The following is a 72,089-nucleotide window of genomic DNA, read 5'->3' on the forward strand; positions in this document are numbered from 1 at the left end:
AAGGACGGACGAATTTATTCATTATTAAAAATAATGGTTAGTTATTCCGTTTACAATATTTATTTTGACCTTACTCTAACAAATTATTATCTAATAAAGTTTAGTATCACTGATAATCTTAGTTTCACACCAAAATCCAATTTCCTGGCGTCTGATATTTTTATACTCATTTGTGTGAAGAACTGACGAATTTTTTCATTGTTAACAATAATGGTTAGTTATTCCCATTACAATATTAATTTTGACCTTACTCTAACAAATTCACTACAAGAAAATGAAACATTTGTAACAAAAAATTTGTATCAAATTTAAAATTGTTACAAATTATAGTTTTTTTGTAACAATAATTAGTTATTGTTACAAAATAAGAATATTTTGTAACAATAAGAAAATTTGTTACAAAACATTTCAATATTTTGTAACAACTTGATTTCTTTTGTTACAAATTATGTTGGCTTTCGTATCGAATTGTTGTTTTGTTACAAAATGTTATAACATTTTGTAACAAAAGATTATATTGTTGCAAATATTCAAAATATTTTGTAACAAAATATCTATTTGTTTCAAAAGCTCTAAATATTTTGTAACAAAAAATTAATTTGTCACAAAATATAATATTTTTATAACAACTTATTTATTTGTCACAAAATTCAAAAGTTTTTTGTAACTAATAAAAAATTTTGTTTCAACATACTAAATATAAGACTTTGAATTTTTAAAAATTAACATAGTAAGTTATTTATGATTTATTATATTTATTTAAGATTTTATATTCAAAAATTTATTTTACTAAAAATATTTAAGTCAAATTAACGATAGATTGATAGTTTGAGTTTAAAATTATTTTAAAAATTAAATAATAAATTATTTATAATTTATTATACTTATTCAAAATAAATTTTTAGAGATTTATATATTAAACAAAGTATTTTCTTATTTATAATTTAAAATTTTAGTAATTAGAAAAAATATAAACATTTTATATCATTTAATTTAAATATTTAAGATTTTTGAATTTAATATTTTAAATTTTATGAATAAAAATAATTAACTTGTGTAAGACCCAAATTTTTTAAAATTAAATAATAAATTAATTATGATTTATTTTATTTATTCAGGATATTAATTTCAGGAATTTATATATTGATTGGACATTTTTTTATTATTGATTTGAAAGCTTGAGTAATTAAAAAATAATGAGGATTTCAGATATATGTTTGAATAATTAGATTTCAAACTCTATTTTATGATTTTAAAGAAAATTAATTTGATTATCTCTAATTATTGAATTAAAATATTTATTTAAAAATAAATTAAGTTGATAATTAAATAATATTTTTACAGATATTATTATTATTGAATTAAATTTAGTTTCAAATTATTACTTTACCCTTCTAATTTTATAAAAATAATCGAATTATCCCTAAATCCAATTATACAAAACCCTAATTGAGACCCTAATCCTAATTTCCCTAAACTAGCCGCCTTTCCCCCCTTTCCCTTTTCCTTTCCATTTCTTCCTAATCTAGCACACATTACACAACAGCAGTAAAGAAGAAAAGAAAGAAAAGAGAGACGGGAGTCGGAGTGAGCGAGCTGAATGGAAAGGGAAAAGAGAGAGCATTTGGGAACAGAGAGAAAGAGAGCGACGGGGAAGGGGAGAGGGATTGGAAGGGATGAGACGGCATCTGCTGCGCTGCCACTACCATCCCGACAATGTGTCGTCGAGTCACCATCGTAGAGCTGAGTCGCGGAGAGAGTTCATGAGCGAGAGAGAGAGAGCGACGTGGAGGGCGAGAGTTGCGAGCTTGGGACCGCCGTGACCGTCGCATCGCCGCCATCCTCGCGCCAGCCACCGCTGCTGTCGGTGATGAAGCCTGTTGCCACCATCCGCGCCTCCATGGTGGCCGTCGTTGAGCTTGCCGTTGTGGAGTAAGAAGATGCGCGCGAGGAGAAGGCCGCGGGGGAAGATGAACCATTGCTGCTAGAGGCTGCCGCTGTTCTGTCGTCCGGGATCCACTATCGCTCTACTTCCATGTTTTTCTTTTGTTGCAGTAAGCATTTTCATTCCGAAATCCTCACAGCTAGTATATATGCGTTATGTTATGTGTTTGGTGGAAATTCTGAGGTTTTGGTAATGTAGGATCGATTCCTGGTTGTTTCATGTTACAATTAAAGCTATTTCTGTTATTGTGGAAGTAAGCGAAGCTGTGGATGCAGCCGCTGTGGTTGCGAGCCAAGGGAAAAAAGGGACTTATCGCAATAGAATCACGGCGGGCTTGATTCCTCGAGGTAGGGGCATTTTTCTTAAACTTATTTTACTTTCAAGAGTTGTTATAAATTGATATTAAAGCGAAAAACATATTTACTCTATGATTACGTAAATATTATGGATTGAATTGAATTATTTTGTATAACGAAATTGTTTGCTTAATTGTGCTATTGACTGATTGAGGTGGCTGGAGATTGCGGATCTTAATTGAGTATATGGAAGTTGGTTGAATTGTTGATTAGTGATATTCATGAGTGGAAGAAACAGTAATTTAATGATTAGTGATATAGTTATCTTGGTCATTGAGTTGTTTTTGCTGAATTGTATGATTTTGAAACTACAAAAGCATTGATTTAGAATGTGAAAATATCATTCTGTAATTGCTATGATGCAAAGATGATTTATTTTTTACTTGTCCCAATTATGCTCTCAATGGCTACTGATCAAGTTTGATTTTAGCAAAAAAAATATTTTATGTACTCATATTTATCTTGTAGAGCCATTGTATGAGATTAACACAACTCTATATGGATACTATTTGAATATAAGAAATTAAGAATAGTGATGAAAGTTATCCTTTTTTGTGCTCAAGAGGTGGAGCTACATGAAATTTCTTGATAATAATCACATGATAAATAATACTTAGATTAGTATTCTTCTCCTATTTCAGAGCTCTTTGCCTGTCGACTGTCACTGTGTTTGCTGCCAGCTTACCATCTTCAAAGGTCAACGCTCTGTTCGTGGCTCATTGTAATAGTGTAACATTGTTATTCATTTTTTTGCTCTATTCATAAGGGTTATTGATCTTTGAATTATTCTTGAATGATTTATGTTTTCAGTTTTTTATTCATGGATTGTTTATTAGCTCTTGCTGCTGTTTGTGATTATTCATGGTAAATGTGCTGTTGTCCTGTTATTCTTTATACTTTTGTGGCTTAATTATGATTAGATTGTGACTATCTTGATCAAATTGTTGAGGATTATTGTCTCCAGATTTGGGTGCTCCAATTGAATATCTATAGTTTTTGTTTTCATGATTTGTTGGTTTATTTGTGATTATTTAAAATTTTGAATGCTTTGGCTGGGTTGATATTGTTGCTGATTTTGAACCTGGACTTTGGCTTTGTTGTTGCATTTTCATTTGAATTTTTGGATATGGTTACTCTACAGCTTCAATTTTCATTTCACACGGCCTTCCACTAAACCAAGCTTTCAACATAGATTTTGGATCTTTACCGAAAACTTCCCTAGGAATATGAGATTTCACACTTAGTTGCTTCCTTCTCTTGAATTTACTGCTAAGAGATTAACTTGCTATCATTTCAGAATATTGTCAAGCATGGGTTTAGAAGATGAGCTTTTATTCATGAGATTTTATCACAAAGGGAAAGTTATCATATTGTTAAGAGCTATTATTCAACTGATGTACACTTTTATTAGATGGTTCTTATTCATGAGCTTTTATTTAATTCTTTAATTAGCTATGACATAGGATCTATTAATTATTCAATAATTAGTTTCTTGGTTTGAGTAATTAAGTATTAGATTTTGATATCATTATGAATAAAATTTATATATTTTTGTTTTTTCCTGTGCATTTTTAAAGAAAAAACAAATCTTGTTTCTTAAGCTAGTGTTTTTTGTTTGGTGGTCTTTTCAGGTGTGTGGCACTTATTAGAACTTCTTCATGAGAAATGAGAAAGGAGCTATATGAACATGATGAAGTTTGTAATTTGTAGTTTACATTTTAGAGATTTATAATTTCTTATTTTTCTTGTCCTATGTATCTATCTAGTTCATTAGGGTTCTTCAATGTGTCTTGTTAGTTTGTACTTTAAAGTTTATATCTTGAAGATTTATAAAACAATATTAGTTAATGAAAGATATTTGAACTATCTATGTTATTATATATTATATAAATGTTTACTTGTTGAGTAAATTAGTTAATATATTAATTAATTAAAAAAATAATATAATTTGATAAATTATGTGTGTAATTTGTATTAAAAAAATTATTACAAAATAAATAGTATTTTGTAACTAAAGAAAAAAATGTTACAAAATCAAGTTATATTTTGTAACAAAAATTTATGATAGGAAAAAATAGATTGTCACAAAAAATACCTGCAGATCAAAATTTGTTACCACTTTTGTAACGACTTCTGGTTTTTTGTATCAGAAAATTTTGTTACAAAATATCACTTTGAATTGTAACAGTTTGCTTTTTGTTACAAAAATTTTTTGTAACAGGACATACTGCAACGGCCCCTTTTTTTGTTACAAAATACTTTTGTTTTAAAATTTTGATTTTTTGCAACAATTTTTTTTGTTACAAATATTGCTTTTTCTTGTAGTGATTATTATCAAATAAGATTTAGTATCACGAATAATGTTTAATATACTTACATTTAATTTGATATAAACATAAAAATGAAGAAAAATATTTTACTTCAATAAAATACTCATTTTTAGAATTGAAGGAAAATATCATGATAAAACAAATACTGGAACTTGTCTATCAAAACAATAACCAAAATTAAAGATAATAATAATACATGTTTCAAGAAAACCAATCAACAATTTCACCAACCGCAGTAGCACCCAGGTGATTTTAATGATGAGAACTTCCGGGTTCAACTCCCGGCTGCGAAAAATTTTTTAGTTTCGCACCAAAATCCAACTTCCTGGCGTCTTATATTTTTATACTCATTTGTGTGAAGAACGGACGAATGTATTCATTGTTAACAATAATGGTTTGTTATTCCCATTACAATATTAATTTTGACCTTACTCTAACAAATTATTATCAAATAAGGTTTAGTATCTCTAATAATGTTTAATATACTTTTACATTTAATTTGATATAAACATAAAACTGAAGAAAAATATTTTACTTCAATAAAATACTCATTTTTAGAATTGAAGAAAAATATCTTGATATAACAAATTCTGGAACTTGTCTATCAAAACATCAACCAAAATTTAAGATAATAATAATATAAGTTTCCGATAAAGAACTCAACAATTTCACCATCCGCAGTAGCACGCAGGCGATTTCAATGATGAGAACTTTCGGGTTCAAGTCCTGGCTGCGGAAAATTTTTTAATTTCGCACCAAAATCCAACTTCCTGGCGTCTTATATTTTTATACTCATTTGTGTGACAAACGAACGAATTTATTCATTGTTAACAATAATGGTTAGTTATTCCCATTACAATATTAATTTTGACCTTGCTCTAACAAATTATTATCAAATAAGGTTTAGTATCACTAATAATGTTTAATATACTTTTACATTTAATTTGATATAAACATAAAACTGAAGAAAAACATTTTACTTGAATAAAATACACATTTTTAGAATTGACGAAAAATATCATGATATAACAAATTCTGGAACTTCTCTACCAAAACATCAACCAAAATTTAAGATAATAATAATATAAATTTCAATAAAAAAACTCAACAATTTCACCATCCGTAGTAGCACCCAGGCGATTTCAATGATGAGAACTACCGGGTTCAACTCCCGGCTACGGAAAATTTTTTAGTTTCGCACCAAAATCCAACTTCCTGGCGTCTTATATTTTTATACTCATTTGTGTAAAGAACAGATGAATTTATTCATTGTTAACAATAATGGTTAGTTATTCCCATTACAATATTAATTTTGACCTTACTCTAACAAATTATTATCAAATAAGGTTTAGTATCACGAATAATGTTTAATATACTTTTACATTTAATTTTATATAAACATAAAACTGAAGAAAAATATTTTACTTCAATAAAATACTCATTTTTAGAATTAAAGAAAAATATCAAGATATAACAAATACTGGAACTTGTCTATCAAAACATCAACCAAAATTTAAGGTAATAATAATAAAAATTTTAGATGAAGAACTCTACAATTTCACCATCCGTAGTAGAACCCAGGCGAATTCAATGATGAGAACTTCCGGGTTCAACTCCCGGTTGTGGAAAATTTTTTAGTTTTGCACCAAAACCCAACTTCCTAGCGTCTTATATTTTTATACTCATTTGTGTGAAGGACGGACGAATTTATTCATTATTAACAATAATGGTTAGTTATTCCCATTACAATATTAATTTTGACCTTACTCTAACAAATTATTATCTAATAAAGTTTAGTATCACTAATAATCTTAGTTTTGCACCAAAATCCAACTTCTTGGCATCTGATATTTTATACTCATTTGTGTGAAGAACAGACGAATTTATTCATTGTTAACAATAATAGTTAGTTATTCCCATTACAATATTAATTTTGACCTTACTCTAACAAATTATTATCAAATAAGGTTTAGTATCAGGAATAATGTTTAATATACTTTTACATTTAATTTAATATAAACAAAAAACTGAAGAAAAATATTTTACATAAAAAAAATACTCATTTTTAGAATTGAAGGAAAATATCATGATATAACATATACTGGAACTTTTCTATCAAAACATCAACCAAAATTAAAGATAATAATAATATAAGTTTCGAGAAAAGCAATCAACAATTTCACCATCCGCAGCAGCACCCAGGCGATTTCAACGATGATAACTTCTGGATTCAACTCCCGGCTGCGGAAAATTTTTTAGTTTCGCACCAAAATCCAACTTCCTGGCATCTTATATTTTTATTCTCATTTATGTGAAGAACAGACAAATTTATTCATTATTAACAATAATGGTTAGTTATTCCCATTATAATATTATTTTTGAACTTACTCTAACAAATTATTATCAAATAAGGTTTAGTATCTCGAATAATGTTTAATATACTTTTACATTTAATTTGATATAAACATAAAACTGAAGAAAAATATTTTACTTCAATAAAATACTCATTTTTAGAATTGAAGAAAAATATCATGATATAACAAATACTGAAATTTGTCTATCAAAACATCAACTAGAATTTAAAATAATAATAATATAAGTTTCGAGAAAAGCAATCAACAATTTCACCGTCCACAGTAGCACACAGGTGATATCAATGATGAGAACTTCTGGGTTCAACTCCCGGCTGCGGATAATTTTTTAGTTTCGCACCAAAATCCAACTTCCGGGCGTCTTATATTTTATACTCACTTGTGTGAAGAACGGACGAAATTATTCATTGTTAACAATAATGGTTTGTTATTGCCATTACAATATTAATTTTGACCTTACTCTAACAAATTATTATCAAATAAGGTTTAGTATCACTATTAATGTTTAATATACTTTTACGTTTAATTTGATATATACATAAAACTGAAGAAAAATATTTTACTTCAATAAAATACTCATTTTTGGCATTGAAGAAAAATACCATGATATAAAAAATTCTAGAACTTATCTAGCAAATCATCAACCAAAATTTAAGATAATAATAATATAAGTTTCGAGAAAAGCAATCAACAATTTCACCATCCGCAATAGCACCCAGGTGATTTCAACAATGAGAACTTCTGGGATCATCTCCCGGCTGCGGAAAATTTTTTAGTTTCGCACCATAATCCAACTTCCTGGCGTCTTATATTTTTATCCTCATTTGTGTGACGACCGAACAAATTATTCATTGTTAACAATAATGGTTAGTTATTCCCATTACAATATTAATTTTGACCTTACTCTAACAAATTATTATCAAATAAGGTTTAGTATCACTAATAATGTTTAATACACTTTTACATTTAATTTGATATAAACATAAAACTGAAGAAAAATATTTTACATCAATAAAATACTCATTTTTAGAATTGAAGAAAAATATCATGATATAACAAATACTATAACTTGTCTATCAAAACATCAACCAAAATTTAAGATAATAAAAATATAAGTTTCGAGAAAAGCAATCAACAATTTCACCATCCGCAGTAGTACCCAGGCGAATTCAATGATGAGAACTTCTCGGTTCAACACCTTGTTGGGTCGAAATTTTTTAGTTTCGCACCAGAATCCAACTTCCTAGCGTCTTATATTTTGATACTCATTTGTGTGAAGAACGGTCGAATTTATTCATTATTAACAATAATGGTTAGTTATTCCCATTACAATATTAATTTTGACCTTACTCTAACAAATTATTATCAAATAAACTTTAGTATCGCTAATAATGTTGAATATACTTTTACATTTAATTTCATATAAACATAAAACTGAAGAAAAATATTTTACTTCAATAAAATACTCATTTTTAGAATTGAGGAAAAATATCATGATATAACAAATACTGGAACTTATCTATCAAAACATCAGCCAAAATTTAAGATAATAATAATATAAATTTTGATAAAAGAACTCAACAATTTCACCAACTGTAGTAGCACCCAGGCGAATTCAATGATGAGAACCTTCGGGTTCAACTCCCAGTTACGGGAAATTTTTTAGTTTCGCACCAAAACCCAACTTTCTAGCGTCTTATATTTTTATAGTCATTTGTGTGAAGAACGGACGAATTTATTCATTATTAACAATAATGGTTAGTTATTCCATTACAATATTATTTTTGACCTTACTTTAACAAATTATTATCAAATCAACTTTAGTATCACTAATAATCTTTAATATACTTTTACATTTAATTTGATATAAACATAAAATTGAAGAAAAATATTTTACTGCAATAAAATACTCATTATTAGAATTGAAGAAAAATATCATGATATAACAAATACTGGAACTTGTCTATCAAAACATCAACCAAAATTTAAGATAATAATAATATAAATTTTGATAAAAGAACTCAAAAATTTAACCATCCGCAGTAGCACACAAGCGAATTCAATGATGAGAACTTCTGGGTTCAAACCCAGTTGCGGGTAATTTTTTAGTTTCGCACCAAAACCCAACTTCCTAGCGTCTTATATTTTTATACTCATTTGTTTGAAGAACGGACGAATTTATTCATTATTAAGAATAATGGTTAGTTATTTCCATTACAATATCAATTTTGACCTTACTCTAACAAATTTTTATCAAATAAAGTTTAGTATCACTAATAATCTTTAATATACTTTTACATTTAATTTGATATAAACATAAAACTGAAGAAAAATATTTTACTTCAATAAAATACTCATTTTTAGAATTGAAGAAAAATATCATGATATAACAAATACTGGAATTTGTCTATCAGAACATCAACCAAAATTTAAGATAATAATACTATAAGTTTCGAGAAAAAGCAATCAACAGTTTCACCATCCACAGTAGCACCCAGGCGATTTCAATTATGAGAACTTTCGGGTTCAACTCCCGATTGCGGAAAATTTTTTAGTTTCGCACCAAAATCCAACTTCCTGGCGTTTTATATTTTTATACTCATTTGTGTGAAGAACGGACGAATTTATGCATTATTAAGAATAATGGTTAGTGATATCCATTACGATATTAATTTTGACCTTACTGTAACAAATTATTATCAAATAAGGTTTAGTATCACTAATAATGTTTAATATACTTTTACCTTTAATTTGATATAAACATAAAACTGAAGAAAAATATTTTACTTCAATAAAATAGTCATTCTTAGAATTGAAGAAAAATATCATGATATAACAAATACTGGAACTTGTCTATCAAAACATCAACCAAAATTTAAGATAATAATAATATAAATTTCAACAAAAGAACTCATCAATTTCACCATGCGCAGTAGCACCCAGTCGAATTCAATGATGAGAACTTCTGTGTTCAACTCCCGGTTGCAAGAAATTTTTTAGTTTCGCACCAAAACCCAACTTCCTAGCGTGTTATATTTTTATACTCATTTGTGTGAAGAACGGACAAATTTATTCATTGTTAACAATAATGGTTAGTTATTCCCATTACAATATTAATTTTGACCTTACTCGAACAAATTATAATCAAATAAAGTTTAGTATCACTAATAATCTTAGTTTCGCACCAAAATCCAACTTCCTGGTGTCTTATATTTTTATACTCATTTGTGTGAAGAACGGATAAATTTATTCATTGTTAACAATAATGGTTAGTTATTCCCATTACAATATTATTTTTGACGTTACTCTAACATAGTATTATCAATTAAAGTTTAGTATCACTAATAATCTTTAATATACTTTTACATTTAATTTGATATAAACATAAAACTGAAGAAAAATATTTTACTTCAATAAAATACTCATTTTTAGAATTGAAGAAAAATATCATGATATAACAAATACTGGAATTTGTCTATCAGAACATCAACCAAAATTTAAGATAATAATACTATAAGTTTCGAGAAAAAGCAATCAACAGTTTCACCATCCGCAGTTGCACCCAGGCGATTTTAATGATGAGAACTTTTGGGTTCAACTCCCAGTTGCTGGAAATTTTTTAGTTTGGCACCAAAACCGAACTTCCTAGCGTCTTATATTTTTATACTCATTTGCGTGAAGAACGGACGAATTTATTCATTGTTAACAATAATGGTTTGTTATTCCTATTACAATATTACTCTAACAAATTATAATCAAATAAAGTTTAGTATCACTAATAATCTTTGTTTCCCACCAAAATCCAACTTCCTGGCGTCTTATATTTTTATACTCATTTGTGTGAAGAACGGGCGAATTTATTCATTGTTAACACTAATGGTTGGTTATTCCCATTACAATATTAATTTTGACCTTACTCTAACAAATTGTTATCAAATAAAGTTTAGTATCACTAATAATCTTTAATATACTTTTACATTTAATTTGATATAAAGATAAAACTGAAGAAAAATATGATGATATTACCAATACTGGAACTTGTCTATCAAAACATCAATCAAAATTTAAGATTATAAAAATATAAGTTTCGAGAAAAGCAATCAACAATTTCTCCAACCGCATAGCACCCCGGCGATTTCAATGATGAGAACTTCCAGGTTCAACTCCCGGCTGTGGACACTACAAGAAACAGGATCATTATCGACGTTAAAAATCGACGGCCAGATTTTTCGTTGATAATTGTCGACGGCTTGTCGTCGATAACATGAAAGAGAAATTATTAGAAATAAAATATTAAAATCGACTACATGGCCGTCGATTATTTTGGCAACTTTTTAATACTCTAACTTTATCATCCCATTGCCAGCGAAAATGTTGGATGAAAAATTTTTTCTTTAAAATCGACGGACTGGTTGTCTGTTTTAATAATTATAATATCGATAGCTTTTACCGTCGATAAATTTAGATGATAGAGATTTCTTTCTCAAACTAGATGAACGGTGTAAATTTATTATATAAAATAGACAGCTATAGTGTCGATTTTTATTTAGTTAAAATCGACAAAGTCTCCGTCAATTTTTATCAACAAAAAATTGTCCCGCGTTTACTTCCCGCGTTCATCGTATCACTCAATTCCCCAAAACTAAACCTTCAGAGAACATACACTAATTAACCCCAAAATCTCAGAGTGAGACTGCTTCTTGTTCTCCAACATCTGAGAGTAGAGGCCAGAGACACGGTCACGGAGAGAGGCAGAGAGCCGCCGGAGAGCAGAGCTCTTCTTATTCTTCTTCTTCTCTACCGAGCCCACCGCTGTGCCATCCTATTCATGTAAGTTCCTCTCTCTCTCTCACTCTCACTCTATGACATTGGGATGTGTGAATCTGCATGTAAGTTCTTCTTCTTCCACAGATTCATAGTTGCAACATCTTTGCCGGTCGCCATCGCTATGAGCTCGTTGCCGTCGCAGCTTCTTGTAAGTTCCTCTCTGTCTTTCTCTGATTATTATTTTTTTTAGCTTTTGTATCTACTATTTTCATCATAAAATTCTGAATTTGCATTGAATTTGATAATAACAATCGCATCAATATTACTGAAACCTAGTTAGCATAATCAATTCTTCTTGATTTGGATATTCGATTTCCTATTGGATTTTCATCTTTTTTGCTGGTCACTGTGGTTTGGAAGGGTTCCTATTTGATTTGAGATTTGTTTTGGTTTGGTAGGGTTCCTATTTGATTTGACATTTGTTTTGGAGAATTTATGCTCTGGATTTAGCAGTTTGTTGTTTATTTTTTGCTTTTGTTCCTAGTAGAACTTGGTGTTATGCACTATCAAATTGTTCTGCACTACCCCTCATTGATAGCTACAACAACAATCCTTGCTGCATGTTATGCACTCAATCGTTATGTCAAGAAAGAGAAGGCTGAACAAGTGACAGAGGCCCTTAATAAGGTTCTCAAAGGGCGAGGGTTGAGCCATATGCCATAACTCCTTTATGTTAATTGCTGCCTTCTTCAGTGCTGTGGAAGCTTGTTTATTGTCAAATGATTTTGTATGTACATTGTGTGTACAATTCAGAATTTCCTTTTAGGTATTTATTCATTTAATATTGTATATGTTTTCATAATGTTACCTTATTTTTTACCAGTTGGATGTTAAAATAATATATAGCGGAGGGAATCGATTTGGATATACTACCACGAGGTGTTGGCAAAGGTCAAGCTCTTTCTTATCTGCTAAAAAAATTTGAGAGCGGAAAAAAACGACCTGTTAATACTCTTGTTTGTGGTGACTCTGGAAATGATGCTGAGCAGTTCAGCATTCCAAGAGTCCATGGTGTCATGGTTGGTGTTCCATCTATTTTATTGTCATGCTTAGTCAAGATTGATATTGTTTTCTTAGTGCATCTATTTCTGTTCATTGTATAGGTAAGCAGTGCCCAAGAAGAATTGTTGCAGCGGTATGCTGCAAATGCTGAAAATAACCCCAAGATTCTTCATGCCTCAAAGCGATGTGCAGCCGAGATTTTACAAGCTATAGGTCATTTCAAGTTAGGCACAAACATTTTGCCTATATATGTTTCAGATCTTACAAAAGACAATAAAAATGCGCATCCAGCACATGAAGTAGTGAACTTCAACTTGTTACTGGAAAAGTGGAGGCGTGCAGAAGTTGAGGTCATTGAGCTGTTTCTTGCTGGACTAAAGGTTGTTGTTGTATGTTTGACATCCTTTACTTTGCAGACTTATCATGTGTTCTATTTATGTTAAAACTTAAAAGATTTCTGATTATTTAAGAATTTTTTTTTCTAAATTTTTCTTTTGGAGAACTTTCCTTCTCTTGTAATATTTTCAACAATTTCAACTACTTAAAATGGACATGAATCTATGAGTGCCTTTTTATTTCATGGATGTATCTGAAAATCACTTATCTCGCCTTTTTAAGTTTCTAAGTTATTTTTTCATTTAATATGCATCATCCAACTGGTATTTTAATCCATCCTTCTGGTACTGAGCATCATATCAAGGACCATCTAAATATTTTGAGGAAGGTGTATGGCGACAGCCAAGGAAAAACATTGAAGATTTGGGTAGATGATGTGTCAGCTTCACAAATTGGTTCGGATACATGGCTATTAAAGTTTGACAAGTGGGAACTATATGGTATAAGTTTTCCTTAATTTTTCATTGTATTTTTTTCCTTTTTCTCCATTTTCCTTTCCTTTACATATCTCAAAATAACCAAGTGTTTAGCATTATCTCTATCCTTAAATTTAGAATGTGTTTACTTAATAACTTATTTGCTAGGAGTTGTAGCTAGCATCCATAATCTGATTAGAAAATTGTGTTGTACATTTTACATCTATCTAATATTTGTCATCATTGTAGGTGAAGAAAGGCAAGGTTGTGTTGTCACTGCCATTATGAGTACAAAGGTGTGTGGTAAACTTGTCATTAATAGCATGTTTAGTTCTGCACGTTAGAGTCCTTTGGTGGCATGCATGTCCTCTTTAAATGCATGTAATTCTTCAACAATCACCACTTTAAACTTGATTATGATGATATTGGACTGAAACTATTTTGTATTATATTGATTTAGGTCAGTTGTAAGGTTGGAATTGGGCAACTACTATGGAGACCTTCAAGATGCTAAGGAGGCTTTGAACTTAGCTCCTCGCCATTCTGAGGTCACTAACTCCTTATTCATGTTTTCTTGGACCTTCGATATAAATGCCTAAAATGTTATTTTCTCATTTGTATTTGCTCTTCTTATGACAAAACAAACAGAGGCTGATATATAGATATAACTTATCATTTAAGGGTTTGTCTTAAATTTAAATGCACTTCTTAATTCACTTTGCAAGCTTATATTTGCCAAGGTGATGCCTTCTTGGCATTGAATGAATTTGAATCAGCAGAACAATCATATTTAGCTTCTTTAGACATAGATCCTTTGATCCGTTGCTCTAAATCATTCAAGGTAGCATTAAATCTTTGACTCTGGATATTCTAATAGTATGTCTTTCACTCTTCTTTCTACTGTCTCGTCTGTATTCTTGAGATCTTGGTTAGATTCATGTATACAATTTTGAATTGGCTATTATGCTTGAATAATTGTTTTCTTTTTTGGTTTACATTAGGCCCGAATATTAAAGCTTCAGAAAAAGGTTGCTGCTGTTAATACGTCATAAGATTTGTGTTGTGAATAAAGATCCAGTCAATTTTGATATCGTGATCATGTACATTCGATTATTTTATATACTTTCTCCAGGTATGAAAAAGGAGCCTTTTCTATTGTTTAGTGTGTTATATTAGGCATGATAGGGTAATCTAGTATTATGTGCTATGTTTTTGTACTCTTTTACATTAATTAGTTTTGGTGTATTATCAATGTAAGAGTTTTATCCTATTATCAAGTTAATCAGTTTTGCTAATGTGACCTTTTTTTATTAGCCCTTACAGTTAGATACATTAATAATAAGTATAAAATTGGATCAACAAAAATGAGATAATTTATGTTTCCATATGTCTAGGTGTTTATCAAAAATACACTTATAGTTTATTTGTTTTGTTATCTAATATTCAGTATAAATTTTATTTTTATATTTAAAATTTTATTTGCATTAATTGTTTACTCTTTTTTAAATAGAAAAAAATTAAAATAATATAACTATTAAAATCGACGGTAGCGTTGTCACTTTTTAAATTTAAAATAAACACAAAAAACAAAATATGGACAAAAAATTTGTCCGTATCTAAATAATTAAATCGACGGCCATCGTGTCGATTTTATTGAATCAAAATATCGACAGAGACTTTGTCGATTTTATATAATAATATCGACGGCGATGTTGTCAATTTTACTAAGAAGGTAAAATTCACACACCTATATTATAGACAGAAATGTCGTTGATTTTATTAAATCAAATATCGACAAAAATGTCATCGATTTTATATAATAATATCGACGGCAATGTTGTCGATTTTAGTAAGAAGGTAAAGATCTCAAACTCATAATATAGATGGAAGAACTGTCGATTTTATTATATTTATTATCGACGGCTAACCAAGCCGTCGATTTTATTACAATTTTAAAAAATCAACAAGCTTAATAGCGACAACTTCCGCCGTTTATTTTGCCGTCGATTTTTAATATTATCGACGGCTTAGCCATCGATTTGACCATCGATTTTAACGACGTTTCTTGTAATGGGAAAATTTTTTAGTTTCGCACCAAAATCCAACTTCCTGGCGTCTTATATTTTTATATTAATTTGTGTGAAGAACGGACGAATTTATTCATTGTTAACAATAATGGTTAGTTATTCCCATTACAATATTAATTTTGACCTTACTCTAACAAATTATTATCAAATAAGGTTTAGTATCACTAATAATGTTTAATATTCTTTTATATTTAATTTGATATAAACATAAAACTAAAGAAAAATATTTTACTTCAATAAAATACCCATTTTTAGAATTGAAGAAAAATATCATGATATATCAAATACTGGAACTTGTCTATCAAAACATCAACCAAAATTTAAGATAATAATAATATAAATTTTGATCAAAGAACTCAACAATTTCACTATCCGCAGTAGCACCCAGGCGAATTCTATGATAAGAACTTCTGGGTCAAACTCCCGGTTGTGGAAAATTTTTTAGTTTCGAACCAAAACCCAACTTCCTGGAGTCTTATATTTTTATACTCATTTGTGTGAAGAACAGATGAATTTATTCATTATTAACAATAATGGTTAGTTATTCCCATTACAATATTAATTTTGACCTTACTCTAACAAATTATTATCAAATAAAGTTTAGTATCACTAATAATCTTTAATATACTTTTAAATTTAATTTGATATAAACATTAAACTGAAGAGAAATATTTTACTTCAATAAAATACTCATTTTTAAAATTGAAGAAAAATATCATGATATAACAAATATTGGAACTTGTCTATCAAAACATCAACCAAAATTTAAGATGATAATAATATAAGTTTCGAGAAAAGCAAGCACCTAGACGATTTCAATGATGAGAACTTTTGGGTTTAACTCCTGGTTGCTGGAAATTTTTTAGTTTCGCATCAAATTCCAACTTCCTAACGTCTTATATTTTTATACTCATTTGTGTGAAGAACGGACGAATTTATTCATTATTAAAAATAATGGTTAGTTATTCCCATTACAATTTTAATTTTGACCTTACTCTAACAAATTATTATCAAATAAAGTTTAGTATCACTAATAATCTTAGTTTCGCACCAAAATCCAGCTTCCCGGCGTCTTATATTTTTATACTCATTTGTGTGAAGAACGGACGAATTTATTCATTGTTAACAATAATGGTTAGTTGTTCCCATTACAATATTAATTTTGTCCTTACCCTAACAAATTATTATCAAATAAAGTTTAGTATCACCAATAATCATTAATATACTTTTACATTTAATTTAATATACACATAAAACTGAAGAAAAATATTTTTCTTCAATAAAATACTTATTTTTAGAATTGAAGAAAAATATCATGATATAACAAATGCTGGAACTCGTCTATCAAAACATCAACCAAAATTTAAGATAAGAATAATATAAGTTTCGAGAAAAATAATCAACAATTTCACCATCCACAGTAGCACCCAGGCAATTTCAATGATGAGAACATCCGCGTTCAACTCCCGACTGCGGAAAATTTTTTAGATTCACACCAAAATCCAACTTCCTGGAGTCTTATATTTTTATACTCATTTGTGTGAAGAACGGACGAATTTATTCATTGTTAACAGTAATGGTTAGTTATTCCCATTACAATATTAATCTTGACTATACTCTAGCAAATTATTATCAAATAAGGTTTAGTATCACTAATAATGTTTAATATGCTTTTACATTTAATTTGATATACACATAAAACTGAAGAAAAATATTTTACTTCAATAAAATACTCATGTTTAGAACCGAAAAAAAATATCATGATATAACAAATACTGGAACTTGTCTATCAAAACATCAACCAAAATTTAAGATAATAATAATATAAATTTCGATAAAATAACTTAACAATTTCACCATCCGCTGTGCACCCAGCCGAATTCAATGATGAGAACTTCCGGGTTCAATTCACGGTTGCGGGAAATTTTTTAGTTTCGCTCAAAAACCCAACTTGCTAGCGACTTATATTTTTATACTCATTTGTGTGAAGAACGGACGAATTTATTCATTGTTAACAATAATGGTTAGTTATTCCCAATACAATATTAATTTTGACCTTACTCTAACAAATTATTATCAAATAAAGTTTAGTATCACTAATACTCTTTAATATACTTTTACATTTAATTTGATATAAACATAAAACTGAAGAAAAATATTTTACTTCAATAAAATACCCATTTATAGAATTGAAGAAAAATATCACGATATAACAAATACTGGTACTTGTCTATCAAAACATCAACCAAAATTTAAGATAATAATAATATAAATTTCGATAAAATAACTTAACAATTTCAGCATCCGCTGTGCACCCAGCCGAATTCAATGATGAGAACTTCTGGGTTCAATTCACGGTTGCGGGAAATTTTTTAGTTTTGCACAAAAACCCAACTCGCTAGCGTCTTATATTTTTATACTCATTTGTGTGAAGAACAAACGAATTTATTCATTGTTAACAATAATGGTTAGTTATTCCCATTACAATATTAATTTTGACCTTACTCTAACAAATTATTATGAAATAAGGTTTAGTATCACTAATAATGTTTAATATACTTTTACATTTAATTTGATATAAACATAAAACTGAAGAAAAATATTTTACTTCAATAAAATACTCATTTATAGAATTGAAGAAAAATATCATGATATAACAATTACTGGAAATTGTCTATCAAAATATCAACTAAAATTTAAGATAATAATAATATAAGTTTCGAGAAAAACAATCAATAGTTTCACCATCCGCAGTAGCACTCAGGCGATCTCAATGAAGAGAACTTCCGAGTTCAACTCCCGGCTGCGGAAAATTTTTTAGTTTCAAACCAAAATCCAACTTCCTGGCGTCTTATATTTTTATACTCATTTGTGTGAAGATCGGACGAATTTATTCATTGTTAACAGTAATGGTTAGTTATTCCCATTACAATATTAATCTTGACCTTACTCTAGCAAATTATTATCAAATAAGGTTTAGCATCACTAATAATGTTTAATATGCTTTTACATTTAATTTGATATAAACATAAAACTGAAGAAAAATATTTTACTTCAATAAAATACTCATTTTTAGAATTGAAGAAAAATATCATGATATAACAATTACTGGAACTTGTCTATCAAAATATCAACTAAAATTTAAGATAATAATAATATAAGTTTCGAGAAAAGGAATCAACGGTTTCACCATCCACAGTAGCACTCAGGCGATTTCAATGATGAGAACTTCCGCGTTCAACTCCCGACTGCGGAAAATTTTTTAGTTTCACACCAAAATCCAACTTCCTGGCGTCTTATATTTTTATACTCATTTGTGTGAAGAACGGACGAATTTATTCATTGTTAACAGTAATGGTTAGTTATTCCCATTACAATATTAATCATTACCTTACTCTAGCAAATTATTATCAAATAAGGTTTAGCATCACTAATAATGTTTAATATGCTTTTACATTTAATTTGATATAAACATAAAACTGAAGAAAAATATTTTACTTCAATAAAATACTCATGTTTAGAACCGAAGAAAAATATCATGATATAACAAATACTAGAACTTGTCTATCAAAACATCAACCTAAATTTAAGATAATAATAATATAAATTTCGATAAAATAACTTAACAATTTCACCATCCGCTGTGCAGCCAGCCGAATTCAATGATGAGAACTTCCGGGTTCAATTCACGGTTGCGGGAAATTTTTTAGTTTCGCACAAAAACCCAACTTGCTAGCGACTTATATTTTTATACTCATTTGTGTGAAGAACGGACGAATTTATTCATTGTTAACAATAATGGTTAGTTATTCCCAATACAATATTAATTTTGACCTTACTCTAACAAATTATTATCAAATAAAGTTTAGTATCACTAATACTCTTTAATATACTTTTACATTTAATTTGATATAAACATAAAACTGAAGAAAAATATTTTACTTCAATAAAATACCCATTTATAGAATTGAAGAAAAATATCACGATATAACAAATACTGGAACTTGTCTATCAAAACATCAACCAAAATTTAAGATAATAATAATATAAATTTCGATAAAATAACTTAACAATTTCAGCATCCGCTGTGCACCCAGCCGAATTCAATGATGAGAACTTCTGGGTTCAATTCACGGTTGCGGGAAATTTTTTAGTTTTGCACAAAAACCCAACTCGCTAGCGTCTTATATTTTTATACTCATTTGTGTGAAGAACAAACGAATTTATTCATTGTTAACAATAATGGTTAGTTATTCCCATTACAATATTAATTTTGACCTTACTCTAACAAATTATTATGAAATAAGGTTTAGTATCACTAATAATGTTTAATATACTTTTACATTTAATTTGATATAAACATAAAACTGAAGAAAAATATTTTACTTCAATAAAATACTCATTTATAGAATTGAAGAAAAATATCATGATATAACAATTACTGGAAATTGTCTATCAAAATATCAACTAAAATTTAAGATAATAATAATATAAGTTTCGAGAAAAACAATCAATAGTTTCACCATCCGCAGTAGCACTCAGGCGATCTCAATGAAGAGAACTTCCGAGTTCAACTCCCGGCTGCGGAAAATTTTTTAGTTTCAAACCAAAATCCAACTTCCTGGCGTCTTATATTTTTATACTCATTTGTGTGAAGATCGGACGAATTTATTCATTGTTAACAGTAATGGTTAGTTATTCCCATTACAATATTAATCTTGACCTTACTCTAGCAAATTATTATCAAATAAGGTTTAGCATCACTAATAATGTTTAATATGCTTTTACATTTAATTTGATATAAACATAAAACTGAAGAAAAATATTTTACTTCAATAAAATACTCATTTTTAGAATTGAAGAAAAATATCATGATATAACAATTACTGGAACTTGTCTATCAAAATATCAACTAAAATTTAAGATAATAATAATATAAGTTTCGAGAAAAGGAATCAACGGTTTCACCATCCACAGTAGCACTCAGGCGATTTCAATGATGAGAACTTCCGCGTTCAACTCCCGACTGCGGAAAATTTTTTAGTTTCACACCAAAATCCAACTTCCTGGCGTCTTATATTTTTATACTCATTTGTGTGAAGAACGGACGAATTTATTCATTGTTAACAGTAATGGTTAGTTATTCCCATTACAATATTAATCATTACCTTACTCTAGCAAATTATTATCAAATAAGGTTTAGCATCACTAATAATGTTTAATATGCTTTTACATTTAATTTGATATAAACATAAAACTGAAGAAAAATATTTTACTTCAATAAAATACTCATGTTTAGAACCGAAGAAAAATATCATGATATAACAAATACTAGAACTTGTCTATCAAAACATCAACCTAAATTTAAGATAATAATAATATAAATTTCGATAAAATAACTTAACAATTTCACCATCCGCTGTGCAGCCAGCCGAATTCAATGATGAGAACTTCCGGGTTCAATTCACGGTTGCGGGAAATTTTTTAGTTTCGCACAAAAACCCAACTTGCTAGCGACTTATATTTTTATACTCATTTGTGTGAAGAACGGACGAATTTATTCATTGTTAACAATAATGGTTAGTTATTCCCAATACAATATTAATTTTGACCTTACTCTAACAAATTATTATCAAATAAAGTTTAGTATCACTAATACTCTTTAATATACTTTTACATTTAATTTGATATAAACATAAAACTGAAGAAAAATATTTTACTTCAATAAAATACCCATTTATAGAATTGAAGAAAAATATCACGATATAACAAATACTGGAACTTGTCTATCAAAACATCAACCAAAATTTAAGATAATAATAATATAAATTTCGATAAAATAACTTAACAATTTCAGCATCCGCTGTGCACCCAGCCGAATTCAATGATGAGAACTTCTGGGTTCAATTCACGGTTGCGGGAAATTTTTTAGTTTTGCACAAAAACCCAACTCGCTAGCGTCTTATATTTTTATACTCATTTGTGTGAAGAACAAACGAATTTATTCATTGTTAACAATAATGGTTAGTTATTCCCATTACAATATTAATTTTGACCTTACTCTAACAAATTATTATGAAATAAGGTTTAGTATCACTAATAATGTTTAATATACTTTTACATTTAATTTGATATAAACATAAAACTGAAGAAAAATATTTTACTTCAATAAAATACTCATTTATAGAATTGAAGAAAAATATCATGATATAACAATTACTGGAAATTGTCTATCAAAATATCAACTAAAATTTAAGATAATAATAATATAAGTTTCGAGAAAAACAATCAATAGTTTCACCATCTGCAGTAGCACTCAGGCGATCTCAATGAAGAGAACTTCCGAGTTCAATTCCCGGCTGCGGAAAATTTTTTAGTTTCAAACCAAAATCCAACTTCCTGGCGTCTTATATTTTTATACTCATTTGTGTGAAGAACGGACGAATTTATTCATTGTTAACAGTAATGGTTAGTTATTCCCATTACAATATTAATCTTGACCTTACTCTAGCAAATTATTATCAAATAAGGTTTAGCATCACTAATAATGTTTAATATGCTTTTACATTTAATTTGATATAAACATAAAACTGAAGAAAAATATTTTACTTCAATAAAATACTCATTTTTAGAATTGAAGAAAAATATCATGATATAACAATTACTGGAACTTGTCTATCAAAATATCAACTAAAATTTAAGATAATAATAATATAAGTTTCGAGAAAAGGAATCAACGGTTTCACCATCCACAGTAGCACTCAGGCGATTTTAATGATGAGAACTTCCGCGTTCAACTCCCGACTGCGGAAAATTTTTTAGTTTCACACCAAAATCCAACTTCCTGGCGTCTTATATTTTTATACTCATTTGTGTGAAGAACGGACGAATTTATTCATTGTTAACAGTAATGGTTAGTTATTCCCATTACAATATTAATCATTACCTTACTCTAGCAAATTATTATCAAATAAGGTTTAGCATCACTAATAATGTTTAATATGCTTTTACATTTAATTTGATATAAACATAAAACTGAAGAAAAATATTTTACTTCAATAAAATACTCATGTTTAGAACCGAAGAAAAATATCATGATATAACAAATACTAGAACTTGTCTATCAAAACATCAACCTAAATTTAAGATAATAATAATATAAATTTCGATAAAATAACTTAACAATTTCACCATCCGCTGTGCACCCAGCCGAATTCAATGATGAGAACTTCCGGGTTCAATTCACGGTTGCGGGAAATTTTTAGTTTCGCACAAAAACCCAACTTGCTAGCGACTTATATTTTTATACTCATTTGTGTGAAGAACGGACGAATTTATTCATTGTTAACAATAATGGTTAGTTATTCCCAATACAATATTAATTTTGACCTTACTCTAACAAATTATTATCAAATAAAGTTTAGTATCACTAATACTCTTTAATATACTTTTACATTTAATTTGATATAAACATAAAACTGAAGAAAAATATTTTACTTCAATAAAATAACCATTTATAGAATTGAAGAAAAATATCACGATATAACAAATACTGGAACTTGTCTATCAAAACATCAACCAAAATTTAAGATAATAATAATATAAATTTCGATAAAATAACTTAACAATTTCAGCATCCGCTGTGCACCCAGCCGAATTCAATGATGAGAACTTCTGGGTTCAATTCACGGTTGCGGGAAATTTTTTAGTTTTGCACAAAAACCCAACTCGCTAGCGTCTTATATTTTTATACTCATTTGTGTGAAGAACAAACGAATTTATTCATTGTTAACAATAATGGTTAGTTATTCCCATTACAATATTAATTTTGACCTTACTCTAACAAATTATTATGAAATAAGGTTTAGTATCACTATTAATGTTTAATATACTTTTACATTTAATTTGATATAAACATAAAACTGAAGAAAAATATTTTACTTCAATAAAATACTCATTTATAGAATTGAAGAAAAATATCATGATATAACAATTACTGGAAATTGTCTATCAAAATATCAACTAAAATTTAAGATAATAATAATATAAGTTTCGAGAAAAACAATCAATAGTTTCACCATCCGCAGAAGCACTCAGGCGATCTCAATGAAGAGAACTTCCGAGTTCAACTCCCTGCTGCGGAAAATTTTTTATTTTCAAACCAAAATCCAACTTCCTGGCGTCTTATATTTTTATACTCATTTGTGTGAAGAACGGACGAATTTATTCATTGTTAACAGTAATGGTTAGTTATTCCCATTACAATATTAATCTTGACCTTACTCTAGCAAATTATTATCAAATAAGGTTTAGCATCACTAATAATGTTTAATATGCTTTTACATTTAATTTGATATAAACATAAAACTGAAGAAAAATATTTTACTTCAATAAAATACTCATTTTTAGAATTGAAGAAAAATATCATGATATAACAATTACTGGAACTTGTCTATCAAAATATCAACTAAAATTTAAGATAATAATAATATAAGTTTCGAGAAAAGGAATCAACGGTTTCACCATCCACAGTAGCACTCAGGCGATTTTAATGATGAGAACTTCCGCGTTCAACTCCCGACTGCGGAAAATTTTTTAGTTTCACACCAAAATCCAACTTCCTGGCGTCTTATATTTTTATACTCATTTGTGTGAAGAACGGACGAATTTATTCATTGTTAACAGTAATGGTTAGTTATTCCCATTACAATATTAATCATTACCTTACTCTAGCAAATTATTATCAAATAAGGTTTAGCATCACTAATAATGTTTAATATGCTTTTACATTTAATTTGATATAAACATAAAACTGAAGAAAAATATTTTACTTCAATAAAATACTCATGTTTAGAACCGAAGAAAAATATCATGATATAACAAATACTAGAACTTGTCTATCAAAACATCAACCTAAATTTAAGATAATAATAATATAAATTTCGATAAAATAACTTAACAATTTCACCATCCGCTGTGCACCCAGCCGAATTCAATGATGAGAACTTCCGGGTTCAATTCACGGTTGCGGGAAATTTTTAGTTTCGCACAAAAACCCAACTTGCTAGCGACTTATATTTTTATACTCATTTGTGTGAAGAACGGACGAATTTATTCATTGTTAACAATAATGGTTAGTTATTCCCAATACAATATTAATTTTGACCTTACTCTAACAAATTATTATCAAATAAAGTTTAGTATCACTAATACTCTTTAATATACTTTTACATTTAATTTGATATAAACATAAAACTGAAGAAAAATATTTTACTTCAATAAAATAACCATTTATAGAATTGAAGAAAAATATCACGATATAACAAATACTGGAACTTGTCTATCAAAACATCAACCAAAATTTAAGATAATAATAATATAAATTTCGATAAAATAACTTAACAATTTCAGCATCCGCTGTGCACCCAGCCGAATTCAATGATGAGAACTTCTGGGTTCAATTCACGGTTGCGGGAAATTTTTTAGTTTTGCACAAAAACCCAACTCGCTAGCGTCTTATATTTTTATACTCATTTGTGTGAAGAACAAACGAATTTATTCATTGTTAACAATAATGGTTAGTTATTCCCATTACAATATTAATTTTGACCTTACTCTAACAAATTATTATGAAATAAGGTTTAGTATCACTATTAATGTTTAATATACTTTTACATTTAATTTGATATAAACATAAAACTGAAGAAAAATATTTTACTTCAATAAAATACTCATTTATAGAATTGAAGAAAAATATCATGATATAACAATTACTGGAAATTGTCTATCAAAATATCAACTAAAATTTAAGATAATAATAATATAAGTTTCGAGAAAAACAATCAATAGTTTCACCATCCGCAGAAGCACTCAGGCGATCTCAATGAAGAGAACTTCCGAGTTCAACTCCCTGCTGCGGAAAATTTTTTAGTTTCAAACCAAAATCCAACTTCCTGGCGTCTTATATTTTTATACTCATTTGTGTGAAGAACGGACGAATTTATTCATTGTTAACAGTAATGGTTAGTTATTCCCATTACAATATTAATCTTGACCTTACTCTAGCAAATTATTATCAAATAAGGTTTAGCATCACTAATAATGTTTAATATGCTTTTACATTTAATTTGATATAAACATAAAACTGAAGAAAAATATTTTACTTCAATAAAATACTCATTTTTAGAATTGAAGAAAAATATCATGATATAACAATTACTGGAACTTGTCTATCAAAATATCAACTAAAATTTAAGATAATAATAATATAAGTTTCGAGAAAAGGAATCAACGGTTTCACCATCCACAGTAGCACTCAGGCGATTTTAATGATGAGAACTTCCGCGTTCAACTCCCGACTGCGGAAAATTTTTTAGTTTCACACCAAAATCCAACTTCCTGGCGTCTTATATTTTTATACTCATTTGTGTGAAGAACGGACGAATTTATTCATTGTTAACAGTAATGGTTAGTTATTCCCATTACAATATTAATCATTACCTTACTCTAGCAAATTATTATCAAATAAGGTTTAGCATCACTAATAATGTTTAATATGCTTTTACATTTAATTTGATATAAACATAAAACTGAAGAAAAATATTTTACTTCAATAAAATACTCATGTTTAGAACCGAAGAAAATATCATGATATAACAAATACTAGAACTTGTCTATCAAAACATCAACCTAAATTTAAGATAATAATAATATAAATTTCGATAAAATAACTTAACAATTTCACCATCCGCTGTGCACCCAGCCGAATTCAATGATGAGAACTTCCGGGTTCAATTCACGGTTGCGGGAAATTTTTTAGTTTCGCACAAAAACCCAACTTGCTAGCGACTTATATTTTTATACTCATTTGTGTGAAGAACGGACGAATTTATTCATTGTTAACAATAATGGTTAGTTATTCCCAATACAATATTAATTTTGACCTTACTCTAACAAATTATTATCAAATAAAGTTTAGTATCACTAATACTCTTTAATATACTTTTACATTTAATTTGATATAAACATAAAACTGAAGAAAAATATTTTACTTCAATAAAATAACCATTTATAGAATTGAAGAAAAATATCACGATATAACAAATACTGGAACTTGTCTATCAAAACATCAACCAAAATTTAAGATAATAATAATATAAATTTCGATAAAATAACTTAACAATTTCAGCATCCGCTGTGCACCCAGCCGAATTCAATGATGAGAACTTCTGGGTTCAATTCACGGTTGCGGGAAATTTTTTAGTTTTGCACAAAAACCCAACTCGCTAGCGTCTTATATTTTTATACTCATTTGTGTGAAGAACAAACGAATTTATTCATTGTTAACAATAATGGTTAGTTATTCCCATTACAATATTAATTTTGACCTTACTCTAACAAATTATTATGAAATAAGGTTTAGTATCACTATTAATGTTTAATATACTTTTACATTTAATTTGATATAAACATAAAACTGAAGAAAAATATTTTACTTCAATAAAATACTCATTTATAGAATTGAAGAAAAATATCATGATATAACAATTACTGGAAATTGTCTATCAAAATATCAACTAAAATTTAAGATAATAATAATATAAGTTTCGAGAAAAACAATCAATAGTTTCACCATCCGCAGAAGCACTCAGGCGATCTCAATGAAGAGAACTTCCGAGTTCAACTCCCTGCTGCGGAAAATTTTTTAGTTTCAAACCAAAATCCAACTTCCTGGCGTCTTATATTTTTATACTCATTTGTGTGAAGAACGGACGAATTTATTCATTGTTAACAGTAATGGTTAGTTATTCCCATTACAATATTAATCTTGACCTTACTCTAGCAAATTATTATCAAATAAGGTTTAGCATCACTAATAATGTTTAATATGCTTTTACATTTAATTTGATATAAACATAAAACTGAAGAAAAATATTTTACTTCAATAAAATACTCATTTTTAGAATTGAAGAAAAATATCATGATATAACAATTACTGGAACTTGTCTATCAAAATATCAACCAAAATTTAAGATAATAATATAAGTTTCGAGAAAAGGAATCAACGGTTTCACCATCCACAGTAGCACTCAGGCGATTTCAATGATGAGAACTTCCGCGTTCAACTCCCGACTGCGGAAAATTTTTTAGTTTCACACCAAAATCCAACTTCCTGGCGTCTTATATTTTTATACTCATTTGTGTGAAGAACGGACGAATTTATTCATTGTTAACAGTAATGGTTAGTTATTCCCATTACAATATTAATCCTTACCTTACTCTAGCAAATTATTATCAAATAAGGTTTAGCATCACTAATAATGTTTAATATGCTTTTACATTTAATTTGATATAAACATAAAACTGAAGAAAAATATTTTACTTCAATAAAATACTCATGTTTAGAACCGAAGAAAAATATCATGATATAACAAATACTAGAACTTGTCTATCAAAACATCAACCTAAATTTAAGATAATAATAATATAAATTTCGATAAAATAACTTAACAATTTCACCATCCGCTGTGCACCCAGCCGAATTCAATGATGAGAACTTCCGGGTTCAATTCACAGTTGCGGGAAATTTTTTAGTTTCGCACAAAAACCCAACTTGCTAGCGTCTTATATTTTTATACTCATTTGTGTGAAGAATGGACGAATTTATTCATTGTTAACAATAATGGTTAGTTATTCCCATTACAATATTAATTTTGACCTTACTCTAACAAATTATTATCAAATAAAGTTTAGTATCACTAATACTCTTTAATATACTTTTACATTTAATTTGATATAAACATAAAACTGAAGAAAAATATTTTACTTCAATAAAATACTCATTTTTAGAATCGAAGAAAAATATCATGATATAACAAATATTGGATCTTGTCTATCAAAACATCAACCAAAATTTAAGATAATAATAATATAAATTTCGATAAAAGAACTCAACAATTTCACCATCCGCAATAGCACCCAGCTGAATTCAATGATTAGAACTTCCGGGTTCAACTCACGGTTTTGGTAATTTTTTTAGTTTCGCACCAAAACCCAACTTGCTAGCATCTTATATTTTTATACTCATTTGTGTGAAGAACGGACGAATTTATTCATTATTAACAATAATGGTTTGTTATTCCTATTACAATATTAATTTTGACCTTACTCTAACAAATTATTATCAAATAAAGTTTAGTATCACTAATAATCTTTAATATACTTTTACATTTAATTTGATATTGTAACACCCTAACTACCAAAGCTCACGCTTCCGGCTGCGCTACTCTGATAGCTCGGACATTACGACGACACTTATTCTATTTAATACTATAATATGAGCCTGTTTAAAACTTTTTACCACAATATCGTTCCCAAGATACTTCATTCGATAATGTACATCCATAGATATCATACAACTTACAAAAACTCATAAAGAGTATATCCATATATATACATACATATATATAAATAATATTACAAACATTAACCAATACAATCACTATCCCTCTTACAAAATATATCAAGTTAAAGGCGAGGGTACAATAAATAATAAGCTACAGCAATACAAAGCATTTCAACAACAACTAAATAAGCTCTTCGTGACTTCAGCGCTCATATCCTGAAAGGGGAAAAATGTAGGGGGTGAGAACATCATCCTCGAAAGGGTTCTCAGTAGAGGGTTTTTGGGAATTACTATAATAGGATACATGAAGATAAACTGTACCAGTGATTAATAACCGTCTTATGCGTCTTTTCAAAAACAACGGTTTCCAATAAAAATAAAGTCGGAAATCTTTTCTGAAAGAGGAACCGTTCAATTCTCAAAACATCAAAGCCTTTCAAAAAGGTTTATCTATACTGAACCAAACTAGCCTTTCATATCTTATTCCAAACCAAAACCACAAAACCAAAATCAACCATCGGTCCATCTCATTCAACCATGGCCCTAGGCCCAAACAATCCAATAACAACCAATCCACCACAATCCAACAGAGTTCCAAATGCAAACACAAGTAGGAAGATGCAAACACAAACAAACAGTTATTGCAAGTAGAACAATTAGCAGTTAATCACATAGGCAAACTAAGTACAATATGCACACCCAAACAATATCACATATATGCATATGATGCATGCCTGTCCCTAGTGGCTGATGATATCATCTGTCGGTTATAGAGCCAACCCGACAAGTCCTGGTAGCTAACCATTGGACTGTCCCTCTGTCGCGCATCCCCAACTCGAGTTATACTCATCATAAACTTGATCATAAACATGATCCATATCCATCACCCTCACTGGTGAATATTTCGGGGGCGAGCTCATCCAGGACTTTCACAGTGCCCGGCCACACTTACGACATAGGGTCAACAGAGTATCAAGTCTCAACCTGGAGCACGTGGTGGCTAGCCACTGCTACTACCTAGGGAAACTCGTATCTCAGATAGTGGAAGTGCAAATCACAATTATCAATAATTCAGCATATACATGCATTCATTCTCATCCGTGGATCAACATCCATCTCAGCCATTTGGCTCACGGTTCAGTCCAGAACCAGCCAATATTCAAAGCATACACAGCCATTTCGGCTCACGGTTCAATCCAGAACCAGCCAATATTCATAATCATACACAGCCATTCTGGCTCACAACAAAACAGCACTTCCACATTCAAAATCATCAAATTCATGAAATCGGCATTTAAGCCATAAATCATTTTCTCTATTCATTTCACTTTGAAATCAAGTTTCAACTCTTTTCAGCCTTGGCTTTAGAAATCTCGTTTCTCAAATCATCTCGAACTCATAAGCCAAATTTACTCAAAGTGAGTTCCCCTTTTAAAACAGAGCCACTCTCGGCATTCTCTTTCCAAACTTTCAAACCATGGCAAGTTAAGGATTTATTTCAAAGCATTCAAAATCACCCATCCAACAATGGGATTTTATAACAAAAGTTTCTCGGCAGAGTCCAAAGTCTTTAGGGAAGTAAATAAAACTGAATTTACTATAAAACTGAATTTACTATAAAATTGGCCATACAAAATCGCAAGTTCCAACCCGGTCCAAAAATCAACTCATTTGAAACGGAACCGTTTCATTTGAATCAAACCACTTTCAGGTTTCTTTTTATTGGAAGTCATTTTTCTAGCTCTTCCAAAATGCCTCAAACTTAATTACTCAATCAAAAGTATGGTTTCCTTTAAAACCACTAAAAGCTCCTTTTTATATAAAAATCAATATTAGAGCATCATTCTTTCCTTCAGTGATTCAAACTGTACAAATAGTTCATTTCTAAATAAGCCGAACTCAACGCATAAGTTCACTAAATGAATTAAGCTTGAAAACATAAATATTCTCTTAATAAATCAAATAATACAATTTCTCAAATCCAACCCTTTTTAAATAACCTTTCAAACAAGACTAAGAGTTTATAGAAATTTCGGCAGCACCTCCCCTAAAACTTGGACTTTTGCCACCCGGTTCGGGTCCCAACTAAACCGTTCCTCATTCCTTTTCAACAACACAAAACCAGAAAATCAATTCAAAGCAAGCTAAATCCAACAATCGCCTCAGTGGCGTACCTCAAGGATACCATTTCAAAATCAACTCAATATCAATCGATTTAACTCATCTCCAAAGCTTTAAAGAATCGGTTCAGCAATAAATCATTTATCAAAACCAAAATTAATTAAAGCAACCCAGGCTAAATTTCAAGAGTATTCTATCTTTCACATCATCAAAATAATTGACTCAATTCAAACCAATCCTCAACGGATTAAACTCATATTTCAAATCTTTAAAGAATCAACTTGGACGGCATTATGTTTCACAAAACCACACAACAGTTCGTTCATCAGAACCAAATAATAATCTATTCAAACATATAATTACATTCATCCAGGATAATCAACATCACATAAGACTTATACAATCACCAAATACATTATCTCACATCAGTACCCATATGTAATAATTCCGACACATAAAATATAGTTTTTGGAAAGCGCCCCTACCTCAAAACGCAAAACCATAGCCCAAACGCGTCACAGAATCCTTTCCGCCTCGACCCAAAATCAACAATCAAAATCCCGGCAGCCAAAACCTCGGTTCCAAGCCACTTTCGCAACAGTCTCAACAACTCTAATCGCAACATACAACAACCGAAACTCAATCGTATAGTAATTAACACCACAAACCTCAGCGTAAAATAACAGAATAGTAGCTAAAGGGCTTTCAAATCGAAACGTTTACCGAACCGAAGGAGGAACGGTTGAACCGAAACAGTGGCGGTCTCTGGGCTGGCTCGGTAGCAGCCCGGCAGCCACCTCAAGCGGCTGCGGCGACAAATTCCGATCACAACATCTGAAACCAACACGCGGCGACTATAGTATTCCCGGAATTCAAAAAGGACAGAAACCACAATTAAAACCCTTACCGGCAACCTTTTCCGGCGACGGCAGCAGTAGGCAGAAGCTCCAGCGGTGGTCCCTAACGTCACAAAACCACTCCTGGTGGTCGGAATCACAGAGATGCAGCTTCCTTCTCCGGCAGCGACACCTGCGGCGGCCTGAACCCCTTTTGCTGGCGGCGGTTTAGGCTTACCATCATCAGCAGCAGCGAGCTCGGATGGTGGCAGCGGCGTCCGGGTCAGATTCCAAAACCCAGAAGTGGGAGCAGATTTGGCGGCGGGAGGAGGCACGAACGACGGCGGCGCTCAAGAGCTCCGGCGAGGACGCGTTCTGCCTCATCGCTCTTCTTCCTCTCACGTGCAGTGGAAGCATCTTCGGCCCGGGTTTGGTGGTGGCGACACCCTCAGCCGCGGTGACACACGTCAATGGCAGCTCGATGGCAGTGGGAAGGAGCGGCGAGTCCCTCTCCGCGCGACGCCGACTCCACGCTTTCTCTCTCCCTCTCGGTCTCGCGCTTCCCTCTGTTCGCGATGAGGATGAGCAGCAACTGACGGCGAGGCACGGCGGTTGGACAGTGGTGCGAAGCTTTAGTGACAGCGACGACGCGACGTCGGCGGTGGAGCCCAGCACGCCGGCGCGAATCTCCTTCCTCTCCTCCTCCCTTCTCCTGCGGCCCTATTTCCCTATTTCCCCATCTTTGATTTGGCGCTGCTATGGGTTTCAGTTGTGTCTGCGTTAGGTTTGCTTGTGGGTGAGTGATGATGAGGGTAAAGGAGAAGGGCAGCAGCTGCGGCTGCATAGGTTTGAGGGGCTAGCGTTTTCTTTTTTCAAAAATTAGGGTTAGGGGCATTTTAGTAATTTTACATAAAAATAGGTATAATGTAGTAATTAGAAATAAATTCTAATTCAACAATAATAGTATATAAAAATACTGTTTGCTCATCAATTTCACACTTTATTTTCAATAAAATGTCCAAATCCAAAATTTAGAAATAATATAATTAATCTCTCTGTTTTTCCAAAATAGCAATATCAATATATTAAAATATTGATTATTTAGTCCAAAATCATATAAAAATCCTTTTTATTTCACAACTACCAATTATATGATTTAAATATAGAAAATAATCCAATAATTTTAAAATTGGATAATAATTATAATTCATCTCAAATTCAATAAATCAAAACTTGCCTTAATTAGCCTTAATAAAAATAATTTCTGAAATTAAGGCTATAAATAACTATATGATTTGAGACTTGATCATAAAAAGACTTTTCAAAAGTTCTGGGTCTTACATTTTACCCACCTTATAAAAATTTTCGTCCTAGAAAATTGGTACAAAATGAAAGAAATCTCATAATAGTTCACCCTTGAACACATTTAAGGAATAAGCAAAAATATCTCAACATATAAACATGTATACGGTTTTCAAATACTTGGATGGTCGTATGCATAAAGATACAAAGGTAGGAGTGTGAGTGCAAAGCAACATTACAAGGTAGGCTCAATACAAAAGATGATATGGGTCAATCATGTGATAGTAAAGCAAGGCTTCGAAGGGTATAATACATGATGGGGTTAAAACAACGTGTTCAACATCCGCACACTAATCTCATATCAGCCTCAAGGCTTCAACTTCTCAACCTCATCAGGCACTTTTCAATCCCCATAACCGATCATAAGCCTAACGACCGCAAGTCCGTTCGCAAGGAACAAAACACCCACAACTTATAACATGGTACACCTACCGTTTCACCTTCCATATACATATATCACGTCTTAAAGAACTAACGCATCGCGCTACTACGTCTACAAGTCATACGTGATATCAAAACAGTTCCCGAGTCTACTCAGAAGGTGATGAGCGGATAATTTGTACGCTTTTTGGCATTGTTTTTAGTATGTTTTTAGTATATTTAGTTGAGTTTTTAGTATATTTTTATTATTTTTTAGTTAAAATTCACTTTTCTGGACTTTACTATGAGTTTGTGTGTTATTCTGTGATTTCAGGTATTTTCTGGCTGAAATTGAGGGACCTGAGCAAAAATCTGATTCAGAGACTGAAAAGGACTGCAGATGCTGTTGGATTCTGACCTCCCTGCACTCGAAGTGGATTTTCTGGAGCTACAGAAGCCCAATTGGCGCGCTCTCAACGGCGTTGGAAAGTAGACATCCTGGGCTTTCCAGCAATATATGATAGTCCATATTTTGCCCAAGATTTGATGGCCCAAACCGGCGTCCAAAGTCACCTTCAGAATTCCCAGCGTTAAACGCCGGAACTGGCACCAAAATGGGAGTTAAACGCCCAAACTGGCATAAAAGCTGGCGTTTAACTCCAAGAAGAGTCTCTACACGAAAAATGCTTCATTGCTCAGCCCAAGCACACACCAAGTGGGCCCAGAAGTGGATTTTTATGTCATTTACTCATCTTTGTAAACCTTAAGCTACTAGTTCTCTATAAATAGGACCTTTTACTATTGTATTTTCATCTTTGGACATCTAGTTCTTAGATCAGATCTTGGTTCTTCTGGTTCCCTCTCTGGGGCCGAAACCAATGATCACTCTTGTTCTTATGTATTTTCAACGGTGGAGTTTCTACACACCATAGATTAAGGTGTGGAGCTCTGCTGTACCTCGAGTATTAATGCAATTACTATTGTTCTTCTATTCAATTTCGCTTGTTCTTTGTCCAAGATATCACTTGTTCTTCAACTTGATGAATGTGATGATCCGTGACACTCATCATCATTCTCACCTATGAACGTGTGACTGACAACCACCTCTGTTCTCCTTAGATTGGGTGAATATCTCTTGGATTCCTGATACATGATGCATGGTTGATCGCCTGACAACCGAGTGCTCGCCTGACAAACGAGCCAGCCATTCCGTGAGATCAGAGTCTTCGTGGTATAGGCAAGAACTGATGGCGGCATTCAAGAGAATCCAGAAGGTCTAACCTTGTCTATGGTATTCTGAGTAGGATTCAATGATTGAATGACTGTGACGTGCTTCAAACTCCTGAGGGCGGGGCGTTAGTGACAGACGCAAAAGAATCACTGGATTCTATTCCGGCCTGATCGAGAACCGACAGATGGATAGCCGTGCCGTGACAGGGTGCATTGAACATTTCCACTGAGAGGATGGGAGGTAGCCACTGACAACGGTGAAACCCTTGCATAAGCTTGCCATGGAAAAGAGTAAGAAGGATTGGATGAAGACAGTAGGAAAGCAGAGAGACGGAAGGGACAAGCATCTTCATACGCTTATCTGAAGCTCTCACCAATGATATACATAAGTATCTCTATCTTTATCTTTATGTTTTATTCATATATCATCTATACCCATTTGAGTCTGCCTGACTAAGATTTACAAGGTGACCATAGCTTGCTTCATACCAACAATCTCCGTAGGATCGACCCTTACTCGCGTAAGGTTTATTACTTGGACGACCCAGTGCACTTGCTGGTTAGTTGTGCAAAGTTGTGTTTATGCCATGGTATTGAGCACCAAGTTTTTGGGGCCATTATTAGGGATTATTTGAGTTGTGAAATGTTGTGATCACAATTTCGCACACCAAGTTTTTGGCGCCATTGCCGGGGATTGTTCGAGTATGGACAACTGACGGTTCATCTTGTTGCTTAGATTAGGTATTTTTTTTCAGAGTTCTTAAGAATGAATTCTAGTGTTTCAAGGTGATGTTCTTATCATCACCAAAGCTGATTGATCCTCATCAATTTAGCTCTTGAATGCAATGTCCTGCTGAAGCTTGGCTAGCCATGTCTAATTCCTTTAGACTGAAGCTTTAGACTAACATTGCATGATTCCTGGAATTCTCATTAAGAATTTTGATACCTTTATTTTCCTTTTCACTTAATTTTCGAAAAAAAAAGAAAAAAAAAACCAAAAAAATTACAAAATCATAAAAACCAAAAATATTTCTTGTTTAAGTCTAGTGTCTCATTTTAAGTATGGTGTCAATTGCATGTTTCTGTTCTTCTTGCATTCATTCATGTGTCTTAAGTGATCTTCAAGATGTTCTTGATGATTTCCTTGCTTTGATCTTTAAATTCTCTTGACTTGAGTGTTTTGTGTTTCTCATGTGTATTCTCATTTTGTTAGTGTCAATAGTATACAAACTGCTAAGTTTGGTGTCTTGCATGCATTGTTATTTGATTTTAGTTGCATTTTGATTATTCCTCATTATTAAAAATCCAAAAATATTTTTAATTTGTGTCTTTTCAAGTCAATAATACAGAGAATTGAAGATTCAGAACATACTGCAGAGGAATTATACAGAAAAAGCTGGGCATTCAAAAATGCCCAGTGAAGAAGACAGATTGGCGTTTAAACGCCAGCCAGGGTGCCTGGCTGGGCGTTTAACGCCCAAAAGGGTAGAGTTTTGGGCGTTAAACGCTAGAATGTGCACCATTCTGGGCGTTTAACGCCAGGATGGCACAAGAGGGAAGATTTTGTTTTTCAAATCAATTTTTTTAGTTTTCAAAATCTTTTCAAAATTAAATCTTTTTCAAGTCATATATTTTCAATCAAATCTTTTTCAAAATCAATTTCTTTCTATTTTCAAAGATACTTGCTAACAATTAATGATTTGATTCAACATTTCAATTATGTTACCTTTTCTGTTGAGAAAAGTTTTATGTTTGAATCATATCTTTTCTTGTTAGCCAAGTCATTAATTTTTAAAATCAAATCTTTTTAAAATGTTTTTCAAATCATATCTTCTCAATCACATCTTTTTAAAAACCAATCATATCTTCTTAACCATATCTTTTTCAAAATAGTTTTCAATCAAATCTTTTTGATTTCTAATTTCAAAATCTTTTTCAAAAATCACTTGATCTCTTTCCCACTCTTGGTTTTCAAAAATTAATTAGTATTTTTCAAAATGTTTTTAAAATCTTTTACTTAATTTTCGAAAATTACTTCCCTTCTTCTCACATCCTTCTATTTATGGACTAACACTATTCCTTAATGCAAAATTCGAACTCCATCTTCTTTGATAAGTTCGAATTTTCTACTTCTGCCTTCTATTTTTCTTTTCCTCTGACACCTCAAGGAATCTCTATACTGTGACATAGAGGATTCCATATTTTCTTGTTCTCTTCTCTTTCATATGAGCAGGAACAAAGACAAAGGCATTCTTGTTGAAGCTGACCCTGAACCTGAAAGGACCTTGAAGCGAAAGCTAAGAGAAGCTAAGGCACAACTCTCTGTAGAGGACCTAACAGAAATCTTCAAAGAAGAAGAACCTATGGCAGCCGAAAACAACAACAATGCCAATAATGCAAGGAAGGTGCTGGGTGACTTTACTGCACTTACTCCCGACTTCTATGGGAGAAGCATCTCTATCCCTGCCATTGGAGCAAACAACTTTGAGCTTAAGCCTCAATTAGTTTCTTAATGCAACAGAATTGCAAGTTCCATGGACTTCCATTGGAAGATCCTCATCAGTTCTTAGCTGAATTCTTGCAAATCTGTGACACTGTAAAGACTAATGGGGTTGACCCTGAGGTCTACAGACTTATGCTATTCCCTTTTGCTGTAAGAGACAGAGCTAGAACATGGTTGGACTCACAACCTAAAGAAAGCTTGGACTCATGGGAAAAGCTAGTCAATGCCTTCTTGGCAAAGTTCTTTCCACCTCAAAAATTGAGTAAGCTTAGAGTGGAAGTCCAAACCTTCAGACAGAAGGATGGAGAATCCCTCTATGAAGCTTGGGAAAGATACAAACAATTAATCAGAAAATGTCCTTCTGACATGCTTTCTGAATGAAGCATCATAGGTATTTTCTATGATGGTCTCTCTGAACTATCCAAGATGTCTTTGGATAGCTCTGCTGGAGGATCTCTTCATCTGAAGAAGACGCCTGCAGAAGCTCAAGAACTAATTGAAATGGTTGCAAATAACCAATTCATGTACACTTCTGAAAGGAATCCTGTGAACAATGGGACAAATCAGAAGAAAGGAGTTCTTGAGATTGATATTCTGAATGGCATTCTGGCACAGAACAAGATATTGACTCAAAAAGTCAATATGATTTCTCAAAGTCTGTCTGGAATGCAAAATGCACCAAGCAGTACTAAGGAAGCTTCATCTGAGGAAGAAGCTTATGATCTTGAGAACCCTTCAATGGAAGAGGTGAATTACATGGGAGAACCCTATGGAAACACCTATAATCCTTCATGGAGAAATCACCCAAATCTCTCATGGAAAGATCAACAGAGACCTCAACAAGGTTTCAACAACAATAATGGTGGAAGAAACAGGTTTAGCAATGGCAAGCCTTTTCCATCATCTTCTCAGCAACAGACAGAGAGTTCTAAGCAGAATACCTCTGACTTAGCAACCATGGTCTCTGATCTAATCAAAACCACCCAAAGTTTTATGACTGAAACAAGGTCCTCCATTAGGAACTTGGAGGCACAAGTGGGTCAGCTGAGCAAGAGAATTACTGAACTCCCTCCTAGTACTCTCCCAAGCAATACAGAAGAAAATCCAAAAGGAGAGTGCAAGGCCATCAACATGGCCGAATTTGGAGAGGAAGGAGAGGAAGTGAACGCCACTGAGGAAGACCTCAATGGGCGTGCACTAACCTCCAATGAGTTCCCTAATGAGGAACCATGGGAATCTGAGGCTCAAAATGAGACCATAGAGATTCCATTGGACTTACTTCTGCCATTCATGAGCTCTGATGAGTATTCCTCCTCTGAAGAGGATGAGTATGTCACTGAAGAGCAAGTTGCTAAATACCTTGGAGCAATCATGAAGCTAAATGACAAGTTATTTGGAAATGAGACTTGGGAGGATGAACCTCCTTTGCTCACCAAAGAACTGGATGCCTTGTCTAGGCAGAAATTACCTCAAAAGAGACAAGATCCTGGGAAGTTTTCAATACCTTGTACCATAGGCACCATGACCTTCAAGAAGGCTCTGTGTGACTTAGGGTCAAGTGTAAACCTCATGCCTCTCTCTGTAATGGAGAAACTAGGGATCTATGAGGTACAAGCTGCAAGAATCTCACTAGAGATGGCAGACAATTCAAAGAAACAAGCTTATGGACTTGTAGAGGATGTTTTGGTGAAGATTGAAGACCATTACATCCCTGCTGATTTCATAGTCTTAGAGACTGGGAAGTGCATGGATGAATCCATCATCCTTGGCAGACCCTTCCTTGCCACAGCAAAGGCTGTGATTGATGTTGATAGAGGTGAACTGATCATTCAAGTGAATGAAGAATCTTTTGTGTTTAAGGCTCAAGGATATCCCTCTGTCATCATGGAGAGGAAGCATGAAAAGCTTCTCTCAAAACAGAGCCAAACAGAGCCCCCACAGTCAAACTCTAAGTTTGGTGTTGGGAGGTTCCAACATTGCTCTGAGCATTTGTGAGGCTCCATGAGAGCCCTCTGTCAAGCTACTGACAATAAAGAAGCGCTTGTTGGGAGGCAACCCAATGTTATATTTTATCCATTTTCCTTTGTTATTTTATGTTTTCTGTAGGTTGATGATCATGAGAAGTCACAAAATCAATTGAAAAAGCAAAAACAGAATGAAAAACAGGAAGAAAAACAGCACACCCTGGAGGAAGAACCTACTGGCGTTTAAACGCCAGTAAGGCTAGCAGGTGGGCGTTTAACGCCCAGTCTGGCACCATTCTGGGCGTTTAACGCCAGAAAGGGGCACCAGACTGGCGTTAAACGCCAGGAAAGGGCAAGAACCTGGCGTTAAACGCCAGAAAGGGGCACCAGCCCGGCGTTTAATGCCAGAATTGGCTCAAAACGTGTTTTTGCATGCCATTTGGTGCAGGGATGACTTTTCCTTGACACCTCAGGATCTGTGGACCCCACAGGATCCCCACCAACCCCACCACCCTCTCTCTTCTTCTTCACCCACTCACCAATCACCTCAACACCTCTTCCCCAAAAACCCTTCACCTATCAAATCCTATCTTTCTCTTCACCACTCACATCCATCCTTCATAAAACCCCACCTACCTCACCCTTCAAATTCAAACCACTTTCCCTCCCAAACCCACCCATACATGACCGAACCATGAGCCCCCCTCTCCTATATAAACCCTTCTTCACACCTTCATTTTCACACAACCTAAATACTACTTCTCCCCCTCTTTGGCCGAACACAAAGCCATTCACTTCTTCCTTATTTCTTCTTCTTCTACTCTCTTCTTTCTTCTTTTGCTCGAGGACGAGCAAACCTTTTAAGTTTGGTGTGGTAAAAGCATTGCTTTTTGTTTTTCCATAACCATTTATGGCATCTAAGTCCGGAGAAACCTCTAGAAAGAGGAAAGGGAAGGCAAAAGCTTCCACCTCCGAGTCATGGGAGATGGAGAGATTCATCTCAAGGGTGCATCAAGACCACTTCTATGAAGTTGTGGCCTTGAAGAAGGTGATCCCCGAGGTCCCTTTTTCACTCAAAAAGAGTGAATATCCGGAGATCCGACATGAGATTCGAAGAAGAGGTTAGGAAATTCTCACCAACCCCATTCAACAAGTCGGAATCTTAATGGTTCAAGAGTTCTATGCCAATGCATGGATCACCAAGAACCATGATCAAAGTGTGAACCCGGATCCAAAGAATTGGCTTACTATGGTTCGGGGGAAATACTTGGATTTTAGTCCGGAAAATGTGAGGTTAGCATTCAACTTGCCCATGATGCAAGGAGATGAACATCCTTACACTAGAAGGGTCAACTTTGACCAAAGGTTGGACCAAGTCCTCATAGACATCTGTGAAGAGGCGCCCAATGGAAGAGAGATTCAAGAGGGAAGCCGGTTCAACTAAGAAAGCATGACCTCAAGCCCGTGGCTAGAGGATGGTTGGAGTTTATCCAACGCTCAATCATTCCCACTAGCAACCGGTCCGAAGTTACTCTAGACCGGGCCATCATGATCCATAGCATCATGATTGGAGAAGAAGTAGAAGTTCATGAGGTTATAGCCCAAGAACTCTATAGGGTGGCGGACAAGTCCTCTACCTTGGCAAGGTTAGCCTTCCCTCATCTCATTTGTCACCTCTGTTATTCAGTTGGAGTTGACATAGAGGGAGACATCCTCATTGATGAGGACAAGCCCATCACTAAGAAAAAGATGGAGCAAACAAGAGACCTCTCTCATCATGAGATCCCTGAGATGCCTCAAGGGATGCACTTTCCTCCACAAAACTATTGGGAGCAAATTAACACCTCCCTAGGAGAATTGAGTTCCAACATGGGACAACTAAGGGTGGAGCACCAAGAACACTCCATTCTCCTCCATGAAATTAGAGAAGATCAAAGAATCATGAGAGAGGAGCAACAAAGACAAGGAAGAGACATTGAGGAGCTCAAGCACTCCATAAGACCTTCAAGAGGAAGAACAAGCCACCATCACTAAGGTGGACCCGTTCTTTAATCTCCTTGTTCTTTATTTTCCTGTTTTTCGAATTTTAGTGCTTATGTTATCTATGTTTGTGTCTTATGATCATTAGTGTCTTAGTGTCTATGCCTTAAAGTTATGAATGTCCTATGAATCCATCACCTTTCTTAAATAAACAATGTTCTTAATTGAAAAAGAGAAGAATTGCATGAATTTTGAATTTTATAACAGATTAATTATTTTGATGTGGTGGCAATACTTTTGTTTTCTGAATGTATGCTTAAACAGTGCATATGTCTTTTGAATTTGTGGTTCATGATTGGTTGGCTCTTGAAAGAATGATGAAAAAGGAGACATGTTACTGAGGATCTGAAAAATCATAAAAATGATTCTTGAAGCAAGAAAAAGCAGTGAATACAAAAAAAAAGAGAGGCGAAAAAAAACGAGAAAAAAGGGAGAAAAAGAAAAAGAAAGAAAAAAGAAAGAAATAAAGTTGTGATCCAAGGCAAAAAGAGTGTGCTTAAGAACCCTGGACACCTCTAATTGGGGACTCTAGCAAAGTTGAGTCACAATCTGAAAAGGTTCACCCAATTATGTGTCTGTGGCATGTATGTATCCGGTGGTAATACTGGAAGACAGAGTGCTTTGGGCCACGGCCAAGACTCAATAAGTAGCTGTGTTCAAGAATCATCATACTTAACTAGGAGAATCAATGACACTATCTGGATTCTGAGTTCCTAAAGAAGCCAATCATTCTGAATTTCAAAGGATAGAGTGAGATGCCAAAACTATTCAGAGGCAAAAAGCTAAAAGCCCCGCTCATCTAATTGATACTGATCTTCATAGATGTTTTTGGAATTCATTGCATATTCTCTTCTTTTTATCTTATTTGATTTTCAGTTGCTTGGGGACAAGCAACAATTTAAGTTTGGTGTTGTGATGAGCGGATAATTTGTACGCTTTTTGGCATTGTTTTTAGTATGTTTTTAGTATATTTAGTTGAGTTTTTAGTATATTTTTATTAGTTTTTAGTTAAAATTCACTTTTCTGGACTTTACTATGAGTTTGTGTGTTTTTCTGTGATTTCAGGTATTTTCTGGCTGAAATTGAGGGACCTGAGCAAAAATCTGATTCAGAGACTGAAAAGGACTGCAGATGCTGTTGGATTCTGACCTCCCTGCACTCGAAGTGGATTTTCTGGAGCTACAGAAGTCCAATTGGCGCGCTCTCAACGGCGTTGGAAAGTAGACATCCTGGGCTTTCCAGCAATATATGATAGTCCATACTTTGCTCAAGATTTGATGGCCCAAACCGGCGTCCAAAGTCACCTTCAGAATTCCCAGCGTTAAACGCCGGAACTGGCACCAAAATGGGAGTTAAACGCCCAAACTGGCATAAAAGCTGGCGTTTAACTCCAAGAAGAGTCTCTACACGAAAAATGCTTCATTGCTCAGCCCAAGCACACACCAAGTGGGCCCAGAAGTGGATTTTTATGTCATTTACTCATCTTTGTAAACCTTAAGCTACTAGTTCTCTATAAATAGGACCTTTTACTATTGTATTTTCATCTTTGGACATCTAGTTCTTAGATCAGATCTTGGTTCTTCTGGTTCCCTCTCTGGGGCCGAAACCAATGATCACTCTTGTTCTTATGTATTTTCAACGGTGGAGTTTCTACACACCATAGATTAAGGTGTGGAGCTCTGCTGTACCTCGAGTATTAATGCAATTACTATTGTTCTTCTATTCAATTCCGCTTGTTCTTTGTCCAAGATATCACTTGTTCTTCAACTTGATGAATGTGATGATCCGTGACACTCATCATCATTCTCACCTATGAACGTGTGACTGACAACCACCTCCGTTCTACCTTAGATTGGGTGAATATCTCTTGGATTCCTGATACATGATGCATGGTTGATCGCCTGACAACCGAGTGCTCGCCTGACAAACGAGCCAGCCATTCCGTGAGATCAGAGTCTTCGTGGTATAGGCAAGAACTGATGGCGGCATTCAAGAGAATCTAGAAGGTCTAACCTTGTCTGTGGTATTCTGAGTAGGATTCAATGATTGAATGACTGTGACGTGCTTCAAACTCCTGAGGGCGGGGCGTTAGTGACAAACGCAAAAGAATCACTGGATTCTATTCCGGCCTGATCGAGAACCGACAGATGGATAGCCGTGCCGTGACAGGGTGCGTTGAACATTTCCACTGAGAGGATGGGAGGTAGCCACTGACAACGGTGAAACCCTTGCATAAGCTTGCCATGGAAAGGAGTAAGAAGGATTGGATGAAGACAGTAGGAAAGCAGAGAGACGGAAGGGACAAGCATCTTCATACGCTTATCTGAAGATCTCACCAATGATATACATAAGTATCTCTATCTTTATCTTTATGTTTTATTCATATATCATCTATACCCATTTGAGTCTGCCTGACTAAGATTTACAAGGTGACCATAGCTTGCTTCATACCAACAATCTCCGTGGGATCGACCCTTACTCGCGTAAGGTTTATTACTTGGACGACCCAGTGCACTTGCTGGTTAGTTGTGCAAAGTTGTGTTTATGCCATGGTATTGAGCACCAAGTTTTTGGGGCCATTATTAGGGATTATTTGAGTTGTGAAAAGTAGTGATCACAATTTCGCACACCAGAAGGATACAAGGTTCTAGCAAGGAGAAACAAATGTCAAGGATAATACTCAGAGATTTGAGAGAATGTATCCAATTCCAGATAAACAAGGATGCTCGAGCAATGAAGTTTGCTAGAAGTAAATCGATTGACAACTTCAAAGATAACACTTCGATAAGAGGAATCCAACAAGATCAATAGGGAGAAAATCAGTGCATTAGTTTGGACAAATTCAAGCTGAGTCAAAGAAGTATGGGGGTTGTAGAAAAGAATATCTCAAACCCAAGATAAAACTCACAGAACTCAAGAGCATGATTAAAAATACTTTCGAATACATTGTTCATAAAAAATTGAAAACTTGCGGAAAAATCACTTCGCAATTTAGAAGAAAAGTTAAGTAACAAACATTCTCCAAGAGAATAACAAAAGCAATCATAAAACTCGGAAGAGAAATCAAATGCTTGTTCAAAATTTCCCAAAGTCCATATTCAAACAAGCGTGTATAACATTTATAGCGAGGACAAAAGAGGAAGTTAAACTCTCTTTAGAAAAGAAATTCCGAGGTAAAAGTTTGCTTATAAATTGGTAAAGGAAACATGTGTTACGTTACAAATGGGCAGGTTTCCATTAAACCAGGAAACTTTTCAAAACTTCATTTAAAATAGCGCATGTCAACTTTTAAACAATTTTGTCAAAAAGTGAACAATGGTTTCAATCTCAATCAAGCAACAGAAAATTAATTCCGTCTAGAATTTCTTCAAAGAGAATTCAAAACGTCTTTAAAGGTTCAAAACAAGAGTCCAAGGTGTTCTTGAAATCATCATCTCGAAAGGATATTCAAGGAGATTAGAATGTACTTAAAAGGAGTCAAGCCACAAAAGAATAAATCTTAAATCAAAATAGTTAAAACAAGATCCACTAGGCGTGAGACATCAAACCAGCTTTCAATTGATTCAATAGAATACAAAAATCACAGAGAAGGACAACTCCATCATTAGTAACTCCTCAAGGATAAATCTTTGACTAAAAACTCTGTTAGAGACAATGAGAAGATAAACGATGCACTAATTTGAAACGAATCAAAATGATTCACATAATGATGAAGTTTACAAGAGAGGAAAAACCAAGATCAATGATAACGTTCACAAGATGTAAAAAATTAGTTAAAAACAAAGTCAAACATGACATTCACGGAGATAGAAAGCTTAAGGGAGACTCTAGTCCATTCGTAAGAAGGAAGCCATGAGTCCAACACTCTCAAAAGAACAACAATGGCATAAACCATATAGCATGCTAAATCAAACTCAACTCAAAATAAGTTAAGTTAAGCTTATCAAATGAAACTCAACTGGGATAAAAGTGAAAAAGCTTTCCTTTCCAAAATTTAAAAAAAATATCCAAATACATAATCAAATGAAGATGTGCATTGGAACTATAGTAAAATTACTAGAAAGCCAAATTGTAATTTAAGGTAAATGTAGTTCCGTAAACCAGTAAAAGTACAGGCAAGATATTAGAGATAAATAGTTATTAAAATGTATAAGAAATCTTCAAGTTCATATATAGTATATATCTATTCAACAGAAATTTTCATAAAAATCTCAAAAATTGGCTGTAATCACTGTTAAATAAGAGAAAAATTGAATCAACAATCTCTCTAATAATGAACTCGGAATCCGGAGTTAAAATGTACAACGCAGTAAGACAAGTTCAAAACTATGTCAAAGAATACATGAATCAAGAAGAACTCAAATAAAGAAAGATAGATGCAACAAGGATTTCAAACAAGCATATGCACTTAAGATCAAACAAGAATGCATATGAATAGAAGAATAGAGTTGAAAAAGCAAACTACTTTTCAAGAGGAGTAGCAAATGAGAACTTCAAGTTAGGACATGAAAGAACAGGTCAACTCGAGCAAAATTCAAGACACACAACTGAATAGCCTCGAGAAATAGTTTCTAACGTTCCCAAAACCCGCAATTCGCTTTACTCAAAACTCGTATATCATCTATGATAACCCATTAGTGCTTTCATATACATATTTCACTAGTATTTAGCAGGCCAAACTTAATACCAAGAATCATGCAATGCGAGACTAACAGCGTTAATCAATAGACCGTCATGTGCATAAAGCTCTAATTCTCGTCATTCAACAAGACCTAATACATGACAAACGCTCAGAGTATGCAACTGAAACATAGTCGGTCCATTCCTCAGGCTCTACAGGAAAGACCGCTCTGGTACCATAATGTAACACCCTAACTACCAAAGCTCACGCTTCCGGCTGCGCTACTCTGATAGCTCGGACATTACGACGACACTTATTCTATTTAATACTATAATATGAGCCTGTTTAAAACTTTTTACCACAATATCGTTCCCAAGATACTTCATTCGATAACGTACATCCATAGATATCATACAACTTACAAAAACTCATAAAGAGTATATCCATATATATACATACATATATATAAATAATATTACAAACATTAACCAATACAATCACTATCCCTCTTACAAAATATATCAAGTTAAAGGCGAGGGTACAATAAATAATAAGCTACAGCAATACAAAGCATTTCAACAACAACTAAATAAGCTCTTCGTGACTTCAGCGCTCATATCCTGAAAGGGGAAAAATGTAAGGGGGTGAGAACATCATCCTCGAAAGGGTTCTCAGTAGAGGGTTTTTGGGAATTACTGTAATAGGATACATGAAGATAAACTGTACCATTGATTAATATCCGTCTTATGCCTCTTTTCAAAAACAATGGTTTCCAATAAAAATAAAGTCGGAAATCTTTTCTGAAAGAGGAACCGTTCAATTCTCAAAACATCAAAGCCTTTAAAAAGGTTTATCTATACTGAACAAAACTAGCCTTTCATATCTTATTCCAAACCAAAACCACAAAACCGAAATCAACCATCGGTCCATCTCATTCAACCACAGCCCTAGGCCCAAACAATCCAATAACAACCAATCCACCATAATCCAACAGAGTTCCAAATGCAAACACAAGTAGGAAGATGCAAACACAAACAAACAGTTATTGCAAGTAGAACAATTAGCAGTTAATCACATAGGCAAACTAAGTACAATATGCACACCCAAACAAGATCACATAGATGCATATGATGCATGCCTGTCCCTAGTGGCTGATGATATCATCTGTCGGTTATAGAGCTAACCCGACAAGTTCTGGTAGCTAACCATTGGACTGTCCCTCTGTCGCGCATCCCCAACTCGAGTTATACTCATCATAAACTTGATCATAAACATGATCCATATCCATCACCCTCACTGGTGAATATTTCGGGGGCGAGCTCATCCGGGACTTTCACAGTGCCCGGCCACACTTACGACATAGGGTCAACAGAGTATAAAGTCTCAACCTGGAGCACGTGGTGGCTAGCCACTGCTACTACCCAGGGAAACTCGTATCTCAGATAGTGGAAGTGCAAATCACAATTATCAATAATTTAGCATATACATGCATTCATTCTCATCCGTGGATCAACATCCATCTCAGCCATCTGGATCACGGTTCAGTCCAGAACTAACCAATATTCATAGCACACACAGCCATTCCGACTCACGGTTCAATCCAGAACCAGCCAATATTCATAATCATACACAGCCATTCTGGCTCACTACAAAACAGCACTTCCACATTCAAAATCATCAAATTCATGAAATCGGCATTTAAGCCATAAATCATTTTCTCTATTCATTTCACTTTGAAATCAAGTTTCAACTCTTTTCAACCTTGGCTTTAGAAATCTCGTTTCTCAAATCATCTCGGACTCATAAGCTAAATTTACTCAAAGTGAGTTCCCCTTTTAAAACAGAGCCACTCTCGGCATTCTCTTTCCAAACTTTCAAACCATGGCAAGTTAAGGATTTATTTCAAAGCATTCAAAATCACCCATCCAACAATGGGATTTTATAACAAAAGTTTCTCGGCAGAGTCCCAAGTCTTTAGGGAAGGTCAACCTATATCAATTCCTTAAAATTCATTGAAACTCTTAAAATCATAGATTTTCGGTTCAAGTAAATAAAACTGAATTTACTATAAAACCGGCCATACAAAATCGCAAGTTCCAACCCGGTCCAAAAATCAACTCATTTGAAACGGAACCGTTTCATTTGAATCAAACCACTTTCAGGTTTCTTTTTGGAAGTCATTTTTCTAGCTCTTCCAAAATGCCTCAAACTTAATTACTCAGTCAAAAGTCTGGTTTACTTTAAATCCACTAAAAGCTCCTTTTTATATAAAAATCAATATTAGAGCATCATTCTTTCCTTCAGTGATTCAAACTGTACAAATAGTTCATTTCTAAATAAGCCGAACTCAACGCATAAGTTCACTAAATGAATTAAGCTTGAAAACATAAATATTCTCTTAATAAATCAAATAATACAATTTCTCAAATCCAACCCTTTTTAAATAACCTTTCAAACAAGACTAAGAGTTTATAGAAATTTCGGCAGCACCTCCCCTAAAACTTGGACTTTTGCCACCCGGTTCGGGTCCCAACTAAACCGTTCCTCATTCCTTTTCAACAACACAAAACCAGAAAATCAATTCAAAGCAAGCTAAATCCAACAATCGCCTCAGTGGCGTACCTCAAGGATACCATTTCAAAATCAACTCAATATCAATCGATTTAACTCATCTCCAAAGCTTTAAAGAATCGGTTCAGCAATAAATCATTTATCAAAACCAAAATTAATTAAAGCAACCCAGGCTGAATTTCAAGAGTATTCTATCTTTCACATCATCAAAATAATTGACTCAATTCAAACCAATCCTCAACGGATTAAACTCATATTTCAAATCTTTAAAGAATCAACTTGGACGGCATTATGTTTCACAAAACCACACAACAGTTCGTTCATCAGAACCAAATAATAATTTATTCAAACATATAATTACATTCATCCAGGATAATCAACATCACATAAGGCTTATACAATCACCAAATACATTATCTCATATCAGTACCCATATGTAATAATTCCGACATATAAAATATAGTTTTTGGAAAGCGCCCCTACCTCAAAACGCAAAACCATAGCCCAAACGCGTCACATAATCCTTTCCGCCTCGACCCAAAATCAACAATCAAAATCCCGGCAGCCAAAACCTCGGTTCCAAGCCACTTTCGCAACAGTCTCAACAACTCTAATCGCAACATACAACAACCGAAACTCAATCGTATAGTAATTAACACCACAAACCTCAGCGTAAAATAACAAAATAGTAGCTAAAGGGCTTTCAAATCGAAATGTTTACCGAACCGAAGGAGGAACGGTTGAACCGAAACAGCGGCAGTCTCCGGGCCGGCTCGGCAGCAGCCCGGCAGCCATCTCAAGCGGCTGCGGCGACAAATTCTGATCACGACATCTGAAACCAACACGCGGCGACTATAGTATTCCCGGAATTCAAAAATGACAGAAACCACAATTAAAACCCTTACCGGCAACCTTTTCCGGCGACGGCAGCAGTAGGCAGAAGCTCCGGCGGTGGTCCCTAACGTCACAAAACCACTCCTGGCGGTCGGAATCACAGAGATGCAGCTCCCTTCTCCGGCAGCGACACCTGCGGCGGCCTGAACCCCTTTTGCTGGCGGCGGTTTGGGCTTACCATCATCAGCAGCAGCAAGCTCGGATGGTGGCAGCGGCGTCCGGGTCAGATTCCAGAACCCAGAAGTGGGAGCAGATTTGGCGGCGGGAGGAGGCATGAACGACGGCGGCGCTCAAGAGCTTCGGCGAGGACGCGTTCTGCCTCATCGCTCTTCTTCCTCTCGCGTGCAGTGGAAGCATCTTCGGCCTGGGTTTGGTGGTGGCGACACCCTCAGCCGTGGTGACACACGTCAATGGCAGCTCGACGGCGGTGGGAAGGAGCGGCGAGTCCCTCTCCGCGCGACGCCGACTCCACGCTTTCTCTCTCCCTCTCGGTCTCACGCTTCCCTCTGTTCGCGATGAGGATGAGCAGCAACTGACGGCGAGGCACGGCGGTTGGACAGCGGCGCGAAGCTTCAGTGACAGCGACGACGCGACGTCGGCGGTGGAGCCCAGCACGCCGGCGCGAATCTCCTTCCTCTCCTCCTCCCTTCTCCTGCGGCCCTATTTCCCTATTTCCCCATCTTTGATTTGGCGCTGCTATGGGTTTCAGTTGTGTCTGCGTTAGGTTTGCTTGTGGGTGAGTGATGATGAGGGTAAAGGAAAAGGGCAGCAGCTGCGGTTGCATGGGTTTGAGGGGCGAGGGTTTTCTTTTTTCAAAAATTAGGGTTAGGGGCATTTTAGTAATTTCACATAAAAATAGGTATAATGTAGTAATTAGAAATAATTTCTAATTCAACAATAATAGTATATAAAAATACTGTTTGCTCATCAATTTCACACTTTATTTTCAATAAAATGTCCAAATCCAAAATTTAGAAATAATATAATCAATCTCTCTGTTTTTCCAAAATAGCAATATCAATATATTAAAATATTGATTATTTAGTCCAAAATCATATAAAAATCCTTTTTATTTCACAACTACCAACTATATGATTTAAATATAGAAAATAATCCAATAATTTTAAAATTGGATAATAATTATAATTCATCTCAAATTCAATAAATAAAAACTTGCCTTAATTAGCCTTAATAAAAATAATTTCTGAAATTAAGAATATAAATAACTATATGATTTGAGACTTGATCATAAAAAGACTTTTCAAAGGTTCTGGGTCTTACAGATATAAACCTAAAACTGAGGAAAATTATTTTACTTCAATAAAATACTCATTTTTAGAATTGAAGAAAAATATCATGATGTTACAAATACTGGAACTTGTCTATCAAAATATCAACCAAAATTTAAAATAATAATAATACAAATTTTGATAAAAGAACTCAACAATTTCACCATCCGCAGTAGCACCCAGGCGAATTGAATGATGAGAATTCCGGGTTCAACACCCGGTTGCGGGAAATTTTTTAGTTTCGCACCAAAACCCGACTTCCTAGCGTCTTATATTTTCATACTCATTTGTGTGAAGAACAGACGAATTTATTCATTATTAACAATAATGATTAGTTATTCCCACTACAATATTAATTTTGAACTTACTCTAACAAATTATTATCAAATAAAGTTTAGTATCACTAATAATCTTTAATATACTTTTACATTTAATTTGATATAAACCTAAAACTGAGGAAAATTATTTTACTTCAATAAAATACTCATTTTTAGAATTGAAGAAAAATATCATGATATAACAAATACTGGAACTTGTCTATCAAAACATCAACCAAAATTTAAAATAATAATAATACAAATTTTGATAAAAGAACTCAACAATTTCACCATCCGCAGTAGCACCCAGGCGAATTGAATGATGAGAATTCCGGGTTCAACACCCGGTTGTGGGAAATTTTTTAGTTTCGCCACAAAACCTGACTTCCTAGCGTCTTATATTTTTATACTCATTTGTGTGAAGAACAGACAAGTTTATTCATTATTAACAATAATGATTAGTTATTCCCATTACAATATTAATTTTGAACTTACTCTAACAAATTATTATCAAATAAAGTTTAGTATCACTAATAATCTTTAATATACTTTTACATTTAATTTGATATAAACCTAAAACTAAGGAAAATTATTTTACTTCAATAAAATACTCACTTTTAGAATTGAAGAAAAATATCATGATATAACAAATACTGGAACTTGTCTATCAAAACATCAACCAAAATTTAAAATAATAATAATACAAATTTTGATAAAAGAACTCAACAATTTCACCATCCGCAGTAGCAGCCAGGCGAATTTAATGATGAGAATTCTGGGTTCAACACCCGGTTGCGGGAAATTTTTTAGTTTCGCACCAAAACCCGACTTCCTAGCGTCTTATATTTTTATACTCATTTGTGTGAAGAACAGGCGAATTTATTCAGTATTAACAATAATGATTAGTTATTCCCATTACAATATTAATTTTGATCTTACTCTAACAAATTATTAGCAAATAAAGTTTAGTATCACTAATAATCTTTAATAAACTTTTACATTTAATTTGATATAAACCTAAAACTGAAGAAAAATATTTTACTTCAATAAAAAACTCATTTTTAGAATTGAAGAAAAATATCATGATATAACAAATACTGGAACTTGTCTATCAAAACATCAACCAAAATTTAAGATAATAATAATAAAAATTTCGATAAAAGAACTCAACAATTTCACCGTCCGCAGTACCACCCAGCTGAATTGAATGATTAGAACTTCCGGGTTCAACTCACGGTTTTGGTAATTTTTTTAGTTTCGCACCAAAACCCAACTTGCTAGCGTCTTATATTTTTATACTCATTTGTGTGAAGAACGGACGAATTTACTCATTTTTAAAAAATATCATGATATAACAAATACTGGAACTTGTCTATCAAAACATCAACCAAAATTTAAGATAATAATAATAAAAATTTCGATAAAAGAACTCAACAATTCCCATTACAATATTAATTTTGACCTTACTCTAACAAATTATTATCAAAAAAAGTTTAGTATCACTAATAATCATAGTTTCGCAACAAAACCCAACTTTTTGGCGTCTTATATTTTTATACTCATTTGTGTGAAGAACGGACAAATTTATTCATTGTTAACAATAATAGTTAGTTATTCCCCTTACAATATTAATTTTGACCTTATTCGAACAAATTATTATCAAATAAAGTTTAGAATTACTAATAATCTTTAATATACTTTTACATTTAATTTGATATAAACATAAAACTGAAGAAAAATATTTTACTTCAATAAAATACTCATTTTTAGAATTGAAGAAAAATATCATGATATAATAAATTCTGGAACTTGTCTATCAAAACATCAACCAAAATTTAAGATAATAATAATATATGTTTCGAGAAAAGGAATCAACAATTTCACCATCCGCGATAGCACCCAGGCGATTTCAATGATGAGAACTTCCGGGTTCAACTCCCGGCTGTGGAAAATTTTTTAGTTTCGCACCAAAATCCAACTTTCTGGCGTCTTATATTTTTATACTCATTTGTGTGAAGAACAGATAAATTTATTCATTGTTAACAATAACGGTTAGTTATTCCCATTACAATATTAATTTTGACCTTACTCTAACAAATTATTATCAAAAAAATGTTTAGTATCACTAATAATGTTTAATATACTTTTACATTTAATTTGATATAAACATAAAACTGAAGAAAAATATTTTACTTCAATAAAATACACATTTTTAGAATCGAAGAAAAATATCATGATATAACAAATACTAGAACTTGTCTATCAAAACATCAACCAAAATTTAAGATAATAATAATAAAAATTTTGATAAATGAACAAAACAATTTCACCATCCGCAGTAGCACCCAGCCGAATTCAATGAAGAAAACTTTCGGGTTCAACTCACGGTTTTGGGAAATTTTTTAGTTTCGCACCAAAATCCAACTTTCTGGCGTCTTATATTTTTATACTCATTTGTGTGAAGAACGGCCGAATTTATTCATTATTAACAATAATGGTTTGTTATTCCCATTACAATATTAATTTTGTCCTTACTCTAAAAAATTATTATCAAATAAAGTTTGGTATCACTAATAATTTTTAATATACTTTTACATTTAATTTGATATAAACCTAAAACTGAAGAAAAATATTTTACTTCAATAAAATACTCATTTTTAGAATCGAAGAAAAATATCATGATATAACAAATACTGGAACTTGTCTATCAAAACATCAACCAAAATATAAGATAATAATAATATAAATTTCGATAAAAGAATTCAACAATTTCACCATCTGCAGTAGCACCCAGCCGAATTCAATGATGAGAACTTCCGGGTCAACTCAGGGTTGTGGGAAATTTTTTAGTTTCGCTCTAAAAGCCAACTTGTTAGCGTCTTATATTTTTATACTCATTTGTGTGAATAACGGACGAATTTATTCATTATTAACAATAATGGTTTGTTATTCCCATTACTGTAAAACCCGGTTAATTAACCCATAAATGAGAATTTATTCTAGAAGGCGAACATAGTGGCTGATGCGTTAAGTCGGAAGTCGTTATATGCGGCTTGGATGATGCTTCAAGAGGAGAAGTTGCTCAAGGGATTCGAGAGTCTGAAGATTGGTACTCGAGAAGTATCCGGAACTTTGTGTTTGAGTCGATTTGAAATCTCAAGTGACTTTAAGTCCGAACTCCTAAAGGCTCATCAAAATGATGAAGCATTATGGAAGGTGTTACCGGCTATTGAGCAAGGGAAATAGTGGAGAGTGTGGAAGAAAGAGATGGGTTATGGAGGTTCAAGGGTAGGATCATTGTGCCGGATGTTGGCACTTTGAGGCAAGATATCTTAAAGGAGGCACACAAAAGCGGATTCTCCATTCACCCGGGAAGTACTAAGATGTACCATGATTTAAAGGCGATGTTTTGGTGGCCGGGTATGAAGAATGATGTGGCGGAATATGTTTCAAAGTGCTTAACTTGTCAAAAGGTAAAGAGTGAACATCAAAGACCTTCCGGGATGTTGCAACCTTTAGAGATTCCACAATGGAAGTGGGAAAGTATTGCAATGGACTTTGTGTCAGGATTGCCAAGGACTAGGGCTAGTTTTGATGCTATCTGGGTGATTGTGGACCGACTGACGAAGTCAGCTCACTTTTTACCCATTCGTATGACTTACACCCTTGAGGAGCTAGCACGGTTATACATAAAGGAGATTGTGAGACTTCATGGTGTGCCTACTACTATAATCTCTGATAGAGATCCTCGTTTCACTTCAAGATTTTGGGGTGCATTTCAGAAAGATTTTGGAACCCGATTAAGCTTGAGTACGGCTTACCATCCTCAAACAGATGGTCAATCCGAGAGGGCGATCCAAACACTAGAGGATATGTTGAGAGCTTGTGTTTTGGACCAACCGGCGAGTTGGGATCGGTATATGCCATTAGTGGAGTTTGCATACAATAATAGTTATCATGCGAGCATTGGAATGGCTCCGTATGAGGCCTTGTATGGGAGGAAATGTCAATCTCCGCTATGTTGGTATGAAGCCGGAGAGAAAAGCTTGTTGGGGCCGAAAATGATAGCTGAGACCACTGAACAAGTCAAGAAAATCCGAGATACGATGCTTGCGGCGCAGAGTCGTCAAAAGTGTTACGCCGATCAGAAGCGAAAGCCCTTAGAATTTAAGGAAGGAGACCATGTTTTCCTTAAGGTTACTCCGACCACGGGAGTAGGTAGGGCGATTAAAGCAAAAAAGTTGAATCCTCGATACATTGGTCTATTTCAGATCCGGGAGAGGGTTGGACCGGTGGCGTATCGGATGGCTCTACGACCTCATCTTTCGAATCTGCACGACGTGTTTCACGTGTCGCAGCTTCGGAAGTACACTCCTGATGCTAGCCATGTGTTAGAACCTGAGTCGGTTCAGTTAAGGGAAGATTTGACGCTTCCGGTCGCTGCAGTCAGAATTGATGATACTAGTATCAAGCGGTTGTGTGGAAAGGAGGTTTCATTAGTCAAAGTGGCTTGGAGTCGAGGCGGTGTTGAGGAACACACTTGGGAACTTGAGTCGGAGATGCGAACGGATTATCCGCATTTATTCTCAGGTAATTGCACTTGAATTTTGTGGGCAAAATTCCCAATTAGGTGGGTAGAATGTAAAACCCAGTTAATTAACGGATAATTAACCCATAAATGATAATTTATTCTAGAAAGCCCAAAATGTGATTTTTATGGCTAAATGTGATAGATGAGATTGAGACGAGAATTTCGGTACCAATTTTATAGAATTCGGACCAAGATTGGACCGAATGGGCCAAACCGGGCCAACTGGACCCAAAGTGGGCCCTTGGCCCAACATAACTAAACCAAAACCCTAGTTTTCAGCATTCTCTCTCCTCATTAAACACACACACACACGCTGAAATGGAGTGAGGGAGGAGAAGAACACTCTCTCAACTTCTATCTCTCCCTTGATCTTCAAACCACCATAACTTTTGATCTAGAGCTCCGATTTCTGCACCGTTTATGGCCACGCGTTCATCGCAGAGAGCTCTACAAAACCCATACAATCAATCTTGAGGTAAGACACGCTTTGCTCTTCAAAATTCCAGCCTTATTTTCGAGTTTTATGAGCAAAAATGTTGAGATTTTGGGCTCTTTGATGTTATAGGACCTAACTCTCTTGAAGGAGAAGGTTAATCTTGCCTCCTTGGACCTTGGGTGTGGTAAGATTCTCAACCCTAGTGTAATTTGTGGTTCTATGATGTTTGGGTTTTGAGATGTTGTGTATGGGTGTGATGATTGTGGCCTAGGTTGTGTATATGTGAATATTGGAGCTTGATTGGGGATATTGAAAAGCTTAAAAAGGGATTTGGTGGTGAAAAATCTATTCTTGGATGTGTTGAGGCCTTGAGAGCTTGAGGAAAAAGTGGTTTGGAAGTGCTCCGGTTGAGCTTGGGAAATCGGCTAAGGTATGGTTTCGGTTTCCCGTATCTAATATGTAATGTGGTAGGAAATACTTAGGCTAGAGGCCCTAAGATAGGCATTAAATGGTTGATGTTGTTGAATGATTGAGATATATGATGTGGTCATATATGTGATGATGATTATTGATGCCTTGGTGGTATGATGTATGAGAAATATGCATGTTGTGATATATGCTTGATGATTGGTTATGGTTGAATTGTGGGTTGAACCATGTTGATGGTGAGTATGATATTGATTGTGTACAATAATGATTTATTAGAATTGGTGTTGTTGAAAATTGGCATGAGGAAGAGTATATGATATGTCAATGTGTTTGGGTTTGAACCACTTGGGTGAAGTGGGCTAGAATGATGGGATAGTGATTTTGGTAAATTAAGATAATGTGTCAATGTGTGAGTTGAGGAGGCTTGATGTTGAATTTGATATATTTTGATTGATTTCAAAGAAAAGGGATGAAATTGGCATGTTTTGATTGATTTTGAAAAGAGTTGAAAATGGCTTGTTTTGAAAATAGCACTTTGTGGTTTTGTATGAAAAATATGGTTTTTGGGCATACTTTGACGGGACATAACTTGGACTACGGATCTCTGTTTTATGCCAAATCTGTTTAGAAATGAAATTGGATCCGGGATGTCCATGCCGTTCGAAGAACGGGTGAAAAATGATTTAATATGAGAAAGTTATGTCCGTTGGAAGATTGGGGTTTGAATCTGTGAATTCTGCAGCTTTTAACTTAGAAAATTTTTAGCAGAATGACCCCTCGCGCGTAGGTGCACTTGGCGCGTAGGCGCCATTCTTCCAGAAAGCGCCATCCACGCGTGCGCGTGATGGGCGCGGGCGCGCCGATTTGCTGCACCCAATGCCCAGCTATTGTCCAGAGAGTTGTGCCAGTTTTGTGCCTGGGGCACGAGAGCAGCCACGCGTACGCGTGGTTGACGCGTGCACGTCGATTTGCTAGTTTTCAATCCACGCGGTAGCGTGCATGACGCTTACGCGTCGATGAGTTTTGTGGCCATCCACGCGTGCGCGTGAAGTGCGCATGCGCGTGGCCCTGTTTTCATTCCAAAGTTGATTTTTGAGTTTTAAAAGCCAAATCTCATACTTCTAAGCCTCCGATCTCACCATTTATATCTTAAATCATTATGATATGCCTAGCTATAAAAAGAGCTAAGGGATGTGGTAACTTGCGAGTGAAGCAAGGGAAAAAGGAATGATCAATGAGGATCAAGATGATTATGTGAGATGCGGAGGATGGCGGTGGAAGTTCTTGTTATGCCATGGGCCGAAAGGCCGTAATTGTTAATGAAATGGCTGGTTATGGATTTAACCGTGAGCCAGATGGCTGGTTATGGATTTAACCGTGAACCGGATGGCTGGATTATTGCCGTGTTACGGTGGAGCCATGATTATGGCTAAGAATAAAGGCATATATATGCTGTTGAATGAGTTGTGAATGTTGCACTTCCATTATCGGAGATGAGAGTTTCCCTGGGAGAAAGCAGTGGCTAGCCACCACGTGCTCCAGGTTGAGACTTGAAGCTCTTTTGACCCTATGTCGTCAGGGTGGCCGGGCACTGTGAAAGCCCCGGATGAGCTCACCCCCATAAATATTCACCAGTGAGGGTGATGGATATGGATCACGATTATGATCAAGTTATATTGAGTATAACTCGAGTTGGGGAGACACGACAGAGGGACAGTCCAATGGTTAGCTACCAGGACTTGTCGGGTTGGCTCTATAACTGACAGATGATATCATCAGCCACTAGGGACAGGCATTCATCATATGCATACTATATGAATTGTTTGAGATTGGCTATTTGACTGCATATTATTTGCTAATTGTCTAAATGCCTTAATTGTTCCTATTTGTATATTTCTTGTTTGATATAAGTGTGTTTGCTACATTACACCCCTGTTGGTGGTTGGGAGGTTTGAAGGAATTGGAAAGGGAAGTATTAGTTAGACTGAAGAATCTTTAGTCAGATGCCCTTATATGGTTTAGCTTGTTTATAAGCTTTGATATTATCTGGAGGAAGTTCTAGGATTGCCTTCGGCTTTCCTCTATTATTATGTATTATATATGTGGAAGCTGTTACCATGCTGGGGACCTCTGGTTCTCACCCATGTGGATTTTGTGGTTTTCAGATGCAGGACGTGAGGTTTCTCGCTGAGGCCTGCTGGAGACTTCTGGATTTGCGAAGATCCTTTGTTCTTGGGACTATGTTTTGGTTTATATGTTTTGCTTAGATACTTTTATCTCCATTAAATAATACAAACTATGATGACTCCTCTTATGGGAGATTTTGGAGAATAGGTTCCTGTATGTGTGTCCCTTTGGGTTTCCTTTGGGGTTTTCCTTATTTTATCATATGTATATATTGCTATGCTCGAACCGGTTATCTTTGCAGCCGGATTCTGAGTCTTGATATTCCTGTTTTTGACACTCCTTTGTATATATATAATCTTGCATTGGTTATCCTTGTTCGTTATGTTATCGATCGGAGTGTTGCGCTTTTGAGTTGCGATTTTTGTTTACCCCTTTTTTTCTACAAAGGCTCCTAGTTATAATCAATCATTCATACTACTATACGTACTAAATTTTTATTTTTAGAGGTCGTAATACCTTGCCATCTCTGAATTATGACTTAAGCATAAGACTCTGTATGGCAGGGTGTTACAATTACATATTAATTTTGAGCTTACTCTAACAAATTATTATCAAATAAAGTTTAGTGTCACTAATAAACATAGTTTCGCAACAAAACCCAGCTTCCTGGCGTCTTATATTTTTATACTCATTTGTGTTAAGAACGGACAAAATTATTCATTGTTAACAATAATAGTTAGTTATTCCCATTACAATATTAATTTTGACCTTACTCTAACAAATTATTATAAAAAAAAGTTTAGTATCACTAATAATGTTTAATATACTTTTACATTTAATTTCATATAAACATAAAACTGAAGAAAAATATTTTACTTCAATAAAATACTCATTTTTAGAATTGAAGAAAAATATCATGATATAACAAATACTGGAACTTGTCTATCAAAACATCAACCAAAATTTAAAACAATAATAATATAAATTTTGATAAAAGAACTCAACAATTACACCATCCGCAATAGCACCCAGGCGAATTCATTGATGAGAATTCCGGGTTCAACTCCCGGTTGCAGGAAATTTTTTAGTTTCGCACCAAAACCCAATTTCCTAACGTCTTATATTTTGATACTCATTTGTGTGAAGAACAGACGAATTTATTCATTATTAACAATAATGATTACTTATTCCCATTACAATATTAATTTTGACCTTACTCTAACAAATTATTATCAAATAAAGTTTAGTATCACTAATAATCTTTAATATACATTTACATTTAATTTGATATAAACCAAAAACTGAAGAAAAATATTTTACTTCAATAAAATATTCATTTTTAGAATTGAAGAAAAATATCATGATATAACAAATACTAGAACTTGTATATCAAAACATCAACCAAAATTTAAGATAAAAATAATATAAGTTTCGAGAAAAGCAATCAACAATTTCACCATCCACAGTAGCACCCAGGCGATTTCAATGATGAGAACTTCCGCATTCGACTCCCGGCTGTGGAAAATTTTTAATTTCACACCAAAATCCAACTTCCTGTCATCTTATATTTTTATACTCATTTGTGTGAAGAACGGACGAATTTATTCATTGTTAACAGTAATGGTTAGTTATTCCCATTACAATATTAATTTTGACCTTACTCTAACAAATTATTATCAAATAAGGTTTAGTATCACTAATAATGTTTAATATACTTTTACATTTAATTTGATATAAACATAAAACTGAAGAAAAATATTTTACTCTAATAAAATACTCATTTTTAGAATTGAAGAAAAATATCATGATATAACAAATACTGGAACTTGTCTATCAAAACATCAACCAAAATTTAAGATATTAATAATATAAATTTCGATAAAAGAACACAACAATTTCACTATCCGCAGTAGCACCCAGCCGAATTCAATGATGAAAACTTCCGGGTTCAACTCACGGTTTTGGGAAATTTTTTAGTTTCGCACCAAAACCCAACTTGCTAGCGTCTTATATTTTTATACTCATTTGTGTGAAGAACGGACGAATTTATTCATTATTAACAATAATGGTTTGTTATTCCCATTACAATATTAATTTTGACCTTACTCTAAGAAATTATTATCAAATAAAGTTTAGTATCACTAATAATCATAGTTTCGCAACAAAACCCAACTTCCTGGCGTCTTATATTTTATACTCATTTGTGTGAAGAACGGACAAATTTATTCATTGTTAACAATAATAGTTAGTTATTCCCATTAAAATATTAATTTTGACCTTACTCTAACAAATTATTATCAAATAAAGTTTAGTATCACTAATAATCTTTAATATACATTTACATTTAATTTGATATAAACCTAAAACTTAAGAAAAATATTTTACTTCAATAAAATACTCATTTTTAGAATTGAAGAAAAATATCATGATATAACAAATACTAGAACTTGTCTATCAAAACATCAACCAAAATTTAAGATAATAATAATATAAGTTTCGAGAAAAGCAATCAACAATTTCACCATCCACAGTAGCATCCAGGCGATTTCAATGATGAGAACTTCCGCATTCGACTCCCGGCTGCGAAAAATTATTAATTTCACACCAAAATCCAACTTCCTGTCGTCTTATATTTTTATACTCATTTGTGTGAAGAACGGATGAATTTATTCATTGTTAACAGTAATGGTTAGTTATTCCCATTACAATATTAATTTTGACCTTACTCTAACAAATTATTATCAAATAAGGTTTAGTATCACTAATAATGTTTAATATACTTTTACATTTAATTTCATATAAACATAAAACTGAAGAAAAATATTTTACTTCAATAAAATACTCATTTTTAGAATTGAAGAAAAATATCATGATATAACAAATACTGGAACTTGTCTATCAAAACATCAACCAAAATTTAAGATAATAATAATATAAATTTTGATAAAAGAACTAAACAATTTCACCATCCGCAGTAGCACCCAGTCGAATTCAATGATGGAAATTCCGGGTTCAACTCACGGTTTTGGGAAATTTTTTAGTTTCGCACCAAAACCCCACTTGCTAGCGTCTTATATTTTATACTCATTTGTGTGAAGAACGGGCGAATTTATTCATTATTAAACAATAATGGTTTGTTATTCCCATTACAATATTAATTTTGACCTTACTCTAACAAATTATTATCATATAAAGTTTAGTATCACTAATAATTTTTAATATACTTTTACATTTAATTTGATATAAACCTAAAACTGAAGAAAAATATTTTACTTCAATAAAATACTCATTTATAGAATTGAAGAAAAATATCATGATATAACAAATACTAGAACTTGTCTATCAAAACATCAACCAAAATTTAAGATAATAATAATATAAATTTCGATAAAAGAACTCAACAATTTCACCATCCGCAGTAGCACCCAGCCGAATTCAATGATGAGTACTTCCGGGTTCAACTCACAGTTGAGGGAAATTTTTTAGTTTCGCTCCAAAACCCAACTTGCCAGCATCTTATATTTTTATACTCATTTGTGTGAAGAACGGACGAATTTATTCATTATTTACAATAATGGTTTGTTATTCCCATTACAATATTAATTTTGACCTTACTCTAACAAATTATTATCAAATAAAGTTTAGTATCACTAATAATCATAATTTCGCAACAAAACCCAACTTCCTGGCGTCTTATATTTTTATACTCATTTGTGTGAAGAACGGACAAATTTATTCATTGTTAACAATAATGGTTAGTTATTCCCATTACAATATTAATTTTGACCTTACTCTAACAAATTATTATCAAATAAAGTTTAGTATCACTAATAATCTTTAATATACTTTTACATTTAATTTGATATAAACATAAAACTGAAGAAAAATATTTTTCTTCAATAAAATACTCATTTTTAGAATTGAAGAAAAATATCATGATATAACAAATACTGGAAACTGTCTATCAAAACATCAACCAAAATTTAAGATAATAATAATATAAGTTTCGAGAAAAGGAATCAACAATTTCACCATCCGCAGTAGCACCCAGGCGATTTCAATGATGAGAACTTCCACTATTAGAAAACTAGTTATTACAGACGGATATTTCCATTGGATTTTATCCCACTGAAATACAGAGGGAATTTCAGAGGGATTTTTTGTCGAAAAACAAAATAACTTAGCATAAATTACAGACGAAAAAAAATCCGGCGATAATTCCATTGGAAAAATCAATTTTTTTCCATAAAAAATGATTACATACGGAAAATCCGTCTGTAATTAAATAGACAAAACGCCGCTTTTTATTAAATTATTACAGACGAAAAATTCGTCTGTAATTTAAAATTTTTCGTCAGAAACATTCAGATAATCCTAACTCAACTCTATCTTCTTGAGCTCCATCCACAGTTCCACACGGCCACACCCCACACAAGTGAGAGCTCCATCGCACGAGTTTCTTCCTCTCTCTTTCTTAATTTGCAACATAAAGCTGTGCTCCTCCGCTCTCCTTGCCGGAGGTGTTACCGTCCTCCTTTTGACATTTCTCTTGAACTCAGAGCCGACAGCTCCATTCACAATCCACACAAATCTAACAAGCTTCTCCCTCTCTCCGTCAACGAGCTACTTTTTCTATCCATCGCACGAGCATCTTTTGCTACTGCTGCCACCGCTCATGTCGCACGAGCCCCCTCCGCCGCCGCTCTCGTCGCATCTGCTCCCTTCGTCATCGTCCCTTGGAGGTTAGGATTTTAATCTGCTAATTAATCAAAACTAAAGCACTCCGTTTCTCTTCGCTTGGAGGTTAGTTCATTCAGCGTTTCATTCCTTTCGTTGTTCTTGTTCTACGATTTGAAAATGGTGATTGATGATATTTATGCAGAACTACTTTTGTTCTTTTCGTTCCTTTCGCTTGGAGGTTAGATTTCATGAAGAAAGTATTGGAGATGATTGGAAGAAAGTTAAAAAAGAATAGTGTTGCACTTGACATTGTCAATTTTGGTGAGGAAGATGAGGGGAAGACAGAGAAGCTGGAAGCACTCCTTGCAGCTATGAACAATAATGATACCAGCCACATTGTTCATGTTCTAGCTGGTACAAATGCTCTTTCTGATGTGCTTATAATGTTTGTGAATTCAACTCATCTTATTTGATTTCTGTTTCTTACTTTTTAATAAGGATTCCCATTTGATCCAGGACTTCTTTGATATACATATGAGTTAAGGAATTTAATTATTATCTGCTCGGACTCTATCCAATTCTGTTCTATTTTCTTCCAATTCTGTTTGGAGTTTGGCTCGTCCTTCATATTTTTTCTTTGCCATACCCAAGTAGCAGAAATGGCATGCTTTAGATGGCTCTCGTGAAATATCTGTCATACTTATTCTGTCATCCTTTTTTTTGTATGTGTTAGAAGATTCATTGTTGCTCTGACTCTTTTTTAATTCTTTCCTGTAGTCCAATAACAATTTCGCTTTCCCTATTGAGAAGTAAATTTTGTAACCTTGTTTTGTGGTAGCATACCTATTTTTACTGGCGATGGTGAAGGTGGAAGTGGATTTGCAGTTGCTGCAGCAGCAGCTGCAGCTGGTGGTGTATCTGGATTTAAGTTCGGTGTGGATCCAAACTTGGACCCCGAGCTTGCTCTTACTTTAAGAGTTTCAATGGAACGAGAGAGCCAGGCAGGAAGCAGCTGCAAAAAAAGCTGCAGAAGAAGCTTCTAAACAAGAGAAGGGTGGTGAGTAGCAAGCCAGCTCACAAGATGCAACAATGATTGAGCATGTGATGAGCGGATAATTTATACACTTTTTGGCATTGTTTTTAGGTAGTTTCTAGTAGGATCTAGCTACTTTTAGGGATGTTTTCATTAGTTTTCATGCAAAATTCACATTTCTAGACTTTACTATGAGTTTGTGTGTTTTTCTGTGATTTTAGGTATTTTCTGGCTGAAATTGAGGGACCTGAGCAAAAATCTGATTCAGGCTGACAAAAGGACTGCTGATATTTTTGGATTCTGACCTCCCTGCTCTCGAAATGGATTTTCTAGAGCTACATAACTCCAAATGGCACGCTCTCAACGGTGTTAGAAAGTAGACATCTAGAGCTTTCTAGCAATATATAATAGTTCATACTTTATTCGACGTCGTAAACTGGCATTCAACGCCAGTTCCATACTGCATTTTGGAGTCAAACGCCAGAAACACGTCATAAACCAGAGTTAAATGCCAAAAACACGTTACAACTTGGCATTTAACTCTAAGAGAAGCCTCTGCACGTGTAAACCTCAAGATCATCCCAAGCACACACCAAGTGGGCCCCAGAAGTGGATTTCTGCATTAATTACTTATTTCTGTAAACCTTAGTAGCTAGTCTAGTATAAATAGGACATTTTACTATTGTATTAGACATCTTGGTTTCGTCTTTTATCTTAGCATCCATCTAAGGACGTTTAATTCTTAGACTTTGAGGGCTGGCCATTCGGCCATGCCTGAACCTTGATCACTTATGTATTTTCAACGGTGGAGTTTCTACACACCATAGATTACGGTGTGGAGCTCTGTTGTACCTCGAGTTTTAATGCAAAGTACTACAGTTTTCCATTTAATTCGGCTTATTCTTACTCTAAGATATTCTTTGCACTTCAACATGATGAATGTGATGATCCGTGACACTCATCATCATTCTCACCTATGAACGTGTGATTGACAACCACTTCCATTCTACCTTAGAACGAGCGAGTATCTCTTAGATTCCCTAACCAGAATCTTCGTGGTATAAGCTAGAACCCTTTGGCGGCCACTCTTGAGGATCCAAAAAGTCTAAAGCTTGTAGGATTCAGGGATTGAATGGATGTGACGAGTTTCAAACTCGCGATTGTTGGGCGTGATGACAAACGCAAAAAAATTAATGGATTCTATTCCGACATGATCGAGAACCGACAGATGATTAGCCGTGCTGTGACAGAGTATTTGGACCATTTTCACTGAGAGGATGGGATGTAGCCATTGACAACGGTGATGCCCTACATACAGCTTGCCATGGAAAGGAGTAAGAAGGATTGGGTGAAAGCAGTAGGAAAGCAGAGATTCAGAAGGGACAAGCATCTCCATACACTTATCTGAAATTCTCACCAATGATTTACATAAGTATTTCTATCCTTGTTTTATGCCTTATTCATTATTACTTTCGAAAAATACATAACCATTTATTATCCGCCTAACTGAGATTCACAAGATGACCATAGCTTGTTTCATACCAACAATCTCTGTGGGATCGACCCTTACTCACGTAATGTTTATTACTTGGACGACCCAGTGCACTTGCTGGTTAGTTGTGCGGAGTTGTTACAAAGTGTTATTCACGTTTGAGAGCACCAAGTCATTAGAGCCATTGTTGATCACAATTTCATGCACCAAGTTTTTGGTGCTGTTGCCGGGGATTGTTCGAGTTTGGATAACTGGCGGTTCATCTTGTTGCTCAGATTAGGTAATTTTCTTTTCAAAAATTTTTCAAAAAAAACCTTTCAAAAAAATTTTTTATTTGTTTTTGTTTCTCTAAAAATAATTTTTGAAAAAATAATTTTAGAAAATCATAAAATTCAAAAATATTTTGTGTTGCTTGTTTGAGTCTTGAGTCAATTTTTAAGTTTGGTGTCAATTGCATGTTTTCAAATTTTTTGCATTTTTCGAAAATTCATGCATGTGTTCATGATCTTCAAGTTGTTCTTGATAAAGTCTTCTTGTTTGATCTTCATGTTTTCTTGTTTTATGTCTTTTGTTGTATTTCATATGCATTTTTACATTCATAGTGTCTAAGCATTAAAGACTTCTAAGTTTGGTGTCTTGCATGTTTTTCTTTTCTTGAAAAATTTTCAAAAATAAGTCTTGATGTTCATCTTGATCTTCAAAGTGTTCTTGGTGTTCATCTTGACATTCATAGTGTTCTTCCATGCATTAAGTGTTTTGATTCATAACTTTCATGTTATGAGTCATTTTTGTGTTTTTCTCTCTCATCATTAAAAATTCAAAAATCAAAAAAATATCTTTTCCTTTTTTTCTCATAAATTTTGAAAAATTTGATTTGACTTAGTCAAAAATTTTTAAAACTTAACTATTTCTTATAAGTCAAGTCAAATTTTCAATTTTAAAAATCCTATCTTTTCAAAATCTTTTTCAAAAATCAAATCTTTTTCATTTTTCTTTTATGATTTTCAAAAATTTGAAAATATTTTTCAAAATCTTTCATTATCTTTATTTCAAAATTTCGAAAACTTTACTAACAATTAATGTGATTGATTCAAAAATTTGAAGTTTGTTACTTTCTTGTTAAGAAAGGTTCAATCTTTAAATTCTAGAATCATATCTTTTAGTTTCTTGTTAGTCAAGTAATCAATTTTAAATTTTAAAAATTAAATCTTTTTCAAAATATCATTTTCAATCATATCTTTTAAAAATATCTTTTTTTCAAATCATATCTTTTTCAAAATCAATTTCAAAATATCTTTTCTAACTTCTTATCTTTTTAAAATTGATTTTTAAATCTTTTTCAACTAACTAATTGACTTTATTTGTTTTAAATTTCTTATCTTTTTCAAAACCACTTAACTACTTCCTCCTCTCTAATTTTCGAAAATTCCTCCCTCTTTTTCAAAACTTTCTTAATTAACTAATTGTTTCAAATTTTAATTTTAATTTTAATTCTTCTCTTAATTTTCGAAAATCACTAACCCTTTTTCAAAATTAATTTTCAAAATTCTCTCCCTCTCATCTTCTTTTATTTATTTATTTATTTACTAACACTTCTCTTCATCTCAAGAATTCGAACCTATCTTCCCCCTTGTGTTTGGATTCTTAACTCTTTTCTTTCTTCTATTCCTTTCTTCTTCTACTAACATAAAGGAATCTCTATACTGTGACATAGAGGATTCCTCTTCCTTTTCTGTTCTCTTCTTTTTCATATGAGCAGGAACAAGGAAAAAGGCATTCTTGTTGAAGCTGATCCTGAACCTGAAAGGACTCTAAAGAGGAAACTGAGAGAAGCTAAAATACAACAATCCAGAGACAACCTTACTGAAATTTTTGAACAAGAAAAGGATATGGCAGCCGAACCCAACAACAATAATGCAAGGAGGATGCTTGGTGACTATACTACACCTACTTCCAAGTTTGATGGAAGAAGCATCTCAATCCCTGCCATTGGAGCAAACAATTTTGAGCTGAAACCTCAACTAGTTGCTCTAATGCAACAGAACTGCAAGTTCCATGGACTTCCATCAGAAGATCCCTATCAGTTTTTAACTGAGTTCTTGTAGATCAGTGAGACTGTTAAGACTAATGGAGTAGATCCTGAAGTCTACAAGCTCATGCTTTTCCCTTTTGCTATAAGAGACAGAGCTAGAACATGGTTGGACTCACAACCTAAAGATAGCCTGGACTCCTGAGATAAGCTGGTCACGGCCTTCTTGGATAAATTCTTTCCTCCTCAAAAGCTAAGCAAGCTTAGAGTGGATGTTCATACCTTCAAGCAAAAAGATGGTGAATCTCTCTATGAAGCTTGGGAAAGATACAAGCAGATGACCAAAAAGTGTCCTTCTGACATATTTTCAGAGTGGACCATATTAGATATATTCTATTATGGTATATCTGAGTTCTCCAAGATGTCACTAGACTATTCTGTAGGTGGATCTATTCATCTAAAGAAAATGCCTGCAGAAGCTCAAGAACTCATTGACATGGTTACAAATAACCAGTTCATGTACACTTCTGAGAGGAATTCCGTGAATAATGGGATGCCTCAGAGGAAGGGAGTTCTTGAAATTGATGCTCTGAATGCCATATTGGCTCAGAACAAAGTGTTGACTCAGCAAGTCAACATGATTTCTCAAAGTCTGAATGGATGACAAAATGCATCCAACAGTACTAAAGAGGCATCTTCTGAAGAAAAAGCTTATGATCCTAAGAACCCTGCAATGGCAGCGGTAAATTACATGGGTGAACCTTATGGAAACACCTATAATTCATTATGGAGAAATCATCCAAATTTCTCATGGAATGATCAACAAAAGCCTCAACAAGGCTTTAATAATGGTGGAAGAAACAGGTTTAGCAATAACAAGCCTTTTCCATCATCTTCTCAGCAACAGATAGAGAATTCTGAGCAGAGATCCTCTAATTTAGCAAATATAGTCTCTGATCTGTCTAAGGACACTTTAAGTTTCATGAGTGAAACAAGGTCCTCCATCAGAAATTTGGAGGCACAAGTGGGCCAGCTCAGTAAGAAAGTAACTGAAACTCCTCCTAGTACTCTCCCAAGCAATACAGAAGAGAATCCAAAGAGAGAGTGCAAGGCCATTGATATAGTCAATATGGCCGAATGCAGAGAGGGAGGAAAGGACGAAAATCCAAGTGAGAAAGACCTCCTGGGACGTCCTCTGAGCAAGAAGGAGTCCCCTATTGAGGACCTAAAGGAATCTGAGGCTCATACAGAGACCATAGAGATTCCATTAAACCTCCTTCTGCCATTCATGAGCTCTGAAGACTATTCTTCCTCTGAAGAGGATGAATATGTAACTGGAGATCAAGTTACTCAATATTTAGGAGCTATCATGAAGCTGAATGCCAAGTTATTTGGTAATGAGACTTGGGAAGGTGAACCTCCCTTGCTCATTAGTGAGCTTGATACATGGGTTCAGCAAACTTTACCTCAAACAAGATCCTGGGAAATTCTTAATACCATGTACCATAGGCACCATGACCTTTGAAAAAGCTCTGTGTGACCTAGGGTCATGCATAAATCTTATGCCACTCTCTATAATGGAGAAGCTGGGATCATTGAGGTACAGCCTGCCTTATTCTCATTACAATTGGCAGACAAGTCAGTAAGACAAGCTTATGGATTAGTAGAAGACGTGTTGGTAAAGGTTAAAGGCCTTTACATTCCTGTTGATTTCATAATCTTAAACACTAGGAAGGAGGAGGATGAATGCATCATCCTTGGAAGACCTTTCCTAGCCACAACAGAAGCTGTGATAGATGTTAACAGAGGAGAATTAATCCTTCAATTGAATGGGGACTACCTTGTGTTTAAGGCACACGGCTATCCTTCTATAACAAGGGAGAGTAAGCATGCAGAGCTTCTCTCAGTACAGAGTCAAACAGAGCCCCCACAATCAAACTCTAAGTTTGGTGTTGAGAGGCCACAACCAAACTCTAAGTTTGGTGTTCAATCCCCACAACCAAACTCTAAGTTTGGTGTTGGGATTATACAACATTGACCTGATCACCTGTGTGGCTCCATGAGAGCCCACTGTCAAGCTATTGACATTAAAAAAGCGCTTATTGGGAGGCAACCCAATTTTTATTTATCTAATTTTATTTTATTTTCATTGTTCTTTTATGTTTTATTAGGTTCATGATCATGTGGAGTCACGAAAAAAATATTAAAATTAAAAACAGAATCAAAAACAGCAAAAGAAAAATCACACCCTAGAGGAAGGACTTACTGGCGTTTAAACGCCAGTAAGGAGCATATGGCTGGCATTCAACGCCAGAACAGAGCATGGATCTGGCGCTGAACGCCAGAAACAAGCAACATCCTGGCGTTTGAACGCCAGGAATATGCCCTGAGGAAAGCTGGCGCTGAACGCCAGTAACAAGTATGGAATTGGCGTTCAATGCCAGAAACATGCTGCACATGGGCGTTGAACGCCCAGAACATGCATCACTTCGGCGTTTAAACGCCAGAATTACATGGAAAGGCATTTTACATGCCTAATTGGTGCAGGGATGTAAATCCTTGACACCCCAGGATCTGTGGACCCCACAGGATCACCTCAGGATCTGTGGACCCCACAAGATCTCCACCCACCTCAACTCACCTTCTCTCTTCTTCACCAATCACCTCAATCTCTCTTCCCCATCACCCCTTCACCACTCACATCCATCAATCTCTTCCCCACCCAATCCCACCCATATGGCCGAAACATGCACACCTCTCCCTCTCCTCCCCTCCATATCTTCTTCCATTCTTTCTTCTTTTGCTCGAGGGCGAGCAATATTTTAAGTTTGGTGTGGTAAAAGCATAGCTTTTTGTTTTTCCATAACCATTGATGGCACCTAAGGACAGAGAAACATCTAGAAAGAGGAAAGGGAAGAAAAAGCTTCCACCTCTGAGTCATAGGAGATGGAGAGATTCATCTAAATGGTCTATAGCTCAGTGATAGAACATTTGACTGCAAATCAAGAGATCCCTGAGATACCTTGGTGCACAAAATTGTGATCATCAATGGCGCCATCAACATGGTATGCTCAATTGCAATCTCAAATCTTTATCACAACTTCGCACAACTAACCAGCAAGTGTACTGGGTCGTCCAAGTAATAAACCTTACGCGAATAAGGGTCGATCCCACGGAGATTGTTGGTGTGAAGCAAGCTATGGTCATCTTGTAAATCTCAGTCAGGCGAATTCAAATGGTTATGGAGGATTAATGACTAAAAGATGAATAAAACATAAAATAAAGATAGAGATACTTATGTAATTCATTGGTGAGAATTTCAGATAAGCGTATGGAGATGCTCTGTCCCTTCCGTCTCTCTGCTTTCCTACTGTCTTCATCCAATCCTTCTTACTCCTTTCCATGGCAAGCTGTATGTTGGGCATCACCGTTGTCAATGGTTACAGTCCCGTCCTCTCAGTAAAAATGTTCAACGCGCTCTGTCACAGCACGGCTATTCAGCTGTCGGTTCTCGATCATGTTGGAATAGAATCCAGTGATTCTTTTGCGTCTGTCACTAACGCCCCACAATCGCGAGTTTGAAGCTCGTCACAGTCATTCAATCCTTGAATCCTACTCAGAATACCACAGACAAAGTTTAGACCTTCTGGATTCTCTTGAATGCCGCCATCAATTCTAGCTTATACCACGAAGATTCTGATTAAGGAATCCAAGAGATAAACATTCAATCCTTGTTTGCTTGTAGAACGGAAGTGGTTGTCAGGCACGCGTTCATAAGTGAGAATGATGATGAGCGTCACATAATCATCACATTCATCATGTTCTTGGGTGCGAATGAATATCTTAGAACAAGAATAAGCTGAATTGAATAGAAGAACAATAGTAATTGCATTAATACTCGAGGTACAGCAGAGCTCCACACCTTAATCTATGGTGTGTAGAAACTCCACCATTGAAAATACATAAGAACAAGGTCTAGGCATGGCCGTGAGGCCAGCCCCCAAAACATGATCTAAGATAGCATAAGA

General features: G+C 33.9%; 1 non-coding gene and 2 pseudogenes across 1 annotated transcript; 2 read left to right on the forward strand and 1 right to left on the reverse strand.

The window, feature by feature from the left end:
- Positions 1–1,870: 1,870 nt before the first annotated feature.
- Positions 1,871–14,696, forward strand: LOC130962773 (sucrose-phosphatase 1-like; annotated as a pseudogene).
- A 23,116-nt stretch (positions 14,697–37,812) lies between these two features.
- On the reverse strand, positions 37,813–37,920 carry LOC130964760 (small nucleolar RNA R71). The gene has a single exon (XR_009080834.1). It is a non-coding gene; the product is annotated as a small nucleolar RNA R71 (small nucleolar RNA).
- Positions 37,921–63,502: 25,582 nt separating this feature from the next.
- On the forward strand, positions 63,503–64,572 carry LOC130962775 (26S proteasome non-ATPase regulatory subunit 4 homolog; annotated as a pseudogene).
- The last annotated feature ends 7,517 nt before the right edge of the window (positions 64,573–72,089 follow it).

This window comes from Arachis stenosperma, chromosome 2, assembly GCF_014773155.1.
Source record: "Arachis stenosperma cultivar V10309 chromosome 2, arast.V10309.gnm1.PFL2, whole genome shotgun sequence".
In the NCBI taxonomy this organism is placed as follows: domain Eukaryota; kingdom Viridiplantae; phylum Streptophyta; class Magnoliopsida; order Fabales; family Fabaceae; genus Arachis; species Arachis stenosperma.